This window comes from Hyla sarda, chromosome 4, assembly GCF_029499605.1.
Source record: "Hyla sarda isolate aHylSar1 chromosome 4, aHylSar1.hap1, whole genome shotgun sequence".
NCBI classification, from domain to species: domain Eukaryota; kingdom Metazoa; phylum Chordata; class Amphibia; order Anura; family Hylidae; genus Hyla; species Hyla sarda.
Window position 1 is genome coordinate 87,789,592 of NC_079192.1, and position 72,089 is coordinate 87,861,680.

At 45.4% G+C, this 72,089-nt stretch overlaps 1 long non-coding RNA gene across 1 annotated transcript; it reads left to right on the forward strand.

Annotated features, from left to right (window-relative positions):
* The first annotated feature begins 30,585 nt into the window (after positions 1-30,585).
* On the forward strand, positions 30,586-53,282 carry LOC130368164 (uncharacterized). The gene is made up of 3 exons (XR_008892305.1): positions 30,586-30,633; positions 52,403-52,486; positions 52,801-53,282. It is a non-coding gene; the product is annotated as an uncharacterized LOC130368164 (long non-coding RNA).
* The last annotated feature ends 18,807 nt before the right edge of the window (positions 53,283-72,089 follow it).

A 72,089-nucleotide genomic window follows, 5' to 3' on the forward strand; every position in this document is an offset into this window, starting at 1 on the left:
AGACGTCATCTGTGAGTCCTGCATATAGCAGCATTGTAATCTACATAGCTAACAGATATATAGGTGTTGTGTATTGCTTCCTTTTTGCCATTTTTTGTTGTGCATCGAAAGTTATTTGGTAGGGGTGCCCTGCGTGAAAAAAATTGTAGGGGTGCCCCGAGTTGGAAAAGGTTGGGAACCACTGCCCTATATACTAGCTCTAAATATTGTCACACTACACCTAATATTGACACAAACTGCACCCCTAATATTGTACTGCCACATACTGTACCCTGAATGCAACACTGCCACATGCTGTCCCCTCTACATATAATATTGCCATACACTGTACTTTCAACCAAATAAATATGTCACTTTGCCCATTGATACAATGAATGATGCCACTGTGTCCCCTCAAACAATCAATTATGCTACTGTGTCCCCTAATGAACTGTGCCACTATCCCCATAAAAAACTGTGCAACTGCCCTCAAAATGGACTTTGCAACCAATCCCCTGCTGATACGTGCCACTGCCCCCTGATGATTTGTGCTATTCTCGTGACAATGCACTGTGCCACTGCCCCCAATAATCCATGCCACTGCCCCCTAAAGATTTGTGTCACTATCCCGATAATGTACTGTGACACTGTTCCCACAATGATCTATGATTGAAAAGGTAACTGGGTATGCTGAGCTGTGAGCTTCATCTATTGTCTTCTCTATCTACTGGTGTCTCCTATCACTGGAATGCTGTACTGATCACTTTCCAGCAACCTCCTCCTTATCATCACATACTTAGTCTGTAGACTTAGTGGAGAGAATGAAAATTGTAAGATTTCAGGATATTTTTTATAATATAGGTAGTAAAAAAGATTTACAAAATAGTTTACCATAAAAACCTGAATTAAACAATAGGCCATTGTTTGTATATATCATTCCTTTTATCTGTATACCTTTTAAAGGGGTTATCTCACCTTCATTCTCACAGAGATCCAGCATAGATGCTTCAGTTGACACCCTGGTCTCTGTTTACTAGAGGTCGAAATGTGAACACTGGATTTAGTCAATGGTCTTGGTGGTCATGTGCAGTACTACTGGCGACGATGGGATGTCTCCGATGCATCTGACTAATACATGTCAATGGTGTAAAGATTGTTGCCAATTGGTGTTCAGCACACAAGCTAAGGAATGTTGGTTCCTTAGTAAGGCTTTAAAAGCCCTGTTAACCCAATAAATACTTGAGACAGAAAAAAATGCCCCAGGGTACTCGTTTCCTATTTGTGCAGCCCCTCCCTTTACTTTTTTATTTTGTTTTATTGTGGTGACCCCAGCATGGTGATGTGACCAAAGCCTTTCTACTGCTTGTGGAACGGCAAGTACCAGATGGCCTCAACACATTTGTGCTGCCCCCAGTTGCTCACCACACATATGTACCCAAAAATGGTAATCTTGAAAATCTGCAAGATAACCACAAAAACTATAAAACATAATAAATATTATATAAATGTTGTGTCGCTGTAAGGTTTGGTTCACACAAGTGGAATTTCCAGATGAAATTGTGGCCAGAGATTCCGAGGGCAGGCATTTTTTGGTGGATCCGCTCAGAAATGCATTGCTGTCTATGGAGACGGCAATGCAATCCGCAAAGTCCTAGCATTTTTGAATGTTAATGTTAGGGGCTTAAACCAATTTTTATGCAAAGTTCATTAAAATTATGATCCTTACCAAATTATTGGAATTAAAATTAAAAAATATTCAGGCATTTGCTCTGTCACTCACTAACACAGCCTCTGTGATTTTCATTGCACACATGCCCTCCTGTACATCTCCTGATATTTTGTCTGTGCCAATGTTCACGTCATTGTGACACTTCTTGGATTTCTAGGGCACTTATTTTTATTATATGCTTCTTCAAAATCTCAGAACAAGACTGAAGCTAAATATTTCCCAGAAGCTTATTTAGGCTTTTTAAACTGCAATACTGCAAGGATGCCTTATGTCTGGACTTTAGATGCCCTTTCCATTTCTTCTGATTTAGCTTGTTTATAATTACATATTCCTACACTACAGGAGACAGAATTTTATCTGAAGCACATACTTAAATATTAAGCCCAGTTAAAGAAGAGTCAGTATCATATTTGAACGTTGCCACTAGGTGGTGCTATTGAACTCCATCTAAGACTCTTGGATGTTTTTGAATGTGAATTTTGTTGTTTATAAATATTTTTTTCAGGATTAAAGTTTTGTTTAGTGAGGGCTGTTATTATTAGAACTAATAGAAATAGGGCAAGGTCACACATTGCAAGTGACCTCTGGTCGAGATGCAGCAAAAAATACTTAGATTTATTGCAAAACAGTTGGGTGCCATGCCATATTACAGATCCAGAAGAAATTTCAATTGGAGGCATCTGTATGAAGATAGTGGCCCTGATTTACTTTTGTAAACCCGACATGTTTTTTTCGGGTGCCAGAAATTCTGTCTGCGCCAGAATTTGCGCCAGAATTGAAAGAAACTCGACTAACTCTCCATTTTACTAAGAAAACCCAAAAAAGGGGTATGGCCACCAAAAAGGGGCGTGTCCACGACATTTTCACAAAAAAACAACATATTTACTAAGGTTTCCACTTCTATACAAACCCCCCATTTGTATTTCCCCGCAATAATAGTTCCCACATATATAGTTGTAGGCCCCTGGGATAAGTAATGTAACATATGTTCACAGAACCCCACCAGCAGAATAGGGAGTACAGCTCTGCAGTATAATACAGGATATAACTAAGGATCAGTACAGGATATGTATTTACATAGTGACCTCACCAGCAGAATAGTGAGTACAGCTCTGGGGTATAATAAAGGATATAACTCAGGATCAGTACAGGATAAGTAATGTAATGTATCTACACAGTGACCCCACCAGCAGAATAGTGAGTACAGCTCTGGAGTATAATACAGAATATAACTCAGGAACAGTACAGGATAAGTAATGTAATGTATGTACACAGTGACTCTACCAGCAGAATAGTGAGTACAGCTCTGGAGTATAATACAGTATATAACTAAGGATCAATACAGGATAAGTAATATAATGTATGTGCACAGTGACTCTACCAGCAGAATGGTGAGTACAGCTCTGGAGTATAATACAGAATATAACTCAGGAACAGTACAGGATAAGTAATGTAATGTATGTACACAGTGACTCTACCAGCAGAATAGTGAGTACAGCTCTGGAGAGAGGTTGTGTTCTGCTGAGCTCCTGAGTCTTCCAGTGAAGCAGCGTTTTCATCCACCCCTCCCCAGGTGTGTGGCAGGCACCTGGGAAGGTTTCCTGCTATGGAGCCTCAGGAATCTGGGGCTTCATCTTGCACTCCCCGTATCTTGCACTCCCTTTGCACTCTGTAAAATGCGATGGCCAGTAGCCAGGATGGGGTGAGACGATCCACCAGGGCCCATAGCCATGTGGGGCCCCCTCCCCCATCCCCAGCTGGGAGCTGCAAAGCTTCCAGCAAAAGTTCCTCTGGGAAAAGAAGCTCACCCAGGCAGAGGAGTGGAGTGAAGGCTTCTACCTCGAGCTCCTCAGAACCCCAGCAATGGGGGGTAAAGGGGCCAAGGGAATCCCTGGCAACTTTTGGTTCGAGAATTCAGGCAAAGATGGCCCAATATGAACAGCTTGGGAATCAGCTACGTGGCCTAAGAGAAGATATCAAGTTTACAAGTTACCAGGCAGATACAGCAGCCAAGGGCAAGAGAGCAGCATTCACTGCAAAGATGAGAGCATTAAAGAAAGAGGAGATTGTTTAGCTGAGATCAGACATTGTGGCTGGAGCCGGCTTCTTCAGCGAGAAGAAGAGAGGTTCCCCAAAAAGCGGGTCTCCAGAGGTGTAGAAAAAGAAAGTCACCAAGATGACTGCCAGAGCGAGGAGGAGGAGATGGAGGAAGGTGAGGAGGGGGATGTGAGTGAGGGGGATATGGACACGGGTTCTGTTTGTACCACCACCACCACTGTTACCCCAGACCCCCCACTTACCCTGAGTGCGGACTACATAAACCCGGCTCAGGTGGCCTTACCTCCCTCCAGTGAGGATGATGAGGATGGCAGTGACTGCAGTGATGGCAGCAGCTTGGCAGATGGGGGTCCCCTGCGGGTGATTGTTATGCAGGAGTCCCCCACCCGTCTGGAAAACTTCACTTTCAGTGATGATTTGGGCCCAGAGGAGAAGGGAAAGAGGAAGAAAGTGAAGGGCAAGAAGAGGAAGAAAACACAAGGAGTGAAATTTGTATTTTCTTCTTTCCAGCAACCTGAGTCGGCTGAGAAGTCCGCTCAGGGTGCTGGGTCCCCCAATCTGCCAGACCCCGTTTCCGTAGTGGAGCGGGGCCAGCATGGGGGATACAGTAATGCACCCAAAATGGCCGCGGGTGCTATAGAAAAAAAAAAAAGGTCACCCTCCTGTGAGGGTGTCCAGGCACCAGAAAATAGCGGCAGATTCACCCGTCCGGGGGGCGGTCCCTATGTTGAAGTGGGCGGTACAGGTCCTGGCGCTGCATGGCACTCCCCTGTGAGGGGGGGGGGAGTGTCCGGGCGCTGGACCTTGTAGGTTCAGGGGGCGGTTCCCTAGGTGACGGGGCGGGAGTGCGTCTGGAGGGACAGCTCCCGCCAAGGTGTATGGCATTTTGCGGGGGCGTGGCCACCCATGTCAGAGGCGGAGCCTGTCTCTGCGTCCCAGGAGACTGGAAGGAAGAACTATACAGCGCCAATCCTAAAACCGGCAACCCTTGTACATGAAGCAAAAGACCCAGCCAGCCCAGCCTGTAATACAAGGGAGAGTGTAGGCAAAACTGAAAGTGAAAGCAAAAATGGTAATGTGCAGAATGTGAGTTATGGTAGTGTGCATGGGAGGAGTTGTGGTAGTAGTGTGGTTGAGGGGGGTGCAAGTGGTGTGCAAGAGAGGGGTGCATGTGGTGTGCAAGGGAGGGGTGCAAGTGGTGTGCAAGGGAGGGGTGCAAGTGGAGTGCAAGGGAGGGGTGCAAGTGGAGTGCAAGAGAAAGGTGCAAGCGGAGCGCAAGAGAGGGGTGCAAGCGGAGTGCAAGAGAGGGGTGCAAGTGGAGTGCAAGAGAGGGGTGCAAGTGGGGTGCAAGAGAGGGGTGCAAGAGAGGAGTGCAAATGGGGTGCAAGAGAGGGGTGCTAGTGAAATTCAGGTGATGAGTGGTAGTGGAATGGCAGAGAGAGGTTTGACTGACACCTCTGTTAAGAATAAAGGTCCTGGTTTGGCGTCTGGGTAATTTTCTGGTTCCACTGCCCCCCCCGGTAGTGGCTGCTTCTCCCAGAAGCTATGCCAGCGTCACTGCCGGGGGATCAGGGGGATCCCCATCTCCGTCTGGCTCTGGGGGTCACTTGCAACAGCGCCTCCTGGAGGCTCTACGTAGGGGAGACAGATCAATTCATGTAGAGGGGAGGGGTGAGGTTGACCTGTCTTTTTGGAGAGAAAGACATGGCTTAGGCGCCTTCCAAGAACAAAATGGGGAGGTGGTCTGGTCCCCTCCGACATCCGGGCAGGAAAGTGGCCGTAGGAATGTGGTCCGTTTAGTGTGGAGGGGCGAAGATGCGTGTCCGCCTCGGGGTAAGGTGGTTGAGCTCCTCCTCCAGATGGAATTCAGGGCAAGTGACATCTTTGCCCTGATCCACCCCTACGGTACTTCCGAGTTTGACATCAGCTTCGTTCGGCCAGAGGTTTGGAACTCTTCTGGTCGAACTATGAGGTGGTGAAAAGCGAGCCCGGCTGGCGGGATTTTGCCGTAAAGGCGATATCCCGTCAGAATTTGGTCAAGAAAGTTACCATTTTGACACGTAACAAATCACTTTCTTGCTATGATACCATGACCTGGCTCAGCAGATATGGTGATGTGACGGACATGCCAAAAAAGAACTATGACGGACATGGGATCTGGTCTGGGGCCTGGACATTTTCTGTCAAACTGAAGCGTTCGGGGAGCACTGTTGCCCACATCCCATCAGCTCCTTTTCTTGGGAGAGACAGAATCCAGATTTTCTACCAGGGCCAGCCCAAGGTCTGTCACAGGTGCGGCAGCCCCACTCACTTTAGTGCAGCCTGTACCTTGCAGGTCTGTGCTCTGTGTGGTGGGGTAGGTCATCTTGCCGCATCCTGTAGGCAGATGAGGTGTCATCTGTGTGGTGTCTTAGGACACCCTTTCAGCCGTTGTCCTAGAGCCTTTGCCCGTGCGATGGTCACCTTGGCTGGGGAGAGCAGTAATGTTGCCTCAGCTGGGGAGGGCACCAGTGCAGGTGAAGGTGCAACAGGGTCAGTAAGGAGGAAAAGTCCCGCCAAGCTGAGGTGGGAGGCTAATCGGAGAAGGAGCAGGGAACTGGAGAGTTCCCATGTGGCAGGGGTAGTTTCTGGCCCTGTTCCAGAGGTTAGTCCTGAAACTGCTGAGGCCCTGGAGGAGAATGTGCTGGATGAGAAAATGGGGAGAATCTGTAGAGAAGAAGGCAGCAAGGCCGTTCTTTCCGATTCCTCCCACTGTGAAAGTGTGGATGAGGAGGGTGAAGAGAGGCCAAAAAAGAAGGGCAGTAAAGGGAGAAAGAAGAGGTTGGAGCCCTCTAGTCCCCGTACTATGGACTAGGTCCCAAGCGGAAGCTTACCTGCCCCCCCTATGATTGATCTGTCTAACCGGTACTCTGCCATCTCCTCCCCCTCCTTGGAGGGGGGGGGGGTCGAGGATGGGGTGCCTGAAGTGGGGGGAGCCTCCAGGGGGAACTGAGCCCTGTCCTGATGGGGCTGTTTCCTCATGGGATGGGGCCAAACCAGAGCCAGGCGGAGATGGGGATTAAAAAATGGACCAGTCAGAGTCTAAAAAAAGGTCCAAAGGGAAAGAAGCCTCCTCATCTGAGGATGAGGGGGTGAAAAAAAAACAGAAATGAGGGATTAGGGCCGTCTAACTCAATCACCCATGATGGCGACACTCACCCCATTGACACTGGCATCTATTAACTGTGCCAGCATAAAGTCGCATACGGCTAGATTCGCAGCCTTTGATTTTCTCGGCCGTGTTGAAGCAGACATTTTCTTTTTACAAGAGACCAGGTTGTCAGATCTTGCCTCCCTGGTAAAAGCCAGGAGAGAGTGGAGGCGCAGTCCCTCCCACTGGTCTCTTGCGGCTGAGCCGTATAGTGGGGTGGCGGTCCTTTTTACCACTCCTGTTGAATGCAGACGGGTTATTCAGTTAGAAATGGGGAGGTGCCTGATTTTAGATGTCCTCATGAAGGGGCAAGAGCTTCGGCTTATTAACATCTACACCCCACAAACAAGCCGACAGGTGATACAAGCCGACAGGTGATCTTTGGAGGGGATTTCAATACTGTCACGAGATCCCAAGATAGGAGAGGCTCCAATGATCGGTTGGCTTATGATAGCATAGCTCTCAATACTATAGTTAGGGAAGCTCGCCTAGAGGATGGCCACATCCGGAGCCCCTCAGGTCACGCGGGTTTCCCCTATCATCGAGGTAGCTGCAGGTCTAGAATAGACAGCTTTTATTTAAAGGAGGAAGCCGTCTCTTCCGCAGTGTCCGTGGTTGAGGTGGAGTTCTCCGATCACTGTATGATTTTGTTTTCCCTGAATGTTTCAGAGACCCCCCGGATGGGTAAAGGTTATTGGAAGCTGAATTCGTCCCTCCTGGAGGAAGCGGAGGTAAGACAGTCCTTTGAGGATTTTCTTCAGAGTCAGGTACCTTTACTGGACCTATGTAGTAGTAAGTCAGAGTGGTGGGAGATATTCAAGAAGCGGGTTGTGGGGTTCTTCCGCCAGCTCTCGAGCCTCAGGTCCCTGAACAGGTATCGCTTGTATCCGGGTCTGAGGAGGAAACTCAAGCTTCTCTTCTCGACTGGAGGTAGTCGTGATGATATCTCCAGAGTGAAATCCTTGCTGATGAGGTGTCAGTACGATAGGCACGCATCTTTGGTTTTTGAGAGGGATTTCGGGAAGTACCGCTCGCCCGACCCTTACAGAAACTGTAAGATGTCAGTGAGTAGTAAAGTCATTTCAGGACTGATTGATAGTACAGGATCTCTGAATCGGTCCAGATCAGGGATCCTGGAGGTTGTCAGATCCTTCTACTCGCACCTCTTGAGGAGGAAGGATCTAGATCGAGACAAGATGTCGGTTTTCCTGGCTGAAACCATTCCTGAGCCTGGGGTAGACCGCTCTCTTGATGTTTTGGCAGAAGAAATCAGGGAAGAGGAAGTGATACTGGCGATCGAGGGGCTTGCCCCTAAGAAGTCGCCAGGTCCGGATGGCTTAACATCCGAGTGGTACAGGACCTTTAAGGAGTCTTTAGCTCCCCTCTTGACTGAGGTATTCAATGAGTGTCTCTCCTCGGGCACTCTGCCGAAGTCAATGAGGAGGTCAGCCATGATTCTCCTGTCAAAGGGTAAAGATCCGAGCTGTATTGAGAATTGGAGGCCCATAGCTCTTCTCAATGCGGACAGGAAGCTTCTGGCCAAGATACTGTTTATTCGGCTGGTGAAGTTTGAACCCTGGCTCCTTTAGGGGGCTCAGCATTGCTCGGTTAAAGGCCGCACCACCTTAAGTGCTGTCCTTAGTGTCAGGGAGGCAGTGGAGCAGAGTAGTGAGGGTCTCTGGAAGGGGTACTTGCTGTCCCTGGATCAGGCAAAAGCATTTGATCGGGTGAACCACGAGTACCTCTGGTCCGTCCTCCTGAGATATGGCCTACCGAGTACTTTTGTTAATTGGCTTAAGATCTTGTATGCAGGGGCAGAGAGTTTCCCTCTGGTGAACGGGTGGTCTGGCCGCTCTTTTGAGGTGGGGCCGAAGTCCATCAGGGTTGTCCTTTGAGCCCGCTTTTATACGTGTTCGCAATCGATCCCTTCGTCCGGAGGGTAGATTGTGGGCCGTTGGCGGGAGTCGGGATGAGTCTTGCGGAGCTGGATGTTGCCCAGAGAGTGGTGGCGTACGCTGATGATGTCACCATTTTCGTGAGAGAGAGGAGGTCGATGTGGTGATGTCGGAGGTGGAACGCTACTCGGAGACATCTGGGTCTAAGATCAACCGGGATAAGTGTGAAAGTCTCTGGCTGGGAGGGGGAGATCCCACGTTCGATCTCCCGGACACCCTCCCAGGGCCCCAAGACTCAGCAAAAATTCTGGGCATCACATTCGGCCAGGATGATTATCCCACCAAAAACTGGGATGGTAAGCTACAGGATGCCACTCAGAAGGTGGATCAGTGGAAGGGTTGGTCTATGACCCTCAGGGAAAGGGTACACCTGATCAAATCATACCTGCTCCCCTTGTTTATCTATCTAGGCAGCATCTGTATCTTGCCAGAGGCTTACTACACTAGGATCTAGGTTACGTACCGCACAAGGAGACTAGGGGGTTTATCTATGGTAAACCCTGTGGTGTTCTTAACGAACCCCTTTTTTAAAGCTAACATCTCAAACCTCTGTTCAGAGAGGGCTTCTCCGTGGGTACTCTCCTTCAGGGAGTGGCTTCGGCCTTTCTTCCAGGAATGGGAGACAGGAGGGCAAGTGAAGGTCCTCCGTACGCCCCATGGATATCTTCCGGCTTACGCTACCCCGACTCTGAAGGCGATACGTCGGTGGGGTCTGGGATTGTGGGAGATCAGGACCCAGTCAAGGCAGTTCCTTGACAAATGGGTTCTGTTGACCCACTTCCAGAAGCCTCTGGCGCTCAGGTCAGGATCTGAGGGTGGGGTTGTATCTTTTAAACATGAAAAGGATCCCCCAGAAGTTTTGGGACTTGGCATGGCGCTGCTTTCAGGGGAAGCTATATGTGAGGGACAATTTTAAGTGTAGGAGATCTGATGACCAGGGATGTCCTCGAGAAGAGTGCGGGGACATGCTGGAAAGCATGGACCGTTTCCTGCTTCATTGTCCCTTTAATATAGGGGTTTACAACAGGGTGGGCGCTTCCATCGGCTTGAGTCAACTTGCCGGTCTTACCTATCCGGAGTCAGGAACCTGGGTGGCCGAGACCTGGACACTTTGTTTTTAGTCAGCTTAGTGGTTAGGTACTACACGTGGAATGCACGGTGTTTAGTGTCTACACAGCGGAAAGTCCTCTCCGAGGTGGAGGTCTGTAGGAACATCACCGGTGACCTCGGGAAGATCAGGTCTTTGGAGTATGGCAGTCTTGGTACCAGTAGGGCTTCCCTCCTATGGAGAGGGTTTTCTTTTGATGTGCCCTAGGTACTAGACCTTTTGGGTAGAGTACTCTTGTTTTCGTTAGGGACAGTGATGTAGGGACAGGGTTAGGGTGATAGTAGGGTCAGTTTATTTTTAGGGATAATGGTAGGGTGAGAGGTAGGGTGCAGTTAGGGAAAGAATGTAAATTTTGTATGTATCAGGATTGCCATCCTTCTTCCTGGTGGTGGGCTAATGCATGTGCACCATAGCTTTTTGTTTTGTTTTCAGATGTTAAGGTTATGAAGGGCTTACAGGCACCGAACTTGGGCCTAAAGTGTGTTTTATTGTTTGTTTATATATGTTAAAGCTGGTTATGGTTAAGTTGGTTGGGAGGAGTTCTAGGTTGGGAGGGTATATTTGTGGGTGGTGGTGGTCGTTTCTTTTGGTGGACCTGGCATGGGTCAGTTGTGGACTGGACATTGAGGACTTGAACTGTATGGACTCTAACCCATGTACAGGAGGGCGAGTGGTGTGGGTGAAGGGACAGTTTAGTGTAGAATGTTCTATTATATTTGTAGGTGTGATTTCTGTATATTTATAGGTGTGTATATGATTTGTAATTCATACATACACAGCAACTAAGTAAAGAAACCACGGCTGGTCCGCTATAACATAACACTACCAACAAAATAGAACCAGATCATGTAAAATGACTTTTATTAACACATATGCAAAAAATACATACAATACAAAATAATAAAAAGTGGATAAAATAAGGCACTACAATAGCAGTCAAAGAAGATGGGAGCAGGCAAGTGGTGTAGCCCTACATGGAGTACAGGGAATAACTGGTGTACCATAGAAAATACAAATGTAAACATGGAAGAGGGCACTGGATATTATTGAAAAATGTCTATAAACATATGGGGTAACAAATAATGTAACAGTGACACATCAAAGAATGTCCTAAATGGGAAAGAGTACAATAAATAGAGTAGCCAAGGGAGAAATTAATGAGACACCATAAAGTCCTCCTGCCATGCAGCCACACACCTACCTCCTCCTACCCCAACATACGTTTCACCTGTGCTTCATCAGGGGGCGTGTCTAAACCTCCTGCCAGGTGGGTATATATATCATCACTCCACCAATGGTGTCTCTCCTCTAGATGATTGATAGCTGTCTAATTCAATAAGAGGCCTTCATTGCCCCTCATACCACTGGACCTACCTCTCTATCTGATCGCCAGTAATAAGTCACACCTGTTTGTCTCACCTCCTAGTATGGTGCTGTATAATGAGATGCGACTAGCGCATCATCACTGCGCGCCGCAATTGAGGAAGTACTGCGCTGGATGAGCTCAAAGACTTCCTGGTCACATGACCAGAGACCGGTCATGTGATCCCCCATCATCACTGGGCGGTCACATGATCGGAGGAGTCCGCACGTCACAGCTAGAATGACAAGGGGCGGTACCTGCGCCGTATCGCAGTGGGGAAGTACACTGACATAGACATACATAAGAAGACACAACATAAAACATACAGGTGAATACAGATATAACACCGCAAGCCAAAAAGTGCAACAAACTGTGAAAGGGTGACAAAGTGAATGGGAGACCCACCAGAAACGTGATGAATGTGAAAAATGATGATCAGTGAATAGACAAAAATCCCCTAAAAAAAGAGTAAGGAAAAATTAATTAAACAAACGTATATTATGAAATTAGTTAGTTAATTATTGAAAAATTGATCAAAAATAGCAAACCAAAACATAAATGTGAAAAAATGATGAAAAAGGAGTGGTAAGTGACACAGAAGGTAATTAAACTGATTGAATAGACAAAATGGTGATGTGAAACTTTATTAAAATAAAATATGGTCCAAACCTATTATTGGGAGGACCCGTGATAGAGAAATACTATTTGATCCGTGAAAATAAACACACTAGGTGAAAGTATCAATACTAAAGTGCCCGTGGACGAAAAAAAGTCCATATAGGTGCATAATAAAAACAACAATTGATAGGGGATATAAATATATATATATGTATATCGATTTAAAAATACAAGGATAAAATCAGTGATAGAATATGGTCTCTTCAAAATAAAAAGGTGGCCAATGTAAGAATAATATTGAAAAAATGAGTGAAAATGAAAATGCAAGTGAATCACTAGGATAGAAGCGCGCGGTGCTATGTATGATAAAGTGCATTAATATAATAAACTGCTATGCAGATAGTAGTTACATAGATAAATTTATATAGAATATGCTGGAAAAAACCACTCGGCAGTATAAATTATTGATGTAAAAAAAGAACACAAGTAAAAATGTTCAATAAATGGACCGGTATTAGATGTATAAAGCTATCTATATGCTACAATAAGAAATAATGATTAATTCATGTATGGGTTACAAATACAACACAGCAGGAGGTAGGAATATGGATACATGGCAGGTAGGACAAAATAACACTAGAGGGAACTGTAGACACCATGGGATATCTAAAAACAAAAAGAGAAAAAGAAAAGAGGATTAAAACCAAAATAACCAAGACAAACACATTAAAAACAACCCAAGTGTGGTAAGTGGTAATAAACACACGCGGATCGGGAGGATCACTACCTAAAGTTACAGCGCTTAAATAAATGGTGCAAAACTCGCATTATCGTTTAATCCTTTTGGTTGAAGGGTATTTAACCTATATATCCATCTAGTTTCAATCTGAGCCAATCTCACTTTCCAATTTCCTCCTCGTACCCCTGGGAGAATCCTGTCTATTCCTCTCACCTTGATTTGAGTAGGGTCACAATCGTGATGAATTTTAAAGTGGCGTGGAATTGTAGTCAGATGTGTGATGTCATCTTCATGTCTTGCTGCTGTGTCTCCCAAGACGTGTTCCCTAATGCGTTTTTTCAATTCACGGGTCTTCATCCCTATATAGACAAGGTTACACGGGCAGGTCAAGTGGTAGATGACCCCGACAGTGTTGCACAGAATGGTATGACGAATCTGAAACACCCTACTGCCGTCATAATTGACAAAACTAGTGTCCGTGTACATATTGGGGCAAGCTACACAATGACCACATGGGCGACATCCCCATTTGGGTTACGCTGCGCCGAACAGCGGTTCCGATTTCTTACCCCTGAGATGGCTATGAACCAACATGTCTCTCAGGTTGGGACTCCTTCTGAAGGTAAGGGAAGGTGTTTTGGGTATGTACAGACCGGATCAGCCAGCAGTATGTTCCAGTTTTAAAGTAAGATATCTTTAACTTGGGGTACTTGAGCATGGTAGGACGTAATCAGTCTTACCTGATTGTCACTCTTGTCCTTATGTCTAGTCTGAAGAAGACTGTTCCTGCTCGTATGTTTTGCTCGTAGATACCCCAGCCTAATCCAACTTTTTTGTAGCCCCTCTCAGAAAACCTGGTCCAAAGTTCAACGGCCCGATGTTTAAACGCAGATTCTGAAGAACAGATACGTTTAAGGCGTAAAAACTGGCCCATCGGTATACCTCTAATGAGGTTCTGGGGATGTGCAGAGTGGGCATGAAGAAGAGAATTAGTGGCAGTTGGTTTACGGAATAGATCGGTCTGTACATACCCCCTATTATCCACTTCAAAGGAGATGTCCAAGAAATCCATGTGGTGTCTGCCCACCTTATACGTCAGCTTGATGTTGAGGGTATTCCTGTTCAAAGATTCCATGAATCGCTGGAGATCCGAGAGAGAACCTTTCCAAACAAAGTTGATATCGTCAATGAACCTAGCCCACATTTGTCACAAGAGTGACAACCAGATATCCCATGGTGTCTACAGTTCCCTCTAGTGTTATTTTGTCCTACCTGCCATGTATCCATATTCCTACCTCCTGCTGTGCTGTATTTGTAACCTATACATGAATTAATCATTATTTCTTATTGTAGCATATAGATAGCTTTATACATCTAATACCGGTCCATTTATTGAAAATTTTTACTTGTGTTCTTTTTTTACATCAATAATTTATACTGCCGAGTGTTTTTTTCCAGCATATTCTATATAAATGTATCTATGTAACTACTATCTGCATAGCAGTTTATTATATTAATGCACTTTATCATACATAGCACCGCGCGCTTCTATCCTAGTGATTCACTTGCATTTTCATTTTCACTCATTTTTTCAATATTATTCTTACATTGGCCACCTTTTTATTTTGAAGAGACCATATTCTATCACTGATTTTATCCTTGTATTTTTAAATCGATATACATATATATATTTATATCCCCTATCAATTGTTGTTTTTATTATGCACCTATATGGACTTTTTTTCGTCCACGGGCACTTTAGTATTGATACTTTCACCTAGTGTGTTTATTTTCACGGATCAAATAGTATTTCTCTATCACGGGTCCTCCCAATAATAGGTTTGGACCATATTTTATTTTAATAAAGTTTCACATCACAATTTTGTCTATTCAATCAGTTTAATGACCTTCTGTGTCACTCCTTTTCATCATTATTTCACATTTATGTTTTGGTTTGCAATTTTTGATAAATTTTTCAATAATTAACTAATTAATTTCATAATATACGTTTGTTTAATTCATTTTTCCTTACTCTTTTTTTAGGGGATTTTCGTCTATTCACTGATCATCATTTTTCACATTCATCACATTTCTGGTGGGTCTCCCATTCACTTTGTCACGCTTTCACAGTTTGTTGCACAATTTGGCTTGCAGTGTTATATCTGTAGTCACCTGTATGTTTTATGTTGTGTCTTGTTATGTATGTCTATGTCGGCGTACTTCCCCACTGCGATACGGCGCGGGTACCGCCCCTTGTCATTCTAGCTGTGACGTGCGGACTCCTCCGATCATGTGACCGCCCAGTGATGATGCGGGATCACATGACCGGTCTCTGGTCATGTGACCAGGAAGTCTTTGAGCTCATCCAGCGCAGTACTTCCTCAATTGCGGCACACAGTGATGTTGCGCTAGTCGCATCTCATTATACAGCACCATACTAGGAGGTGAGACAAACAGGTGTGACTTATTACTGGCGATCAGATAGAGAGGTAGGTCCAGTGGTATGAGGGGCAATGAAGGCTTCTTATTGGATTAGACAGCTATCAATCATCTAGAGGAGGGACACCATTGGTGGAGTGATGATATATATACCCACCTGGCAGGAGGTTTAGACATGCCCCCTGATGAAGCACAGGTGAAATGTACGTTGGGGTAGGAGGAGGAGGTAGGTGTGTGTGGCTGCATGGCAGGAGGACTTTATGGTGTCTCATTCATTTCTCCCTTGGCTACTCTCTGTTTATTGTACTCTTTCCCATTTAGGACATTCTTTGATGTGTCACTGTTACATTATTTGTTACCCATATGTTTATAGACATTTTTCAATAATATCCAGTGACCTCTTCCATGTTTACATTTGTATTTTCTATGGTACACCAGTTATTCCCTGTACTCCATGTAGGGCTACACCACTTGCCTGCTCCCATCTTCTTTGACTGCTATTGTAGTGCCTTATTTTATCCTCTTTTTATTATTTTTTATTGTATGTATTTTTTGCATGTGTGTTAATAAAAGTAATTTTACATGATCTGGTTCTATTTTGTTGGTAGTGTATATGATTTGTGTATTGTATATAGTATGTATAATATATATTTTCTTTTTATAGTAGAGATAGACATGGCAGTCGAAACAGTTTTTGTTTTTGTAGTAATGTTTCTTTAGTATCCCGTTGTGGATTTATTTTCTTTGGTTTATATATGTAGTAAAGATGTGTGTATTGTGTTTTCTGTGATATTTTCCCGAGTTTGGGTATTTTGAGTTGTAGTTTTAATTTTCTTTGTTGGTTTCTTGGTAAAATGTAGTTAATATATTGATATATATGTGTGTGGAATAGTGTTAGTTTATTATTATTATTATTATTATTTAAAAAAAAAATCATGGTGTGCAGTGTGAGTGTTTGTTGTGTGTTCTATTTGTAATGTATGATTTTTCCTGAGTTTGGGTGTTTTTGAGTTAAAGCAAAATAGTGCTATTTTTATGTTTCTTATGAGTGTGGTGTTTGGCTATGAAAGGTGTAGTTGTAATATCTCTAGTTCTAGTAGGAAAGCTGGGCTGGCTGGCTAGGCAGGATTTTAGTTCTTTTATTTAAATGTAAAGTTTGGGTTTATGTTGTTTCATGTTGTTGTTTTTCCGTTATGGCAGAGTTGTGCTGGTTTGTGTTTTGTTATGATTTATATTTTTCTAAAAAAAGATTTACAGAATATAACTAAGGATCAATACAGGATAAGTAATATAATGTATGTGCACAGTGACTTTACCAGCAGAATAGTGAGTACAGCTCTAGGGCATAATACAGGATATAACTAAGGATCAGTACAGGATAAGCAATGTAATGCATATACACAGTGACTCCACCAGCAGAATAGTGAGTCCAGCTCTGGAGTGAGATTGTGTTCTGCTGAGACTTCCAGAGGAGCAGATTTTCCATCAGCCCCTCCCCAGGTGTGTGGCAGACACCTGGGTAGGGTTTCCTGCTATGGAGCCCCGGGAAGCCAGGGCTTCATCTTCCACTTCCGGCTGACAGGGGGTTAGAGGGACCATGCAAAGGCCAGTAGCCAGGATGGGGTGAGATCCACCAGAACCCACAGCAATGTGGGCCCCCCTCCCCCGACCTCAGCTGGGAGCTGCAAAGCTTCCAGCAGAAGCTCGTTCAGGCAGAGGAGTGAAGGAAAGACATCTACATCTGTTTCTTCAGAACCCCAGCAATGGGGTGTAAAGGGGCCAAGATAATCCCTGGCCACTTTTGGATCCAGAATCCAGGCCAAGATGACACAATATGAACAGCTTGGAAAGCAGCTACGATGTCTTAGAGAGGAGCTAAAGTTTGCTAGCTACCAAGCGAATCATGCAGCTAAGACCAAGAGGGCAGCATTTTCCACCAAGGGGAGATCTCTGAAGAAAGAGGTGGATGAGATTGTGTGGTTGAGATCGGACATTGTGGATGGTGCTGGTATATTCAGCGAGAAACTTCTTACTAATGATCATTTCTCCTTCATGCAGGTCTCTAGAGAAGTGAGTAACCAAGATGACTGCCGGAGTGAGGAGGAAGAGATGGAGGAAGGTGAAGGAGGTGAGGAGGGCGATGTGAGTGAGGGGGATATGGATACTGGTTCTTTGTGTGCCACCATTGTTACCCCTGATGAGGATGATGATGGCAGTGACTGTAGCGACAGCAGCTTGGCAGACAGGGGTCCCTTGTGGGCAATTGTTATGCAGGAGTCCCCGACCCTTCTCTTTTGGTGAAGATTTGGGCCCAGAGGAGAAGGGAAAGAAGAAAAAAGCAAAGGGCAAGAAGAGGAAGAAGACACAAGGAGTGAAATTTGTCTTTTCTTCTTTTCAGCAACCTGGGCCAGCTGAACAGCCAGTTCAGGGTGCTGGGTCCCACAATCTGGCATGGGGGATACAGTAGTGCACCCAAAATGGCGGCAGATTCATCCATTTGGTGGGCTGTCCCCCCGTTGAAGTGGGCAGTACAGGTCCTGGCACTGCAGGGCACTCCCCTGTGATGGGGGAGGTTCCCTGCGCGTCAGCTGTAGTAGGCGGGCCGGGAGAGCTCCCGCCAAGATCTATGGCATTGTGCGAGGGGACGGGGCCAACCATGCCAGAGGCGGAACCTGTGTATGTGCCCTAGGAGACTGGACAGAGGAGCCGTGCAGCGGCAAACCTTATACATGGAGCAATAGACCTAACCAGCCCAGCCTGTAGCACACCAAGGCAGAGTGCAGCCAAGAGTAAAAGTGAGAGCAAAAATGTGAATAACAATGGCAATGTGCAGAATGTGAGTTATGGTAGTGCGCATGGGAGGAGTTGTAGTAGCAGTGTGGATGAAGGGGGTGCAAGCAGAGCGCAAGAGAGGGGTGCAAGTGGCGTACGAGAGGGGTGCACGTGCGGGGTGCATGAGAGGGGAGCAAGCGGGGTGCAAGAGAGGGGTGCAAGAGAGGGGTGCTAGTGAAATACAGGTGAGGAGTTGTAGTGGAATGCCAGAGAAAGGTGTTATGGCTGAAGCTTCTGGTAAGTATAAGGGTCTTGGTTTGGGGGTCTAGGTCAGGTTCTGGTTCGACTGCTCCCCCGGTAGTGGCTGCTTCTCCCAGAAGTTATACCAGCGTCACTGCCGGGGGATCAGAGGGATCCCCATCTCCGTCTGGCTCTGAGGGCCACTTGCAACAGCACCTCCTGGAGGCTCTACGTAGGGGAGACAGGTCAATCCAGGTAGAGGGGAGGGGTGAGGTTGACCTGTCTTTTTGGATAAAGAGACAAGGCTTGGTCGCCTTTCGAGAACAAAACAGGGAGATGGTCTGGTCCCTCTTGACATTCAGGCAGGAAAGTGGCCGTAGAAATGTGGTCCATTTAGTTTGGAGGGGCAAAGATGCGTGTCCTCCTCGGGTAAGGTGGTTGAGCTCCTCCTGCAGATGGAATTAAGCGCAAGTGACATCTTTGCCCTGTTCCACCCTTATGGTACTTCTGAGTTTGACATCAGCTTCGTTCAGTCGCAGGGTTTGGAACTCTTCTGGTCGAACTATGAGGTGGTGAAAAGCGAGGCCGGCTGGCAGGATTTCGCTGTCAAGGCGATATCTCATTAGAATTTGGCCAAGAAAGTGACCGTTTTGACACGTAACGAGTCACTATCTTGCTATGACATCATGACCTAGCTCAGCCAATATGGGGATGTGATGGACATGCCAAAAAAGAACTATGATCTGGTCTGGTCTGGGGGCTGGACATTTTTGGTCAAACTGAAGAGTTCGGGGAGCACTGTTGCCCACATCCCATGAGCTGCTTTTCTTGGGAGAGGCAATCCAAATTTTCTACCAGGGGCAGCCCTAGGTCTGTCACAGGTGAGGCAGCTCCACTCACTTTAGTGCGGCCTGTACCGTGCAGGTCTGTGCTCTATGTGGTGGGGTAGGTCATCTTGCCACATCCTGTAGGCAGATGAGGTGTCATCTGTGTGGGTGTCTTAGGACACCCTTTCAGCCGTTGTCCTAGCACCTTTGCCCGTGCAACGGTCACCTTGGCTGGGGAGAGCAGTAATGTTGCCTCAGCTGGGGAGGGCACGAGTACGGGTGAAGGTGCAACAGGGTCAGTGAGGAGGAAAGGTCCTGCCATGCTGAGGCGGGAGGCTAATCGGAGAAGGAGCAGGGAACTGGAGAGTTCTCATGTGGCAGGGGTAACTTCTGCTCCAGAGGTTAGTCCTGAAATTGCTGTGGCCCTGGAGGAGAAAGTGCTGGATTAGGAAATGAGGAGAATCTGTAGAGAAGAAGGCAGCAAAGCCGATCTTTCCAATTCCTCCCACTATGACTGTGTGGATGAGGAGGGTGAAGAGAGGCCAAAAAAGAAGGGCAGTAAAGGGGGAAAGAAGAGGTCTAAGCCCTCTAATCCCTGTGCTATGGACCAGGTCCCAAGAAGAAGCTTACCTGCCCCCCCTCTGATTGATCTGTCTAACCGGTACTCTGTCCTTGAAGACATCTCCTCCCCCTTCTTGGAGGGGGGGGGGGAGTCGAGGATGGGGTGCCTGAAGTGGGGGAGCCTCCAGGGGAACTGGGTCCTGTCCTGATGGGGCAGTTTCCTCAGGGAATGGGGCCAAACCAGAGCCAGGCGGGGATGTGGATTCAAAAATGGACCAGTCAGAGTACAAAAGAGGTTAAAAGAGAAAGAAGCCTCCTCATCTGGGGATTAGGGGGTAAAGAAGAGACAGAAAATAGGGGTTTAGGGCCATCTAACTTAATCACCCTGTATGGCAGCACTCACCCCATTGATGCTGGCATCTACTGTATTAACTGTGCCAGCATAAAGTCTGATACGGCTAGATTTGCAGCCTTCGATTTTCCCGGCCGTGTTGAAGGCGATATTTTCTTTTTACAGGAGACAGGTTGTCAGATCTTGCCTCCCTGGTAAAAGCCAGGAGAGAGTGGAGGTGCGGTTCCTCCCACTGGTCTCTTGCGGCTGAGCCGTATAGGGGAGTGGTGGTCCTTTTTACCGCTGCAGCTGAATGCAGAAGGGTAATTGAGTTAGAAATGGGGAGGTGCCTGATCTTATATGTCCTCATGAAGGGACAGGAGCTTTTGCTCATTAACATCTACGCCCCACAGTGGGGCCGTAAAGATCTCTTCATGAGGATTAAGCCCTTTTTTTTTACAAGCCAATAGGTGATCTTTGGAGGGGATTTCAATAATGTCATGAGATCCCAAGATAGGAAAGGCTCCAATGATCGGTTGTTTTATCATAGCATAGCTCTCAATAGTATAGTTAGGGAAGCTCGCCTAGAGGATGCCCACATCCGGAGCCCCTCAGGCAATGCAGGTTTCACCTTTCATCGAGGTAGCTGTAGGTCTAGGTTAGATAGGTTTTATTTGATGGAGGAAGCTGTCTCTTCCGCAGTGTCCGTGTTTGAGGTGGAGTTCTCCGATCACTGTATGATTTTATTTTCTCTGAATGCTTCAAAAACTCCTCGGATGGGTAAAGGTTATTGGAAGCTGAATTTTTCCCTCCTTTAGAAAGCGGAGCTAAGACAGTACTTTGAGGATTTTCTTCAGAGTCAGGTACCTTTATTGGGCCTATGTAGTAGTAGTAAGTCAGAGTGGTGGGAGATGTTCAAGAAGCGGGTTGCAGGGTTCTTCCGCCAGCTCTTGAGCCTCAAGTCCCTGAACATGGTATGAGGAGGAAACTCGAGCTCCTTTTCTCGACTGGAGGTAGCTGAGAGGATATCTCCAGAGTAAAGTCCTTGCTGATGAGGTGTCAGTACGATAGGCACACATCTTTGGTTTTTGAGAGGGATTTTGGGAAGTACTGCTCGCCCGACCCTTACACAAACTGTAAGATGTCAGTGAGTAGTAAGATCATCTCGGGACTGATTGATAGTACAGGATCTCTGAATCGGTCCAGATCAGGGATCCTGGAGGTCGTCAGATCCTTCTACTCGCACCTCTTGGGAGGGAAGGATCTGGATTGAGACAGGATGTCGGTTTTCCTGGCTGAAACCATTCCTGAGCCAGGGGTAGACTGCTCTCTTAGTGTTTTGGCAGAAGAAATCAGGGAAGAGGAAGTGAGACTGGCAATTGAGGGGGCCCTAAGAAGTTGCCAGGTCCGGATGGCTTAATATCCAAGTGGTACAAAACCTTTAAGGAGTCTTTAGCTCCCCTCTTGACTGAGGTATTCAATGAGTGTCTCTCCTCGGGCACTCTGCCGAAGTGAATGAGAGAAGAATCAGGGCTGACCTCCTCAAAGGGTAAAGATCCGAGCCCTTATTGAGAATTGGAGGCCCATAGCTCTTCTCAATATGGACAGGAAGCTTCTGGCCAAGATACTGTTTATTCGGCTGGTGAAGTTTGAACCCCGGCTCCTTTCGGGGGCTCGGCACTGCTTAGTTCAAGGCCGCAGCACCTTAAGTGCTGTTCTCTGTGTCTGGGAGGCAGTGGAGCGGAGTAGTGCAGGTCTCTTGAAGGGGTACTTGCTGTCCTTGGATCAGGCCAAAGTATTTGATCGGGTGAACCACGAGTACCTCTGGTCTGTATTTCTTAGATATGGCTTACCGAGTACTTTTGTTAATTGGCTTAAGATCTTGTATGCAGGGGCAGAGTTTCCCGCTTGTGAACGGTAGGTCTGGCCTCTTTTGAGGTGGGGTCTGGAGTCCACCAGGATTGGCGTTTGAGCCCTCTTTTATACATGTTCGCGATCGATCCCTTCGTCCGGAGGGTAGATTGTGGGCCATTGGCGAGAGCCACAATGAGTCTGGCGGAGCTGGATGTTGCCCAGAGTGTAGTGGCATACGCTGATGTCACCATTTTTGTGTCCTCCAGAGAGGAGGTTGATGTGGTAATGTTGGAGGTGGAACGCTACTCGGAGGCATCTGGGTCTAAGATCAACTGGGAAAAAGTGTGAAAGTCTCTGGCTGGGAGGGGGAGATCCCACGTTTGATCTTCAGGACACCCTTCCAGGGCCCCAAGAATAATCAAAAGTGTTTGGCATCATTCGACCGGGATTATCCCACCAAAAACTGGGATGGTAAGCTCCAGGATGCCATTCAGAAGGTGGACCAGTGGAAGGGTTGGTCTTTGAGCCTCAGGGAAAGGGTACACCTGATCAAATCATTCCTGCTCCTCTTGTTTATCTTTCTGGGCAGTGTATGTATCTTGCCAGAGGTTTACTATACTAGGATCTACAGCCTGTTTTCCCAACTGTTATGGGGGAACAGGTTGAACCTAGTCAAGAGGGAGGTTACGTACCGCATGAGGAGACTAGGGGGTTTATCTATGGTAAACCCTGTGGTGTTCTTAACGAACACCTTTTTTAAAGCTAACATCTCAAACCTCTGTTCAGAGAGGGCTTCTCCGTGGGTACTCTCCTTCAAGGAGTGGTTTCGGCCTTTCTTCCAGGAATGGGAGACAGGAGGGCAAGTGAAGGACCTCCGTACGCCCCATGGATATCTTCTGGCTTACACTTTCCCAACTCTGAAGGCGATACGTTGGTGGGGTCTGGGAGTGTGGGAGATCAGGACCCAGTCAAGGCAGTTTTTTGACAAATTGGTTCTGTTGACCCACTTCCAGAAGCCTCTGGTGCCCAGGTTGGGATCTGAGGGTGGGGTTGTATCTTTTAAACATGAAAAGGATCCCCCAGAAGTTTTTGAACTTGGCCTGGCGCTGCTTTCAGGGGAAGCTATATGTGAGGGACAATTTAAAGTGTAGGCGATCTGATGACCAGGGATGTCCTCAAGAAGAGTGTGTGGACATGCTGGAAAGCATGGACCACTTCCTGCTTCATTGTTTCTTTAATATAGTGGTTTACAACCATGTGGGCACTTCCTGGCTGGAGTCAACTTGCTGGCCTTACCTATCCAGAGTGAGCTTATGGGGCATTCAGGAACCTGGTGGCCGTGATCGAGACACTTTATTCTTAGTTAGCTTAGTGGTTAGGTACTATACATGGAACGCACAGTGTTTAATGTCTACACAGCGGAAAGTCATCTCCGAGGTGGAGGTCTGTAGGAATATCACTGGTGACCTCGGGAAGATCAAGTCTTTAGAGTATTGCAGTCTTGGTACCAGTAGGACTTCTCTACTATGAAGAGGGTTTTGTTTTGATGTGCCCTAGATACTAGACCTTTTGGGTAGAGTACCCTTGTTTTGGTTAGGGACAGTGATGTAGGGACAGGGTTAGGGTGATAGTAGGGTCAGTTTATTTTTAGGGATAATGGTAGGGTGGAGTTAGGGAAAGAATGTAAATTTTGTATGTATCAGGATTGCCATCCTTCTTCCTAGTGGTGGGCTAATGCATGTGCACCATAGCTTTTTGTTTTGTTTCCAGATGTTAAGGTTATGAAGGGCTTACAGGCACCAAACTGGGGCTTAAAGTGGTTTGTATTGTTTGTTTATGTATGTTACAAAGCTGGTAATGGAGGAAGAAATGGAGGTCCAGCGCAGAGACTCGAGAAATAATGAGATTTATTCACATGCCTTATGGAAGGAGGTCTAGGTTGGGAGGGTGTATTTGTGGGTGGTGGTTGTTTCTTTTGGTGGACCTGGCATGGGTCAGTTCTGGACTGGACATTGAAGACTATGAACTGTATGGACTCATTCATGTACAGGAGGGCAGGTGGTGTGGGAGAAGGGACAGTTTAAAGTAGGTTGTTGTGTTGTATTTGTAGGTGTTTTCTGTATATTTATAGGTGTAATAGTGTATATAGTTTATATTTATATAGTATGTATAATATGTTATATTTTTGTTTATTTTATATTATATAGTGTTTATAGTAGAGATAGATATGGCAGTCGAACCACTTGTTATTTTTGTAGTCATTTTTCTTTGGTATTTTTGTATCCCGTCTTCCTTAGTTTTCTTTGGTCTAGGTCTCGTAGGTAAGATGTAGTTAAGATATGTATGTGTATGTGTGTGCGTGTGTGTGGTATAGTATTATTAATGTTATGTATAAAAATAAAAATAAATGGTGTGTAGTGGGAGTGCTTGTTGTGTTTTCTGTTTGCATGCATGATTTTCCCAAGTTTGGGTGTTTTGAGTTGTAGATTTCATTTTCTTTCTGTCTAGGTATAGATATGGATATGTGTGTGGCATATTATTATTATTATAAATTTTATTGTTATAAAAAAAAAATATATATATATATATATATATATATATATATATATGTGTGTGTATATAATATTATTGGTGTGTAGTGGGAGTGCTTTTTGTGTTTGCAATGTGTGATTGTCTCAAGTCTGGGTGTTTTTGAGTTACAAAATATAGTGCTATTTTTAGGTTTCTTTTTTGGTAATGCAAGTTGAGTATGCATGTGAGTGTGTTGTTAGATATTTGGTTATGTAAGGTGTGTTTCTAGTATTTTTAGGAAAACTGTGCTGGCCGGTTAGGCATGATTCATGTCCTTTTATTTTAAATGTAAAGTTTGGGTTTATGTTATTTCATATTGTTGTTTTCAGTTATGGCAACATTGTCTCACGGAAAAAAACACAAGGCTAAAGATATTGTGCAAGACTGGGTACAAACCTAAAAGATGTTTGGTGATACTTAGGGCTCCCATTTATATGCTATGCATTATATAAGTACAACTCTAACACAAAAGAAAGAATACAATGCTGTCAATAAAAAGTGTCAGAATCACATGCACAACGAAACAGGATTTACACACTTTTTATTCATAAACTGTGGAAAAATTCCACTTTATAGTAAATGACCTGTATGTTGTGAAAATGTGCTGCAGATCTGGCCTCAAATTATACTGCAATATAAAAATCAAAATCTGTTGTCAAAGTTGGGGGGGAAATGTGTGGCAAAACCCACAGGTACCACATTTAAGTGTTGCCACTGAGACTTGCCCATTGCATATGATCCTGTCTTTGGCTGTTCCAGTGACCCTCCTTAGCAAGTGACTGGCTTAGCGAACAGTTACTGAGATGATCATGTGTCACAGAAACCAGGAAGAAATGGTGAGTGGTAGGGGTCTGGAGCAATCAAAATGGCAGCTGCGGGGGGTTAAGGCTGCAATACCTTTTTATGAAGTAAATTGGAATATCCCTTATGGTCTACACAAGTAAAGTCAATAACAAAGACACACAGCTCCCACCTCCACCTGCCTCACCTGTGCTCGGGTGTGATCAGTAGCGTTTCCATTCTCCACGAGTACACATGCAAAGAGTGTCCTGCACCAGGATCGCAGTAAGAACTTGGAGATCTTTATTGAAAAAAACCTCACATGGAGCAAGTAACGCTGTCGCGTTTCGGACTTCTCAGGATCCTTAGTCATGAATGTGGTATGAAACGCATTGGTGTTACTTGCCCCATGTGAAGTTTTCTTTAATAAAAACTCCAAGTTTTTACTGTCATCCTGGTGCTGGACATTCTTTCCATGTACACAAGTAAATTGGTTAGTAGGCACATTTCTTAGTCCAGTAGGGATAGGGTAACAAGTGCCATATTTTGTTTCAGATTTTGCTGCCGATTTGCTACTGCGTATTTTCCTACTTATTGAAGTCAATGGGTAGTAAAATCAGATGCAGAAAATATGCAGCAAAATACGGCATGTGTGACCTTACCCTAGTAGGCATCCATTGATTTACTTTAGTCAAGTGCTGCCTAACTCTCAAATCATTGACCCACAACTAGGCTGGCATTTGGGATTCTGCCATCGGAATGACCAAGGACATGCATGTGATCATCAATTCATACGGACTATCAGGGACAATGCTGCAGTCTCTAACAATCATATAGACAACTTTATACACAAACATACAGATGTGGTAGCCTGGGGTTGTAGGGTATATGGGGTGTAGCTGTGCAGTAACTAAAGGGTGTCTGGTTAACCCTTTCTATTCGTGACGCCAGGGTGAGGGCTCCTCTGTAATGCTTGTCCTACCGCCACCTGTCCCAAGAGTGGTAGGGAGATATTAAATAAGTGAATGTCCACAACCAGAGAGTTTGCTGAAAACTGTTGAAACTTTTACTGAAGATTTTATGCAGGCTTTATAACAGGAACAGTCTCTTTACAAGCAAAGTCTCTTAGCTATTGACAGTGGTTGGGACCTTGAGCGTCTTAAAGTCCGGAGACTGATATGCGCTGTTCCACTGGATATAGGGGATTTAGTTTCGGTCCAGTAGTCACGCTAGCTTTAGCGGGGATTTAGTTTAGGACTCACGGTTTGATTCAGGCTGAGGCCGGCAGGCTTAGGTTGTCTTTGTAAGTTGCACAGATACGTCCTGATAGTTTGGCATCCACGAGAGCAGCAACCCAAGAGAGCGATCATTGACTGCAGCTCCCTTATATGGGCAGGGGCTGGCCTTAAGCTGATTGGTCCAAATGTTGCTTAAAGGGGTAGTCCAGTGGTGAAAAACTTATCCCATAGAGTTGTATTGAGGGGGCGTGTCGGCCGCCGCTTTGCGCAGAGGTCGACACGCCCCCTTCCCGCGGGCTGTCGGGGCTCCGTAAAGGAGATCGCAGGGGGCCCCAGCGGTCGGACCCCCGCGATCTCAAACTTATCCCCTATCCTTAGGATAGGGGATAAGTTGTTCACCACTGGGTTGACCACTGGACTACTCCTTTAATCCTTGTAGGTGTCTTGAAACCGGTGGACACTTACATTATCATACAGGGATGTCAGTTTATGTTATCATATGAGATAGTCCCTCTTTGGTATCTTGTGTCCGGTGGAGACCTTTTTTGTGGAGATACCGGTTCAGAAAATGGTGGACAGAACTTGTAGAGAATTGCAGACATGCCGTTGTCAGGCATAAGTACGTGAAAGGAAGGGGGGGGGGAGGGATATGGGGAAAGGGGGGAGGGAGTAGGGATGTGCAGAGTGGGCATGAAGAAGAGAATTAGTGGCAGTTGGTTTACGGAATAGATCGGTCTGTACATACCCCCTATTATCCACTTCAAAGGAGATGTCCAAGAAATCCATGTGGTGTCTGCCCACCTTATACGTCAGCTTGATGTTGAGGGTATTCCTGTTCAAAGATTCCATGAATCGCTGGAGATCCGAGAGAGAACCTTTCCAAACAAAGTTGATATCGTCAATGAACCTAGCCCACATTTGTCACAAGAGTGACAACCAGATATCCCATGGTGTCTACAGTTCCCTCTAGTGTTATTTTGTCCTACCTGCCATGTATCCATATTCCTACCTCCTGCTGTGCTGTATTTGTAACCTATACATGAATTAATCATTATTTCTTATTGTAGCATATAGATAGCTTTATACATCTAATACCGGTCCATTTATTGAAAATTTTTACTTGTGTTCTTTTTTTACATCAATAATTTATACTGCCGAGTGTTTTTTTCCAGCATATTCTATATAAATGTATCTATGTAACTACTATCTGCATAGCAGTTTATTATATTAATGCACTTTATCATACATAGCACCGCGCGCTTCTATCCTAGTGATTCACTTGCATTTTCATTTTCACTCATTTTTTCAATATTATTCTTACATTGGCCACCTTTTTATTTTGAAGAGACCATATTCTATCACTGATTTTATCCTTGTATTTTTAAATCGATATACATATATATATTTATATCCCCTATCAATTGTTGTTTTTATTATGCACCTATATGGACTTTTTTTCGTCCACGGGCACTTTAGTATTGATACTTTCACCTAGTGTGTTTATTTTCACGGATCAAATAGTATTTCTCTATCACGGGTCCTCCCAATAATAGGTTTGGACCATATTTTATTTTAATAAAGTTTCACATCACAATTTTGTCTATTCAATCAGTTTAATGACCTTCTGTGTCACTCCTTTTCATCATTATTTCACATTTATGTTTTGGTTTGCAATTTTTGATAAATTTTTCAATAATTAACTAATTAATTTCATAATATACGTTTGTTTAATTCATTTTTCCTTACTCTTTTTTTAGGGGATTTTCGTCTATTCACTGATCATCATTTTTCACATTCATCACATTTCTGGTGGGTCTCCCATTCACTTTGTCACGCTTTCACAGTTTGTTGCACAATTTGGCTTGCAGTGTTATATCTGTAGTCACCTGTATGTTTTATGTTGTGTCTTGTTATGTATGTCTATGTCGGCGTACTTCCCCACTGCGATACGGCGCGGGTACCGCCCCTTGTCATTCTAGCTGTGACGTGCGGACTCCTCCGATCATGTGACCGCCCAGTGATGATGCGGGATCACATGACCGGTCTCTGGTCATGTGACCAGGAAGTCTTTGAGCTCATCCAGCGCAGTACTTCCTCAATTGCGGCACACAGTGATGTTGCGCTAGTCGCATCTCATTATACAGCACCATACTAGGAGGTGAGACAAACAGGTGTGACTTATTACTGGCGATCAGATAGAGAGGTAGGTCCAGTGGTATGAGGGGCAATGAAGGCTTCTTATTGGATTAGACAGCTATCAATCATCTAGAGGAGGGACACCATTGGTGGAGTGATGATATATATACCCACCTGGCAGGAGGTTTAGACATGCCCCCTGATGAAGCACAGGTGAAATGTACGTTGGGGTAGGAGGAGGAGGTAGGTGTGTGTGGCTGCATGGCAGGAGGACTTTATGGTGTCTCATTCATTTCTCCCTTGGCTACTCTCTGTTTATTGTACTCTTTCCCATTTAGGACATTCTTTGATGTGTCACTGTTACATTATTTGTTACCCATATGTTTATAGACATTTTTCAATAATATCCAGTGACCTCTTCCATGTTTACATTTGTATTTTCTATGGTACACCAGTTATTCCCTGTACTCCATGTAGGGCTACACCACTTGCCTGCTCCCATCTTCTTTGACTGCTATTGTAGTGCCTTATTTTATCCTCTTTTTATTATTTTTTATTGTATGTATTTTTTGCATGTGTGTTAATAAAAGTAATTTTACATAATCTGGTTCTATTTTGTTGGTAGTGTATATGATTTGTGTATTGTATATAGTATGTATAATATATATTTTCTTTTTATAGTAGAGATAGACATGGCAGTCGAAACAGTTTTTGTTTTTGTAGTAATGTTTCTTTAGTATCCCGTTGTGGATTTATTTTCTTTGGTTTATATATGTAGTAAAGATGTGTGTATTGTGTTTTCTGTGATATTTTCCCGAGTTTGGGTATTTTGAGTTGTAGTTTTAATTTTCTTTGTTGGTTTCTTGGTAAAATGTAGTTAATATATTGATATATATGTGTGTGGAATAGTGTTAGTTTATTATTATTATTATTATTATTTAAAAAAAAAATCATGGTGTGCAGTGTGAGTGTTTGTTGTGTGTTCTATTTGTAATGTATGATTTTTCCTGAGTTTGGGTGTTTTTGAGTTAAAGCAAAATAGTGCTATTTTTATGTTTCTTATGAGTGTGGTGTTTGGCTATGAAAGGTGTAGTTGTAATATCTCTAGTTCTAGTAGGAAAGCTGGGCTGGCTGGCTAGGCAGGATTTTAGTTCTTTTATTTAAATGTAAAGTTTGGGTTTATGTTGTTTCATGTTGTTGTTTTTCCGTTATGGCAGAGTTGTGCTGGTTTGTGTTTTGTTATGATTTATATTTTTCTAAAAAAAGATTTACAGAATATAACTAAGGATCAATACAGGATAAGTAATATAATGTATGTGCACAGTGACTTTACCAGCAGAATAGTGAGTACAGCTCTAGGGCATAATACAGGATATAACTAAGGATCAGTACAGGATAAGCAATGTAATGCATATACACAGTGACTCCACCAGCAGAATAGTGAGTCCAGCTCTGGAGTGAGATTGTGTTCTGCTGAGACTTCCAGAGGAGCAGATTTTCCATCAGCCCCTCCCCAGGTGTGTGGCAGACACCTGGGTAGGGTTTCCTGCTATGGAGCCCCGGGAAGCCAGGGCTTCATCTTCCACTTCCGGCTGACAGGGGGTTAGAGGGACCATGCAAAGGCCAGTAGCCAGGATGGGGTGAGATCCACCAGAACCCACAGCAATGTGGGCCCCCCTCCCCCGACCTCAGCTGGGAGCTGCAAAGCTTCCAGCAGAAGCTCGTTCAGGCAGAGGAGTGAAGGAAAGACATCTACATCTGTTTCTTCAGAACCCCAGCAATGGGGTGTAAAGGGGCCAAGATAATCCCTGGCCACTTTTGGATCCAGAATCCAGGCCAAGATGACACAATATGAACAGCTTGGAAACCAGCTACGATGTCTTAGAGAGGAGCTAAAGTTTGCTAGCTACCAAGCGAATCATGCAGCTAAGACCAAGAGGGCAGCATTTTCCACCAAGGGGAGATCTCTGAAGAAAGAGGTGGATGAGATTGTGTGGTTGAGATCGGACATTGTGGATGGTGCTGGTATATTCAGCGAGAAACTTCTTACTAATGATCATTTCTCCTTCATGCAGGTCTCTAGAGAAGTGAGTAACCAAGATGACTGCCGGAGTGAGGAGGAAGAGATGGAGGAAGGTGAAGGAGGTGAGGAGGGCGATGTGAGTGAGGGGGATATGGATACTGGTTCTTTGTGTGCCACCATTGTTACCCCTGATGAGGATGATGATGGCAGTGACTGTAGCGACAGCAGCTTGGCAGACAGGGGTCCCTTGTGGGCAATTGTTATGCAGGAGTCCCCGACCCTTCTCTTTTGGTGAAGATTTGGGCCCAGAGGAGAAGGGAAAGAAGAAAAAAGCAAAGGGCAAGAAGAGGAAGAAGACACAAGGAGTGAAATTTGTCTTTTCTTCTTTTCAGCAACCTGGGCCAGCTGAACAGCCAGTTCAGGGTGCTGGGTCCCACAATCTGGCATGGGGGATACAGTAGTGCACCCAAAATGGCGGCAGATTCATCCATTTGGTGGGCTGTCCCCCCGTTGAAGTGGGCAGTACAGGTCCTGGCACTGCAGGGCACTCCCCTGTGATGGGGGAGGTTCCCTGCGCGTCAGCTGTAGTAGGCGGGCCGGGAGAGCTCCCGCCAAGATCTATGGCATTGTGCGAGGGGACGGGGCCAACCATGCCAGAGGCGGAACCTGTGTATGTGCCCTAGGAGACTGGACAGAGGAGCCGTGCAGCGGCAAACCTTATACATGGAGCAATAGACCTAACCAGCCCAGCCTGTAGCACACCAAGGCAGAGTGCAGCCAAGAGTAAAAGTGAGAGCAAAAATGTGAATAACAATGGCAATGTGCAGAATGTGAGTTATGGTAGTGCGCATGGGAGGAGTTGTAGTAGCAGTGTGGATGAAGGGGGTGCAAGCAGAGCGCAAGAGAGGGGTGCAAGTGGCGTACGAGAGGGGTGCACGTGCGGGGTGCATGAGAGGGGAGCAAGCGGGGTGCAAGAGAGGGGTGCAAGAGAGGGGTGCTAGTGAAATACAGGTGAGGAGTTGTAGTGGAATGCCAGAGAAAGGTGTTATGGCTGAAGCTTCTGGTAAGTATAAGGGTCTTGGTTTGGGGGTCTAGGTCAGGTTCTGGTTCGACTGCTCCCCCGGTAGTGGCTGCTTCTCCCAGAAGTTATACCAGCGTCACTGCCGGGGGATCAGAGGGATCCCCATCTCCGTCTGGCTCTGAGGGCCACTTGCAACAGCACCTCCTGGAGGCTCTACGTAGGGGAGACAGGTCAATCCAGGTAGAGGGGAGGGGTGAGGTTGACCTGTCTTTTTGGATAAAGAGACAAGGCTTGGTCGCCTTTCGAGAACAAAACAGGGAGATGGTCTGGTCCCTCTTGACATTCAGGCAGGAAAGTGGCCGTAGAAATGTGGTCCATTTAGTTTGGAGGGGCAAAGATGCGTGTCCTCCTCGGGTAAGGTGGTTGAGCTCCTCCTGCAGATGGAATTAAGCGCAAGTGACATCTTTGCCCTGTTCCACCCTTATGGTACTTCTGAGTTTGACATCAGCTTCGTTCAGTCGCAGGGTTTGGAACTCTTCTGGTCGAACTATGAGGTGGTGAAAAGCGAGGCCGGCTGGCAGGATTTCGCTGTCAAGGCGATATCTCATTAGAATTTGGCCAAGAAAGTGACCGTTTTGACACGTAACGAGTCACTATCTTGCTATGACATCATGACCTAGCTCAGCCAATATGGGGATGTGATGGACATGCCAAAAAAGAACTATGATCTGGTCTGGTCTGGGGGCTGGACATTTTTGGTCAAACTGAAGAGTTCGGGGAGCACTGTTGCCCACATCCCATGAGCTGCTTTTCTTGGGAGAGGCAATCCAAATTTTCTACCAGGGGCAGCCCTAGGTCTGTCACAGGTGAGGCAGCTCCACTCACTTTAGTGCGGCCTGTACCGTGCAGGTCTGTGCTCTATGTGGTGGGGTAGGTCATCTTGCCACATCCTGTAGGCAGATGAGGTGTCATCTGTGTGGGTGTCTTAGGACACCCTTTCAGCCGTTGTCCTAGCACCTTTGCCCGTGCAACGGTCACCTTGGCTGGGGAGAGCAGTAATGTTGCCTCAGCTGGGGAGGGCACGAGTACGGGTGAAGGTGCAACAGGGTCAGTGAGGAGGAAAGGTCCTGCCATGCTGAGGCGGGAGGCTAATCGGAGAAGGAGCAGGGAACTGGAGAGTTCTCATGTGGCAGGGGTAACTTCTGCTCCAGAGGTTAGTCCTGAAATTGCTGTGGCCCTGGAGGAGAAAGTGCTGGATTAGGAAATGAGGAGAATCTGTAGAGAAGAAGGCAGCAAAGCCGATCTTTCCAATTCCTCCCACTATGACTGTGTGGATGAGGAGGGTGAAGAGAGGCCAAAAAAGAAGGGCAGTAAAGGGGGAAAGAAGAGGTCTAAGCCCTCTAATCCCTGTGCTATGGACCAGGTCCCAAGAAGAAGCTTACCTGCCCCCCCTCTGATTGATCTGTCTAACCGGTACTCTGTCCTTGAAGACATCTCCTCCCCCTTCTTGGAGGGGGGGGGGGGAGTCGAGGATGGGGTGCCTGAAGTGGGGGAGCCTCCAGGGGAACTGGGTCCTGTCCTGATGGGGCAGTTTCCTCAGGGAATGGGGCCAAACCAGAGCCAGGCGGGGATGTGGATTCAAAAATGGACCAGTCAGAGTACAAAAGAGGTTAAAAGAGAAAGAAGCCTCCTCATCTGGGGATTAGGGGGTAAAGAAGAGACAGAAAATAGGGGTTTAGGGCCATCTAACTTAATCACCCTGTATGGCAGCACTCACCCCATTGATGCTGGCATCTACTGTATTAACTGTGCCAGCATAAAGTCTGATACGGCTAGATTTGCAGCCTTCGATTTTCCCGGCCGTGTTGAAGGCGATATTTTCTTTTTACAGGAGACAGGTTGTCAGATCTTGCCTCCCTGGTAAAAGCCAGGAGAGAGTGGAGGTGCGGTTCCTCCCACTGGTCTCTTGCGGCTGAGCCGTATAGGGGAGTGGTGGTCCTTTTTACCGCTGCAGCTGAATGCAGAAGGGTAATTGAGTTAGAAATGGGGAGGTGCCTGATCTTATATGTCCTCATGAAGGGACAGGAGCTTTTGCTCATTAACATCTACGCCCCACAGTGGGGCCGTAAAGATCTCTTCATGAGGATTAAGCCCTTTTTTTTTACAAGCCAATAGGTGATCTTTGGAGGGGATTTCAATAATGTCATGAGATCCCAAGATAGGAAAGGCTCCAATGATCGGTTGTTTTATCATAGCATAGCTCTCAATAGTATAGTTAGGGAAGCTCGCCTAGAGGATGCCCACATCCGGAGCCCCTCAGGCAATGCAGGTTTCACCTTTCATCGAGGTAGCTGTAGGTCTAGGTTAGATAGGTTTTATTTGATGGAGGAAGCTGTCTCTTCCGCAGTGTCCGTGTTTGAGGTGGAGTTCTCCGATCACTGTATGATTTTATTTTCTCTGAATGCTTCAAAAACTCCTCGGATGGGTAAAGGTTATTGGAAGCTGAATTTTTCCCTCCTTTAGAAAGCGGAGCTAAGACAGTACTTTGAGGATTTTCTTCAGAGTCAGGTACCTTTATTGGGCCTATGTAGTAGTAGTAAGTCAGAGTGGTGGGAGATGTTCAAGAAGCGGGTTGCAGGGTTCTTCCGCCAGCTCTTGAGCCTCAAGTCCCTGAACATGGTATGAGGAGGAAACTCGAGCTCCTTTTCTCGACTGGAGGTAGCTGAGAGGATATCTCCAGAGTAAAGTCCTTGCTGATGAGGTGTCAGTACGATAGGCACACATCTTTGGTTTTTGAGAGGGATTTTGGGAAGTACTGCTCGCCCGACCCTTACACAAACTGTAAGATGTCAGTGAGTAGTAAGATCATCTCGGGACTGATTGATAGTACAGGATCTCTGAATCGGTCCAGATCAGGGATCCTGGAGGTCGTCAGATCCTTCTACTCGCACCTCTTGGGAGGGAAGGATCTGGATTGAGACAGGATGTCGGTTTTCCTGGCTGAAACCATTCCTGAGCCAGGGGTAGACTGCTCTCTTAGTGTTTTGGCAGAAGAAATCAGGGAAGAGGAAGTGAGACTGGCAATTGAGGGGGCCCTAAGAAGTTGCCAGGTCCGGATGGCTTAATATCCAAGTGGTACAAAACCTTTAAGGAGTCTTTAGCTCCCCTCTTGACTGAGGTATTCAATGAGTGTCTCTCCTCGGGCACTCTGCCGAAGTGAATGAGAGAAGAATCAGGGCTGACCTCCTCAAAGGGTAAAGATCCGAGCCCTTATTGAGAATTGGAGGCCCATAGCTCTTCTCAATATGGACAGGAAGCTTCTGGCCAAGATACTGTTTATTCGGCTGGTGAAGTTTGAACCCCGGCTCCTTTCGGGGGCTCGGCACTGCTTAGTTCAAGGCCGCAGCACCTTAAGTGCTGTTCTCTGTGTCTGGGAGGCAGTGGAGCGGAGTAGTGCAGGTCTCTTGAAGGGGTACTTGCTGTCCTTGGATCAGGCCAAAGTATTTGATCGGGTGAACCACGAGTACCTCTGGTCTGTATTTCTTAGATATGGCTTACCGAGTACTTTTGTTAATTGGCTTAAGATCTTGTATGCAGGGGCAGAGTTTCCCGCTTGTGAACGGTAGGTCTGGCCTCTTTTGAGGTGGGGTCTGGAGTCCACCAGGATTGGCGTTTGAGCCCTCTTTTATACATGTTCGCGATCGATCCCTTCGTCCGGAGGGTAGATTGTGGGCCATTGGCGAGAGCCACAATGAGTCTGGCGGAGCTGGATGTTGCCCAGAGTGTAGTGGCATACGCTGATGTCACCATTTTTGTGTCCTCCAGAGAGGAGGTTGATGTGGTAATGTTGGAGGTGGAACGCTACTCGGAGGCATCTGGGTCTAAGATCAACTGGGAAAAAGTGTGAAAGTCTCTGGCTGGGAGGGGGAGATCCCACGTTTGATCTTCAGGACACCCTTCCAGGGCCCCAAGAATAATCAAAAGTGTTTGGCATCATTCGACCGGGATTATCCCACCAAAAACTGGGATGGTAAGCTCCAGGATGCCATTCAGAAGGTGGACCAGTGGAAGGGTTGGTCTTTGAGCCTCAGGGAAAGGGTACACCTGATCAAATCATTCCTGCTCCTCTTGTTTATCTTTCTGGGCAGTGTATGTATCTTGCCAGAGGTTTACTATACTAGGATCTACAGCCTGTTTTCCCAACTGTTATGGGGGAACAGGTTGAACCTAGTCAAGAGGGAGGTTACGTACCGCATGAGGAGACTAGGGGGTTTATCTATGGTAAACCCTGTGGTGTTCTTAACGAACACCTTTTTTAAAGCTAACATCTCAAACCTCTGTTCAGAGAGGGCTTCTCCGTGGGTACTCTCCTTCAAGGAGTGGTTTCGGCCTTTCTTCCAGGAATGGGAGACAGGAGGGCAAGTGAAGGACCTCCGTACGCCCCATGGATATCTTCTGGCTTACACTTTCCCAACTCTGAAGGCGATACGTTGGTGGGGTCTGGGAGTGTGGGAGATCAGGACCCAGTCAAGGCAGTTTTTTGACAAATTGGTTCTGTTGACCCACTTCCAGAAGCCTCTGGTGCCCAGGTTGGGATCTGAGGGTGGGGTTGTATCTTTTAAACATGAAAAGGATCCCCCAGAAGTTTTTGAACTTGGCCTGGCGCTGCTTTCAGGGGAAGCTATATGTGAGGGACAATTTAAAGTGTAGGCGATCTGATGACCAGGGATGTCCTCAAGAAGAGTGTGTGGACATGCTGGAAAGCATGGACCACTTCCTGCTTCATTGTTTCTTTAATATAGTGGTTTACAACCATGTGGGCACTTCCTGGCTGGAGTCAACTTGCTGGCCTTACCTATCCAGAGTGAGCTTATGGGGCATTCAGGAACCTGGTGGCCGTGATCGAGACACTTTATTCTTAGTTAGCTTAGTGGTTAGGTACTATACATGGAACGCACAGTGTTTAATGTCTACACAGCGGAAAGTCATCTCCGAGGTGGAGGTCTGTAGGAATATCACTGGTGACCTCGGGAAGATCAAGTCTTTAGAGTATTGCAGTCTTGGTACCAGTAGGACTTCTCTACTATGAAGAGGGTTTTGTTTTGATGTGCCCTAGATACTAGACCTTTTGGGTAGAGTACCCTTGTTTTGGTTAGGGACAGTGATGTAGGGACAGGGTTAGGGTGATAGTAGGGTCAGTTTATTTTTAGGGATAATGGTAGGGTGGAGTTAGGGAAAGAATGTAAATTTTGTATGTATCAGGATTGCCATCCTTCTTCCTAGTGGTGGGCTAATGCATGTGCACCATAGCTTTTTGTTTTGTTTCCAGATGTTAAGGTTATGAAGGGCTTACAGGCACCAAACTGGGGCTTAAAGTGGTTTGTATTGTTTGTTTATGTATGTTACAAAGCTGGTAATGGAGGAAGAAATGGAGGTCCAGCGCAGAGACTCGAGAAATAATGAGATTTATTCACATGCCTTATGGAAGGAGGTCTAGGTTGGGAGGGTGTATTTGTGGGTGGTGGTTGTTTCTTTTGGTGGACCTGGCATGGGTCAGTTCTGGACTGGACATTGAAGACTATGAACTGTATGGACTCATTCATGTACAGGAGGGCAGGTGGTGTGGGAGAAGGGACAGTTTAAAGTAGGTTGTTGTGTTGTATTTGTAGGTGTTTTCTGTATATTTATAGGTGTAATAGTGTATATAGTTTATATTTATATAGTATGTATAATATGTTATATTTTTGTTTATTTTATATTATATAGTGTTTATAGTAGAGATAGATATGGCAGTCGAACCACTTGTTATTTTTGTAGTCATTTTTCTTTGGTATTTTTGTATCCCGTCTTCCTTAGTTTTCTTTGGTCTAGGTCTCGTAGGTAAGATGTAGTTAAGATATGTATGTGTATGTGTGTGCGTGTGTGTGGTATAGTATTATTAATGTTATGTATAAAAATAAAAATAAATGGTGTGTAGTGGGAGTGCTTGTTGTGTTTTCTGTTTGCATGCATGATTTTCCCAAGTTTGGGTGTTTTGAGTTGTAGATTTCATTTTCTTTCTGTCTAGGTATAGATATGGATATGTGTGTGGCATATTATTATTATTATAAATTTTATTGTTATAAAAAAAAAATATATATATATATATATATATATATATATATATATGTGTGTGTATATAATATTATTGGTGTGTAGTGGGAGTGCTTTTTGTGTTTGCAATGTGTGATTGTCTCAAGTCTGGGTGTTTTTGAGTTACAAAATATAGTGCTATTTTTAGGTTTCTTTTTTGGTAATGCAAGTTGAGTATGCATGTGAGTGTGTTGTTAGATATTTGGTTATGTAAGGTGTGTTTCTAGTATTTTTAGGAAAACTGTGCTGGCCGGTTAGGCATGATTCATGTCCTTTTATTTTAAATGTAAAGTTTGGGTTTATGTTATTTCATATTGTTGTTTTCAGTTATGGCAACATTGTCTCACGGAAAAAAACACAAGGCTAAAGATATTGTGCAAGACTGGGTACAAACCTAAAAGATGTTTGGTGATACTTAGGGCTCCCATTTATATGCTATGCATTATATAAGTACAACTCTAACACAAAAGAAAGAATACAATGCTGTCAATAAAAAGTGTCAGAATCACATGCACAACGAAACAGGATTTACACACTTTTTATTCATAAACTGTGGAAAAATTCCACTTTATAGTAAATGACCTGTATGTTGTGAAAATGTGCTGCAGATCTGGCCTCAAATTATACTGCAATATAAAAATCAAAATCTGTTGTCAAAGTTGGGGGGGAAATGTGTGGCAAAACCCACAGGTACCACATTTAAGTGTTGCCACTGAGACTTGCCCATTGCATATGATCCTGTCTTTGGCTGTTCCAGTGACCCTCCTTAGCAAGTGACTGGCTTAGCGAACAGTTACTGAGATGATCATGTGTCACAGAAACCAGGAAGAAATGGTGAGTGGTAGGGGTCTGGAGCAATCAAAATGGCAGCTGCGGGGGGTTAAGGCTGCAATACCTTTTTATGAAGTAAATTGGAATATCCCTTATGGTCTACACAAGTAAAGTCAATAACAAAGACACACAGCTCCCACCTCCACCTGCCTCACCTGTGCTCGGGTGTGATCAGTAGCGTTTCCATTCTCCACGAGTACACATGCAAAGAGTGTCCTGCACCAGGATCGCAGTAAGAACTTGGAGATCTTTATTGAAAAAAACCTCACATGGAGCAAGTAACGCTGTCGCGTTTCGGACTTCTCAGGATCCTTAGTCATGAATGTGGTATGAAACGCATTGGTGTTACTTGCCCCATGTGAAGTTTTCTTTAATAAAAACTCCAAGTTTTTACTGTCATCCTGGTGCTGGACATTCTTTCCATGTACACAAGTAAATTGGTTAGTAGGCACATTTCTTAGTCCAGTAGGGATAGGGTAACAAGTGCCATATTTTGTTTCAGATTTTGCTGCCGATTTGCTACTGCGTATTTTCCTACTTATTGAAGTCAATGGGTAGTAAAATCAGATGCAGAAAATATGCAGCAAAATACGGCATGTGTGACCTTACCCTAGTAGGCATCCATTGATTTACTTTAGTCAAGTGCTGCCTAACTCTCAAATCATTGACCCACAACTAGGCTGGCATTTGGGATTCTGCCATCGGAATGACCAAGGACATGCATGTGATCATCAATTCATACGGACTATCAGGGACAATGCTGCAGTCTCTAACAATCATATAGACAACTTTATACACAAACATACAGATGTGGTAGCCTGGGGTTGTAGGGTATATGGGGTGTAGCTGTGCAGTAACTAAAGGGTGTCTGGTTAACCCTTTCTATTCGTGACGCCAGGGTGAGGGCTCCTCTGTAATGCTTGTCCTACCGCCACCTGTCCCAAGAGTGGTAGGGAGATATTAAATAAGTGAATGTCCACAACCAGAGAGTTTGCTGAAAACTGTTGAAACTTTTACTGAAGATTTTATGCAGGCTTTATAACAGGAACAGTCTCTTTACAAGCAAAGTCTCTTAGCTATTGACAGTGGTTGGGACCTTGAGCGTCTTAAAGTCCGGAGACTGATATGCGCTGTTCCACTGGATATAGGGGATTTAGTTTCGGTCCAGTAGTCACGCTAGCTTTAGCGGGGATTTAGTTTAGGACTCACGGTTTGATTCAGGCTGAGGCCGGCAGGCTTAGGTTGTCTTTGTAAGTTGCACAGATACGTCCTGATAGTTTGGCATCCACGAGAGCAGCAACCCAAGAGAGCGATCATTGACTGCAGCTCCCTTATATGGGCAGGGGCTGGCCTTAAGCTGATTGGTCCAAATGTTGCTTAAAGGGGTAGTCCAGTGGTGAAAAACTTATCCCATAGAGTTGTATTGAGGGGGCGTGTCGGCCGCCGCTTTGCGCAGAGGTCGACACGCCCCCTTCCCGCGGGCTGTCGGGGCTCCGTAAAGGAGATCGCAGGGGGCCCCAGCGGTCGGACCCCCGCGATCTCAAACTTATCCCCTATCCTTAGGATAGGGGATAAGTTGTTCACCACTGGGTTGACCACTGGACTACTCCTTTAATCCTTGTAGGTGTCTTGAAACCGGTGGACACTTACATTATCATACAGGGATGTCAGTTTATGTTATCATATGAGATAGTCCCTCTTTGGTATCTTGTGTCCGGTGGAGACCTTTTTTGTGGAGATACCGGTTCAGAAAATGGTGGACAGAACTTGTAGAGAATTGCAGACATGCCGTTGTCAGGCATAAGTACGTGAAAGGAAGGGGGGGGGGGAGGGATATGGGGAAAGGGGGGAGGGAGTAGATAAGATGAGTGGTACAACAGTAATTAAATAATGGTTTCTACTATCTCATTAAGACCACGTGGGGAGATTCAACCATAAGAAAAAGCCTAATATATACAATCAGAAGTGCGCATAACTGTATAACCATGTGATCCATATCTCCCAATGTGCAATCATGCGAGTCCCGCAAGCTACATATGTACTAGGTAACAAAACTGCATCCCTCAATTAAACCAATTAACCTACAAGGTTAGTTCCAAATATACACACCTGGAACTGCTTGCGAAGTCCACCTGACTCAACAGCATCAAACAGAGAACCTGAGATTAACACTGCACTCAAAACGTAATATTTCGAGCTGTTTTAATGTTTAGATCTCTTTTACACTATGATCATTGTAATTTTATGCCTATTTTATTGTTGTATGCTAATTTTAAGTTGTAACCTCCAGCTGACCGTGACCCGGTAGCAGTCGGCTGGACTGGATATTTTAATTTGCCACCACCTGTTTGTAATCCACTTGCCTGACGAAGAACCCAGTCCGGGTTCAAAACTTTTAAGTTACATCCTGAATAAAAATTGCCTTTTTGGTATACCCCTGGGCTAGTTTTTATCTTTTATTTCCACCCATCTACTACAAGAAGGCACCGTGTCTCGTCCAAATTTTCTACAAAGTTCAGTTACGTTTTACCGGACTTGCCAGTCACGGTTAAGGACACAGAGACAGCCACTTACTCACCAGCACCGGTGATACCGCTCGGAGTTCGGCTTCGTGCAAACCTGCATGCACATCGAGGTGTTGTGCCCTCAGCGCAACAGGACACGGTAAGGTGCATTAACTTGCACTTGCTCATCATAACTACCAACAGTATTACCCTAGGAGCGTGCCTTTCTTTCCTTTCTTTCCAGTAATTTAAACTCACCAGCGGCAAGTAACAGGTGCGGGCAATTAAAAATCACAACTGAAAGCAGATAAAAAGGACAGAAGTTCACTTAGTCTTTGCATTGTGCGTTTGTGTGTGCCACAGTAAGCATCGACAACAGAAAGAGAAGAGAACTGTTTGGGGACTTGATATTTTTCCACAATTTTGGTTCTCAACAATCTCAAGGTTACAAGTCCATCTCCAAAGATCTAGATTTGCCTTTGTCCACAGCACGCAACATTATCAAGAAGTTTGCAACCCATGACACTGTAGCTAATCTCCCTGGGCGTGGACGGAAGAGAAAAATTGATGAAAGGTGACGCAGGATGGTAGATAGGCAGCCCCAAACAAGTTCCAAAGATATTCAAGCTGTCCTGCAGGCTCAGGGAACATCAGTGTCAGCGTGAACTATCCCTCGACATTTAAATGAAATGAAACACTATGGCAGGAGACCCAGAAGGACCCCACTGCTGACACAGACATAAACAAAGCAAGACTACATTTTGCCAAAATGAACTTGAGTAAGCCAAAATCCTTCTGGGAAAACGTCTCGTGGACAGATGAGACCAAGATAGAGCTTTTTGGTAAAGCACATCATTCTACTGTTTACCAAAAATGGAATGAGGCCTACAAAGAAAAGAACACAGTACCTACAATGTTCTTTAACTATATAAATAGCAAAAAAGGTAAAAAATTAAAGTGTAGGCCCTTTAAAAAACGATAAAAAAGAAATTATAAACGAGGATCAGGAAAAAGCAAATATATTAAACAAAATTTTCTCCACTGTATTCACCAAGAAAATGCCAGGTGAAATACAGCGTGATGAGGTAAACTCCCCAGTACAGGTCACCTGTCTAACCCAGGAAGAAGTACAGTGCTGCCTACAAAAAATCAAAATAGACAAATCACCAGGTCCAGATGGCATTCACAGCCATGTTCTGAAGGAATTAAGTAATGTAATAGACAGACCCCTATTTTTAATATTCAGGGACTCTATAGTAACAGGGACTGTTTCCCAGGACTGGCGCATGGCAAATGTGGTGCCAATATTTAAAAAGGGGACAAAAGGTGACCCCCGGGAATTATAGGCCTGTTAAACCTCAGTTGTATGTAAATTGTTTGAGGGTTTTCTAAGAGATGCTATTTTGGAATATCTTGCTAAAAATAAATGTGTGACTCCATATCCGCATGGCTTTATGAGGGATCGGTCCTGTCAAACTAACCTGATCAGGTTTTATGAGGAGGTGAGCTCAAGACTGGACCAGGGGGAACCGCTGGATGTCATATATCTGGATTTTTCCAAAGCATTTGATATGGTGCCACATAAAAGGTTGGTACATAAAATGAGAAGGAATGGGCTGGGGGAGAATGTGTGTAAGTAACTGGCTCAGTGATAGGAAACAGAGGGTGGTTATTAATGGTACTTATTCTGATTGGGTGACTGTTACTAGTGGGATACCACAGGGGTCAGTCTTGGGTCCTGTTCTATTTAATATATTCATTAATTACCTTGTAGAGGGGTTGAATAGTGAAGTAGCAATCTTTGCAGATGATACTTAACTCTGTAAAGCGCCAAACACTATAGAGGACAGTGCACTGTTACAAATGGATCTGGATAAGTTGGAGGTTTGGGCAGGGAAGTGGAAGATGAGGTTCAACACTGATAAATGTAAGGTATTGCACATGGGGAAGAAAAATCCAGGCTGGGATTATGTATTAAATGGGAGTACACTTGGGACGACTGTTAACAGTAAATTTAGCTGTAGTGACCAGTGTCGGGCAGCTGCTGCCAAGGCAAATAAAATCATGGGGTGCATCAATAGGGGCATAGATGCCCACGACAGATAAATAATTCTACCGTTGTACAAATCACTAGTCAGACCACACATAGAATACTGGGCACCAGTGTACAAGAAAGATATAGTGGAGCTGGAGAGGGCTCAAAGACGGGCAACCAGAGTTATATGGGGAATGGGAGGACTACAGTACCCAGAAAGATTATCAGAATTAGGGTTATTTAGTTTAGAAAAAAGACGGCTTAGGGGAGACCTAATAACTATGTATAAATATATCAGGGGACAGTACAGAGATCTCTCCCATGATCTATTTATACCCAGGACTGTATCTATAACAAGGGGGCATCCTCTACGTCTAGAGGAAAGAAGGTTTCTACACAGCAAAGACGGGGGTTCTTTACTGTAAGAGCAGTGAGACTGTGGAATTCTCTCCCGGAGGAGGTGGTCATGTGAACTCTGTGAAAGAATTTAAAAGGGGTCTGGATGCATTTTCGGAGAATAATAACATTGCTGGTTATGTATATTAGATTTATAGGGACAGAACGTTGATCCAGGGATATGATTTCGAGTTGGGAATTTTTACCTCTAGTATGAAGGTTTTTTGCCTTGCTCTGGATCAATTGAGTAGGGACTCATTAGGGTTATAGGTTGAACTTGATGGACTCTGGTCTTTTTTCAACCTTATGAACTATGTGACTATGTTACAGTGAAAAATGGTGGAGGTTCAATGGTGTTTTGGGGTTGTTTTGCTGCCTCTGGCACTGGGTGCCTTGAATGTGTGTAAGGCTTCATGAAATCTGAGAATTACCAACAGATTTTGGGTTGCACTGTACAGCCAGTGTCAGAAAGCTGGGTTTGCGTCCGAGATCTTGGGTCTTTCAGCAGGACAATGACCCCAAACATACGTCAAAAAGCACCCAGAAATGGATGGCAAAAAAGCGCTGGAGAGTTCTGAAGTGGCCAGCAATGAGTCCATATCTAAATCCCATTGGACACCTGTGGAGAGATCTTAAAATTTGCTGTCGGGAAAAGGCGCCCTTCCAATAAGAGACCTGGAGCAGTTTGCAAAGGAAGAGTGGTCCAACATTCTGGCTGAGAGGTGTAAGAAGCTTATTGATGTTATAGGAAGCAACTGACTTCAGTTATTTTTTCCAAAGGGTGTGCAACCAAATATTAAGTAAAGGTGCCAATAATTTTGTCCAGCCCATTTTTGGAGTTTAGTTTGTCCAATTAGCTTTTTCTCCTCCCTTTTTTTGTTTAGTTCCAATACACACAAAGGGAATAAACATGTGTATAGCAAAACATGTTACTGCAATCCTTTTCTGTGAGAAATACTTAAAGGGGTACTACACCCCTAGACATCTTATCCCCTATCCAAAGGATAGGGGATAAGATGTCTGATCGAGGGGGTCCCGTCGCTGGGGACCTCCGCAATATAGCATGCAGCACCCACCTGTATCTGCTTCCGGCAGCGCTGGAGGCTCTGGCTCCCAACCATGGGAACGGAAGATCGCGACGCCACGACTCCGCCCCGTGTGACGTAATGCCCCACCCCCTCAATGCAAGTCTATGGGAGGGGGCGTGACAGCTGTCACATGGGGGCAGAGCTGTGACGTCACAATGCTCCGGCCCCGTGATCGACAGCAATCAGACCCGGAGCGAACACGCTCCGGGGACTGATTTTAACGGGGTGCGGAATGCAAGATCACGGGGGTCCCGCCTTTGGATTGGGGATAAGATGTTTAAGCTCCGGAGTACCCCTTTAATTTTCTTGAAAAATTTCAGGGGTGCCAACATTTACAGCCATGACTGTATAAAATAAAAATCAGACCCCAGACCAATTCCCAGAATAAATACAAACTCGAAATAAATCCAGATCTTTGACCAAACATATGCGTACGTTTTAAACCTACAAAAAAGTTTGTGTTTAGTTTTTATCTGCAGTCTATGAATGTTTGAAGGTTCGATGTTTAGTACAGTGGTCCCTCAACTTACAATGGCCTCAGGATACAATGTTTTTTCTGGACCATTTTAAGGCTACGTTTACACTATGGAATTTCCGTTCGAAATTCTGCATTGAAATTCCACACGGAGATTCCACAGCAGCAGCGTCCAATTGATTTCAATGGGATTCTGCTGCGCTGTTCACACAGCAGAATTTCCACATCAGGAAATGCAAATCCTGGTGTCCGCAGAAAGAATAATGAATGTATATTCTTTCTGCGAACTCTGCACAGAATGGTCCTAGTACTGGCAAGTTCTGCCGGGGCTCCACTGTCAGGGAAATATTCTGTGCGGACATTCGACTGTCTGAACATAGCCTAAAAAGAAAATAAGCATAGACATTTCACTGGTAAAACACCTGTATTACTGAACTGTATGCACTGACTGGTGTCAGGTAACGCCACCCTACAATACAGGGAGGTATTACATGTTCTGTACTATTCTTTACCTGTGCCAGAGTTAGGCTGGGTTCACACTACGATTTGTAACTACGGTTCCCGTATACGGATTTTGATAAATCTCCCCCTAATTGCTAGGTGACTGAGGGAGAGATTAATTGTGTGTACTACTGTCAAACAGCTCAGCCCTGTCCCCTGAAATGGAACGAATAAGAAATAGCTGTGCACCATGAAAAGGGCTGACAGGGTTTCAAGAGCAACAGAAAGAGCCCAAATATCACTGTCCCCACCCTGAAGGGTTGAGATATTGTCCTCCGCAATCTCCCTACTCTTAAAGGGTTACTCCGCTCCCCAGTGTCCGGAACTCTATGTTCCGAACGCTGGGGAGCGGAGTAATCCATTAACCCGTATAGGACCCAGGGCATATGGATATGCCTTCTGTACCTGGGTCTTAAGGACCGGACCAGGGTGACTGCTGATATCGATCAGAAGGCACCCCGCGCAAATGCCCTGGGGGGACATCAGACCCCCCCCCATGTCGGTGATCGGCACAAATGTGAATTCACTTGCGATTTGCGCCTATTCTGGGCCATACGGTCTATGGTGACCCGGAATGTAAGGGGGATGGAGGTTGTCCATGACACCTACGATCCCCCTGAAGGGATAGGAGTGAGGTGGCAGGGGTGCCACCCCTCCTATCCCTGCTATTGGTCGTCAAAAGCGATGACCAATAGCAGATCGGGGGCGGGGGGGTTAACTTTCGTTTTCCCCGTCCTGCCCACCCACAAAAGGCAGGGGAAGGACGGGGAAACCAAAGGGGACCGGGCGCCGAAGCCCACTTACCCATCGGTGGAGGCTGCGGGACGCGATAGGCTGCGGTGATCAGCGCGGGCGGCATGTCGTGCGGCTGGCTCCCTGGATTCTACGGAAGCTGGTGAGTGGCCTAGCAACATCTGGAGGACTATAGTTTGAGACCACTAAACAGTGGTCTCAAACTGTAGCCCTCCAGATGTTGCAAAACTACAACTCCCAGCATGCCCAGACAGCTTTTTGAGCATGCTGGGATGTGTACATTTGCAACAGCTGGAGGGCTACAGTTTGAGACCACTATACAGTGGTCTCTAAACTGTAGCCCTCCAGATCTTGCAAAACTACAACTCCTAGCATGCCCACACAGCTGTTGCCTGTCTGGGCATGCTGGGATTTGTAGTTTTGCAACATCTGGAGGTCCACAGTTTGGAGATCACTGTGCAGTGGTCTCTAACTGTAGCACTCCAGATGTTGCAAAACTGCAAATCCCAGCATGCCCAAAGAGCAAACAGTTGTCTCGGCATGCTGGGAGTTGTAGTTGCGTACCTTGAGCTGTTGCATAACTACATCTCCCAGCATCAGTACATGATGGGAGTTGTAGTTTTGAAACAGTTGGTACAGGGTACATTCACACGGGCAGGTTTACAGTAAGTTTCCTGCTTCAAGTATGAGCTGCGGCAAATTTTTCACCGCAGCGCAAATTTCTAGCAGGAAGCTCACTGTAAACCTGCCAGTGCAAATGTACCCTAAAAACACTACACTACCACATAATAAAGGGTAAAACACTACATATACACCCCTTATACTGTCCCCCCAATAAAAATGAAAAACGTATTGTACGGCAGTGTTTCCAAAAAGGAGCCTCCAGCTGTTGCAAAACAACAACTCCCAGCATTTCCGGACAGCCACTGACTGTCCAGGCATGCTGGGAGTTTAGCAACAACTGGAGGAACCCTGTTAGGGGTATTCTATGCCAGTGATTCCCAATGTCCATCCCTATGCAATCCCTAATTTAGTCCTCAAATGCGCATGGTGGTCTCTCACTTCGGAGCCCTGTCGTATTTCGAGGAAACAGTTTAGGGCCACATATGTGGTATTTCCGTACTCAGGAGAAATTTCACTACAAATTTTGGGGGCTTTTTCTCCTTTTACCCCTTATGAAAAGGAAAAGTATGGGGCTACACCAGCCTGTTAGTGTAAATTTTTTTTTTTTTTTTTTACACTAACAGGCTGGTGTAGCCCCATACTTTTTATTTTCACAAGTTTTAAAAGGAAAAATAGACCCCCAAAATTTGTAACGCAATTTCTCCTGAGTACGAAAATACCCCATATGTGGACGTAAAATGCTCTGCAGGCGCACAACAAGGCTCAGGAGTGAGAGCGCACCATGTACATTTGAGGCCTAAATTGGTGATTTGCACATGGGTGGCTGATTTTACAGCTGTTCTGACATAAATGCAAAAAATAAGTACACACATGTGACCCCATTTTGGAAACTACACCCCTCACGGAACGGAACAAGGGGTATAGTGAGCCTTAACACCCCACAGGTATTTAATGAAAATTCTTCAAAGTTGGATGGAAAAAAAAGAAAAAAATTTACTAAAATGCTGGGGTTAGCCTAAATTTTTCATTTTCACAAGGAAAAATAGGAAAAAGCCCCCCAAAATTTGTAACCCCATTTCTTCTGAGTAAGAACATACCCCATATGTGGATGTAAAGTGCTCTGCTGGCACACTACAATGCTCAGAAGAGAAGGAGCACCATTGGGATTTTTTGAAGAGAAAACTTGCCCGGAATTGAAGGCCACGTGTGTTTCCAAAGCCCCCATAGTGCCAGAACAATGGACCCCCCCCCCGCATGTGACCCCATTTTGGAAACTACACCCCTCATGTAATGTAATAAGGGGTACAGTGAGCATTTACGCCCCACAGGTGTCTGACAAATTTTTGAAACAGTGGTCCGTGAAAAGGAAAAATGTAATTTTTCATTTGCACAGCCCACTGTTCCAAAGATCTGTCAAACACCAGTGGGGTGTAAATACTCACTGCACCCCTTATTAAATTCTGTGAGGCGTGTAGTTTCCAAAATGGGGTCACATGTGGGGGGGGTCCACTGTTCTGGCACCATGGGGGGCTTTGTAAACAAACATGGCCCCCGACTTCTATTCCAACCAAATTCTGTCTCCAACAGCTCAATGGCGCTCCTCCTCTTCTGAGCATTGTAGTGTGCCAGCAGAGCACTTGACCCCCACACATGGGGTATTTCCATGCTCAGAAAAGATGGGGTTACACATTTTGGGGGCCATTTTGTCCTTTTATACCTTGTAAAAATGTATAATTTGAGGGAAAACCAGCATTTTAGTAAGAAAAAAAAAAAAATAATCATTTACACATCCAACTTTAACAAAAAGTCGTCAAACACCTGTGGGGTGTTAAGGCTCACTAGACCCCTTGTTACGTGCCTTGAGGGGCGCAGTTTCCAAAATAGTATGCCATGTGTTTTTTTTTTTCTGTTCTGGCACCATAGGGGCTTCCTAAATGTGACATGCCCCACGAAAACCATTTCAGAAAAACTCACTCTCCAAAATCCCATTGTCGCTCCTTCCCTTCTGAGCCCTCTACTGCGCCCGCCGAACACTTGACATACACATATGAGGTATTTCCTTACTCGAGAGAAATAGTGTTACACATTTTAGGAAGATTTCTCTCCTTTTACCCCTTGTAAAAATTCAATAACTGGGTCTACAAGAACATGCCAGTGTAAAAAATGCATATTTTGAATTTTCTTCTTCAATTTGCTGCTATTCCTGTGAAACACCTAAAGGGTTAACAAACCTTTTGAATGTCATTTTGAATACTTTTAGGAGTGCAGTTTTTATAATTGAGTCATTTGTGGGGTATTTCTAATATGAAGGCCCTTCAAATCCACTTCAAAACTGAACTGGTCCCTGAAAAATTTTGAGTTTGAAAATTTTGTGAAAAATTGGAAAATTGCTGCTATACTTTGAAGCCCTCTGGTATCTTCCAAAAGTAAAAACATGTCAACTTTATGATGCAAACATAAAGTAGACATATTTTATATGTGAATCAATATATAATTTATTTGGAATATTCATTTTCCTTATAAGCCGAGAGCTTCAAAGTAAAAAAAAAGTGCTAAATTCAATTTTTTCATCAAATCTTTTAATTTTTCACCAAGAAATGATGCAAGTATCGACAAAAATTTACCACTAACATAAAGTAGAATATGTCACGAAAAATAATCTCAGAACCAGAATGAAAGGTAAAAGCATTCCAGATTTATTAATGTTTAAAGTGACAGTGGTCAGATGTGCAAAAAATGGCCGGGTCCTACAGTGAAAATTGGCTGGGTCCTTAAGGGGTTAAACAAAATCCAGACCCCGCAAAAATTTTACAAAATGGAGTCCAAGTTGTTCCTAAAAAAGCTCATACTTTAGGTAACATCCTTTCACCCAGTCTATACACTTCAAAACAGCTTAAAATCCCTGTGTGACTACAAGTTATGGGAATATATATGTGGTCATAGAATTTATAGCACTTGTTGTCATATACATAACAGGCCCCAAGTCCAGTGTAACAAGTTAGCAATCTCTTACCAACACATATATTACTTGTAATACTCAATAAATAGTGTATTTAGCCCCTTGCACCCTCTGTGATATTCAATATGTTGGTCACACAAAAAAGGCCCTGAAAGTCAGGTTCCGTCGCCACCTAGCGGATGCTAGGAATAGTGCAGTAAATGTGTCTAATCTCAGTAGACACTATAGGGAACAACACAGAGAAGATGTCATGGGCCTTGAGGTATTGAACAGGTTAATTTGTCTGTAAGAGGGGGGAATGTAAAACAAAAACTTATAAACTTCGAAACTGGATTTATATGTTGGGTACATAATACCTATGGGCCTAAACTCCAGATTGGACCTTATTCTCACATATTAAGCTATCAGGGTCTTTTCTGTTTTTGTTTTTTAGCTTACCTTGTTTTTATTACGATTTGCAGTCTCTATGTATTTCCCCTAGTTTTTTGCTTATATGCATTCTAATTACTAAGATGTGCAGTGGTCCCTCAACATACGATGGTAATCCGTTCCAAACTGACCATCGTTTGTTGAAACCATCGAATGTTGAGGGATCTGTGCAATGTAAAGTATAGGACAGTGGTCTACAACCGGCGGACCTCCAGATGTTGCAAAACTACAGCACCCAGCATGCCCGGACAGCCGTTGGCTGTCCAGGCATGCTGGGTGTTGTAGTTTTGCAACATCTGGAGGTCCGCAGGTTGAAGACCACTGTTAGAGGAAGTTGTACTCACCTGTCCCCACCGCTCCGGACCGTCACCGCTGCCCGGGATGTCGCCGTCCATCGCTGTCGCCGCGTCCCCGAGGTGATCCCGACGCTCCGGCAAGGCCTCTGCTTCCCCGGCATCCGCGCTCTCCGTTGCCGCCATCACGTTGCTATGCACGCCGCTCCTATTGGATGACGGGACGGCGTGCGCAGCGACATGATGACATCGATGGAGAGCGCCGACGATGCAGGGGATCCCGAAGAGGACGCGCCGGAGCCCCGAGGACAGGTAAGTGATCATCACCGGAGCTCACGGGGCACCGTAAATGGCTAATTGGTGGCAGCTGAAGCAGTCAGCACTGCCGGATAGCCGTTTATGCGATGGCCCCGACATAAAAAAGCTTCGTATGTTGATGCTGCCTTCAACATGCGATGGCGTCTGAGAGGCCATCGCATGTTGAAATTATCGTATGTCGGGGCCATCGTAGGTCGGGGGGTCACTGTATAGGATAATATATGTGGATGGCTATATTGCACATGTACATGCTTTTGTTTTTCATAGCCCAGTTGGATCACAATACATTAATGGCCGAACTATGTTTATTCATATAACCTTATGTATTACAGTTTTATTTGTAAAATTTTTTAAAGTTGCCATTATTTTTGGTGTTTGTCTCAATTCACATTTGATCGACAAGTAATGGGTTTTCCTGACAATTTGTAACAGGAAGTGATGTGATCTTTTTGTATGTTTTTGATGCTTACATCAGCTAGTTACATCTATGATTAAAGTGGTACTCCGGTGGATTTTTAAAATCAACCGGTGTCTGAAAGCTAAACAGATTTGTAAATTACTTCTATTTAAAAATCTTAATCCTTCCAGTACTTATCAGCAGCTGTATGCTCCAGAGGAAGTTGTTTAGTTCTTTCCAGTCTGACCACAGTGCTCTCGGCTGACACCTCTGTCCATGTCAGGAATTGTCCAGAGTAGGAGAAAATCCCCATAGCAAATCTATCCTGCTCTGGACAGTTCCTGACATGGACAGAGGTGTCAGCAGAGAGCACTGTGGTCAGACTGAAAAGAAATTCAAAAAGGAAAGAACTTCCTCTGGAGCACACAGGAGCTGATAAGTACTGGAAGGGATAATATTATTTAATAGAAGTTATTAACAAATCTGCATAACTTTCTGGCACTAGTTAATTTAAAAATAATTTTTTTTCCACCACAGTACCCCTTTAAGATCATTATGATCGAAATGTGTCAGATTTTTTTCACATATCTCTCTCTGTATGGATCAAGCTTTTAAGGATTTGAAATAAAGCTAATTGTTTTAAAGGGGTACTCCGGTGGCAATTTTTTTTTTTAACTCAACTGGTGCCAGAAAGTTAAACAGATTTGTAAATTACATATATATTAAAAAAATCTTAACCCTTTCAGTACTTCAACTCTATGCTCCACAGGAAATTCTTTTCTTTTTAAATGTATTTTTTGTCTTACCACAGTGCTCTCTGCTGACACCTCTGTCGATCTCAGAAACTGTCAAGAGCAAGAGAGGTTTGCTATGGGGATTCGCTCCAACTCTTACAGTTCCTGAGACAGACAGAGGTGTCAATAGAGAGCACTGTGGGGCATACAGCATCTGATAAGTACTGGAAGAGTTAAGATTTTTTAATAGAAGTAATTTACAAATCAGTTTAACTTTCTGGCACCAGTTAATAAAAAATAAAAAATAAAAATAAATAGTTTTCCACCGGAGTACTCCATTGATTGAAATGTGTCAGATTTTTTAACATATCTCTCTCTGTATGTATCTCTCTCTGTAATAGTTCCACCGGAGTACCCCTTTAAGGAATCTTGCCAGCTGGAAAGTTTTGTTTTTCCACCCTGAAGGGTTAATCTAACAAACCCAGGTAGGTATTTAAAAATCTTTTGATACAACAGGTACACTTTAAGTCTATAATAATGCATAATTATTGATACTAAATAATTGCCTCTTTCTTTTTCTCCAACCACATCCAAGTCTGGATAAAGGATACTGCTAGTTTCATGATCATTTTAAGGCTATACAGTATCAATTTTCTTACAACCTGTTACTAGATCTATGTGCTATTGTGGTAGAAGGAATGCATAGATCGGGCACTCATTGTTAGTTGAAAGCTTACCTGTCATATCACAGAAAAATATATGCTTTTATATATTACTCATGTTTTTTTTATTCTTCTAGCTTCTGCATTTGGCTCAAAAATTCCTCTGGTATTCTGCTCACTCATTCTAACATCCACTGCTCAGGAAGGGGTGTGTCTGAGAAAAACACTGAGCCCGCCCTCACTCACCATGCATTCCCCCCTGAATCTGCTGTGCTACCTCTCTTCATCCAATCACTGAAGGCTGTCCTGTAACCCAGTAATGCTGCAGTCTGGAGTGCTAGTCCCACCCTCACTTCCTGGACTTTGTTCCAGTCTGTGCTTCAGCTGGGACAAAAATGAAGCTGCAGCTGGACACGATTATGTTCTGGATGGTATTTATGTTTTATAAGCCATAATCTCTATAAAGAGAAGATACATTGTTTTCATTTAGTATATTAAAAAGATAAAATTTTTGCCATATGTACAACATATACTGTGAAAAATGTACAAAAATGTACTATAATACAACCGAGAAGAAAGCAATGTTTTAGTAAAATCCTTGTCTACTATTAAAGGTGTCTGTCAGCATAATGGTGATAAATCTGACTGTTGATGTAGTCCTAGAAATGTGCAAAGAAAGTAATTTAAGATACTTGCAAGATTTTAAAACATTATATGAAAAATACAGTTTCAGAGCTTTTCAGGTATAATGATTTCTTTCTTGTTGGAAAAGAATTTATAGAACGTTTCTGGTGAAATAAGTCAGTGACAGATACACACTGAGGTAACATGTAATGAAACAGACATTTGATGGGTTATGTCAAGATAATAGTAATGAATCTTCCACATCCTAACATGAGCATTCATTTAATGCAGGCTGTAGGAGAAGGTAGCGGAACTATTACCGGAATGGAAAGATATTTAGATGTAGCACAGACAAATTGGTCATTCAACTGATCCTACTGAACACCAACTGCAGTGTCAAACTAACGGTCCTGTATCACTGGAATATTGTTCTTCAGATATCTGCCTTGTTAACGCATTACTTTGTGCTATTTATTTGTTGTAATACTGTGTAAGATGTTATACTACCACCTACTGTTAATTATGTAAACTGTTTGTGAGTGAGGTTACCCATATGCCAACACTACTGCAATACATTGCACTTAAAGGGGTACTCCGCTGGGAAACTTATTTTTTTAAATCAGTTGGTGCTAGAAAGTTAAACAGATTTGTAGATTACTTCTATTAAAAAAATGTATCCTTCCAGTACTTATTAGCTTCTGAATACTACAGAGGAAATTATTTTCTTTTTGGAACACAGTGCTCTCTGCTGACATCATGAGCACAGTGCTCTCTGCTGACATCAGTGTCCATTTTAGGAACTGTCCAGAGCAGCATATGTTTGCTATGGGAATTTTCTCTTAAAATGGACAGAGATGTCAGCAGAGAGCACTGTGCTTGTGATTCAGCAGAAAGCTCTGTGTTCCAAAAAGAAAAGGATTTCTTCAGTAGTATTCACCATGTAATTAGTACTGGAAGGATTAAGATTTTTTAATAGAAGTAATTTACAAATCTGTTTAACTTTCTGGCACCAGTTGATAAAAAAAGAAAAAAAAAAAAGAAAAAAAAGATTTCCACCGGAGTACCCCTTTAACCCTATAAGGACCAGGCCCATTTTGACCTTAAGGACAAGAGCGTTTTTTGCACATCTGACCGCTGTCACTTTAAGCATTAATAACTCTGGGATGCTTTTACCTTTCATTCTGATTCCGAGATTGTTTTTTCGTGACATACTCTACTTTGTGTTAGTGGAAAATTATTGTCGAAGCTTGCATCATTTCTTGGTGAAAAATTCCAAAATTTTATGAAAAAATTTAAAATTTAGCATTTTTCTAACTTTCAAGCTCTCTGCTTGTAAGGAAAATAGACATTCCAAATTAATTATATTTTGATTCACAAATACAATATGTCGACGTTATGCTCGCATCATAAAGTTCAGATGTTTGTACTTTCAGAAGACATCAGAGGGCTTCAAAGTTCAGCAGCAATTTTCAAAATTTTCACAAAATTTTCAAAATCGGAATTTTTCATGGACCAGTTCAGGTTTGAAGTGGATTTGAAGGGACTTCATATTAGAAATACCCCACAAATGACCCCATTATAAAAATGACATTCAGTAAGTGTGTTGACCCTTTCACAGAAATAGCAGCAAAGTGAAGGAGAGAATTCAAAATCTTAATTTTTCACATTCACTTGTTCTTGTAGTCCCAGTTTTTGAATTTTTACAAGGGGTAAAAGGAGAAAATCCTCTCAAAATGTGTAATCCAAGGAGTAAGGAAATACCTCATGTGTATGTCAAGTGTTTGGTGGGTGCAGTAAAGGGCTCAGAAGGGAAGGAGTGACAATGGGATTTTGGAGAGTGAGTTTTTCTGAAATGGTTTTTGGGGGGCATGTTGCATTTAGGAAGCCCCTATGGTGCCAGAAAAGCAGAAAACCTCCCCACATGGCTTACCATATTGGAAACTACACCCTTCAAGGCATGTAAAAAGGGGTCCAGTGAGCCTTAACACCCCACAGGTATTTGACGACTTTTCGTTAAAGTCGGATGTGTAAATGAGAAAAAAAAAATGTTTTCACTAAAGTGCAGTTTTTTCCCCAAATTTATCATTTTTACAAAGGGTAATGGGAGAAAATGCCCCACCAAATTTGTAACCCTATGTCTTCTGAGTATGGAAATACCCCATGTTAGGACGTAAAATGCTCTTCGGGCGAACTACAATGCTCAGAAGAGAAGGAGTCACATTTGGCTTTTGGAAAGCAAATTTTCTCAAATGGTTTTTGGGGACATGTCACATTTAGGAAGCCCCTATGGTGCCAGAACAGCAAAAAGAAAACATGGAAATAACCCATGTGTGGATATAAAGTGCTCTGCTGGCGCACTACAATGCTCAGAAGAGAAGGTGCACCATTGAGCATTTGGAAAGAGAATTTGTTTGGGATGGAAGTCAGGGGCCATGTGCCATTTACAAAGCCCCCCGTGGTGCCGCATGTGACCCTATTTTGGAAACTACACCCCTAACAGAATTTAATAAGGGGTGGAGTGAGTATTTACACCCTGCTAGCGTTTGACAGATCTTTGGAACCGTGGGCTGTGCAAATGAAAATGTCAGGATCCGGCTGGTAGCTGGTAGCGGAGGCTGGTGGTGGATCCGCTGTGCCAGAGAGGTGATGACGAGGGCCATACCAGGGGAAAGGAGTCTAAGGAGTTACTGGTTTTCACCAGAGCCCGCCGCAAAGCGGGATGGACTTGCTGCGGCAAGTAACCACCAGGTCGTTCCACCCAATATCGACTCAACCTCTCTGGCTGCTGAGATAAGGCAAGGTACAAGAGGACAAGGCAAAGGCATAGTCAGACGTAGCAAATGGTCAGGGCAGGCGGCTCAGGTTCACAGGCTGAAGTCAGTAGCAACGGGAACGGCAACAGGCAGGGTAACACAGGAACAAGGAATGCTTTCTCTCAGGCACAAAGGCAACAAAGATCCGGCAGGAGGCTGTGGGAGGAGACGGTACTTATAGGCAGTGCACAGGTGAGGCCTAATTAAGTCCAAACATCACTCCCTCTCACAAAGTTTAACCCTTAATGAGCCACTTTGGTCCAGGCACCAATCACCTGTGCACCGGTCCTTTAGATCTAAGAGTCCCGATGCACGCACGCCCTAGAGAGCGGGGATGCACACGCTGTGACGCCGGAGCGCTGCTTGGGGACACACTCTGTGAGCGCTCCAAGGCCAGCAGGGGGCCCGGAGCGCTCAGCGTAACAGTACCCCCCCCCCCTTTGGTCTCCCTCCTCTTTTTGGTACCCAAGAACTTGAGGATGAGGCCGCGGTCTAGGATGTTCTCCTCCGGCTCCCAAGATCTCTCTTCAGGACCGCAGCCCTCCCAGTCGACCAGAAATAATTTTCTCCCTCTAACCACTTTGGATGCCAAAATCTCCTTGACGGAGAACACATCTGAAGTTCCAGACACGGGAGTGGGAGAAATGTCCTTGGGGGGAAAACGGTTAAAGATTGCTGGTTTCAGAAAGGGAGACATGAAAATAATTAGGTATTCTGAGGGAGGAAGGGAGATGGAGCTGAAAGACCACTGGATTAATTTTCTTCTTGATTCTGTAGGGGCCCAAGTAACGGGGACCGAATTTGTAAATTGGGACCCTAGATCGGATGTACTTGGAAGACAGCCACATTTTGTCCCCTGGGGCAAAAACTGGGGGAACCCAACGTTTCTTATCGGCCTGTGTCTTCATGCGAGAGGTCGCTGCAACAAGAGATTGGCGCGTCTCGCACCAGATGGATACAAAATCCTGGACAAGATTATCGACAGCGGGTACTTCCGAGGAGGTGAGCAACGGAAGAGGCGGCAAAGGGTGACATCCATACACCACGAAAAAAGGAGACTTGTTAGAAGCGGAGGACTCTTTGTGGTTGTAGGAGAACTCAGCCCACGGGAGCAAGTCTACCCAATCATCCTGACGAGAGGAGACAAAGTGCAGGAGATAGTCACCCAAAATTTGATTAATGCGCTCTACTTGACCGTTGGACTGGGGGTGGTAGGAAGAAGAGAAGTCCAATTTAATCTTAAATTGACCACAGATGGCTCTCCAAAACTTAGACACAGACTGTACCCCTCTGTCGGATACACTGTGTGTGGGTAGACCATGGAGACGAAAAATGTGAGAAAGAAATTGTTTCGCCAGCAATGGCGCAGAAGGAAGAGCAGACATAGGTACAAAGTGCGCCATCTTGGAAAACCGGTCCACAACCACCCAAATAACAGTTTTGTCATGAGAAGGTGGGAGATCGGTGACAAAGTCCATGGCGATGTGGGACCATGGAGTCTCTGGAACTGGCAGCGGCTGAAGCAGGCCTGCCGGTCTCTGGCTGGGTTTCTTGTTCCGGGTGCACACAGCACAGGCCTGGATGAAATCCTTAACGTCCCTCTCCAAAGATGGCCACCAGTAAACATAGAAGCATAGAATGTGTCGGCAGATAAGAACCATTTGGCCCATCTAGTCTGCCCAATAATCTGAATACTATGAATAGTCCCTGGCCCTATCTTATATGAAGGATAGCATTATGCTTATCCCATGCATGTTTAAACTCCTTCACTGTATTTGCAGCGACCACTTCTGCAGGAAGGCTATTCCATGCATCCACTACTCTCTCAGTAAAGTAATACTTCCTGGCCTCGTCTCGTATGAAGAAGCATGCCGATAAAAAGAGAAGAACTCCTCCTGTCTTCGCTCCTGGGGACAAAGTGTGGCTCTCTGCCAAGTATATCCGCTTCCGTGTCCCCAGCTATAAGCTAGGACCACGTTATCTTGGGCCTTTTAAAATCAAGAGTCAAATTAATCCTGTCTCCTACAAACTTCTTCTTCCCCCTTCTCTCCATATTCCTAACTCTTTTCATGTTTCCCTTCTCAAACCTCTTGTCCTTAACTGCTTCTCTCCCAAGGTTGTCGCTCCAGCGCCTGTCTCTGGCTCCTCCGATGTCTTCGCTGTTAAAGAAATTCTCGCATCCAAAACAGTTAGAGGTAAAAAAAAAATTCTCGTAGATTGGGAGAATTGTGGACCTGAAGAGAGGTCTTGGGAACCCGAGGATAACATCCTCGACAAGGAGCTCATTCGCAAGTTTTCAGGTTCCAAAAAGAGGGGGAGACCCAAGGGGCGGGGGTACTGTTACGCCGAGCGCTCCGGGTCCCCGCTCCTCCCCAGAGCGCTCATGGCGTTCACCTTCTCGCAGCGCCCTGGTCAGACCCGCTGACCGGGAGCACTGCATTAATGTCACCGGCAGGGACGCGACCCGCGTAGCGGGACGCGCCCGCTCGCGGCTCGCGGCCCAGTCACCTCACCTGTCCTGTTTCCTGTCGGCTCAGTCCCGGCGCGCGCGGCCCCGCTCCCTAGGGCGCGTGCGTGCCGGCTCTCTGCGATTTAAAGGGCCAATGCGCCACTGATCAGTGCTCACACCTGTGCCCTCATTATAAAACCTCACTTCCCCTTCCCAGCATTGACGGATCTTGTTGCCCTTGTGCCAGTGAAAGCGTTTCCTGTGTATGTCCCAAGCCAGTGTTCCAGACCCTCTGCCGTTGCCCCTGACTATGATCCTTGCTGCCTGCCCTGACCTTGAGTCGCTATAGGGTGGAATGACCTGGGGGTTACCTGCCGATGCAAGTCCATCCCGCTTTGCGGCGGGCTCTGGTGAAAAACAGTAACCCCTTAGACTCCGTTCCCCTGGTACGGCCCACGTCATCACCCCACTGACACAGAGGATCCACCACCAGTATCCTCACAGTATCCGGATCCTGACACCTAGGCCTAATACTGCTGTAATTTGGTTCCTGGTTTTGCCTATCATGCACAGGTAGGTTAGTTGTTAGGACCCGTACCATCTGAGAAACCTTGGCGTTGGTGTGCGGGCTCAGGTATGTCCTTAATATAAGGATATACTGGCTAATGTCTCAATTTTAACATGAGTTTTGAGGGTTAGTTAATGTCATTGTTACATCTACCACAGTAGTGAACCTATATTGTGGTCCATAAATGCAGGACCTCTACCCCAGCTTACAGTGCACAACTGCAGTTGGGGTTGAGGATCATCTGCCATTTTAGACCACATCGGTGAATTTGTCTTAGGGTGACACAGGAACAAGGAATGCATTCTCTCAGGCACAAAGGCAACAAAGATCCGGCAGGAGGCTGTGGGAGGAGACGGTACTTATAAGCAGTGCACAGGTGAGGCCTAATTAAGTCCAAACAGCACTCCCTCTCACAAAGCTTAACCCTTAATGAACCACTTTGGACCAGGCACCAATCACCTGTGCACTGGTCCTTTAGATCTAAGAGTTCTGGTGCACGCGCTGTCAGGATCCGGACTGGCAGAGGTAGCAGTAGCTGGTGGTGGTTCCGCTGTGCCAGAGAGGTGATGACGTGGGCCGTACCAGGGCAACGGAGTCTAAGGGGTTACTGGTTTTTACCAGAGCCCGCCACAAAGCGGGATGGTCTTGCTGCGGCAGGTAACCCCCAGGTCGTTCCACCCAGTAGCGACTCAACCTCTCTGGCTGCTGAGATAAGGTGAAGTACAAGAGGATCAGGCACAGGCGAAGTCAGATGTAGCAAATGGTCAGGCCAGGCAGCAACGGTTCACAGGCGGTAGTCAGTAGCAACGGGTTCGGCAACAGGCAGGGTAACACAGGAACAAGGAATGCTTTCACTCAGGCACAAGGCAACAAAGATCCGGCAGGAGGCTGTGGGAGGAGATGGTACTTATAGGCAGTGCACAGGTGCAGGGCTAATTAAGTCAAAGCAGAAACCTTTAACCCTAAATAAACCACTTTGGACCAGGCACCAATCACTGGTGCACTGGCCCTTTAAATTTAAGAGTCCCGGCACACGCGTGCCCTATAGAGCGGGGACGTGCCCGCCGAGACAGTGTGACCGGAGCGCTGCCTGGGGACATACACTGTGAGCGCACCAAGGCAAGCAGTACTTGAGGATGAGACTGCGGTCCAGGATGTTCTCCCCTGGTTCCCAAGATCTCTCTTCAGGACCGCAGCCCTCCCAGTCGACCAGAAATAATTTTTTTCCCCTGACCGACTTAGAGGCCAGGATCTCCCACACAGAAAAGATATCAGAAGTGCCAGACACAGGGGTAGGAGCGACATCTCTTTGGGAGAAGCGGTTGAAAACCGCTGGCTTCAGGAGGGAGATGTGAAAGCAGTTGGGAATTCTTAAAGTGGAAGGTAGGTGGAGCTGGTAGCAAACTGAATTGATCCTCTTTTTGACTCTTTTTGAAGATAGCCAGACCTTGTCTCCGGGGGTAAAGACTGGAGGAGCCCGATGTTTTTTATCCGCCTGGACCTTCATGCGGGATGAGGCCTGTTGGAGAGAGAGACGTGTCTCGCGCCAGATGGAAGCAAAGTCCCGTACTAGGTTGTCTACTGCAGGTACATCCGAGGTGGAAGACAAGGGCAGAGTCGGCAGAGGATGACGGCCGTAAACCACAAAGAAGGGAGACTTGTTGGAAGCAGAAGAGTCCTTGTAGTTATAAGAGAACTCTGCCAAAGGAAGAAGATCGACCCAGTCGTCATGGCGAGAGGAGACTAAGTGACGAAGATAGTCACCCAGAATTTGGTTCACACGCTCCACCTGACCGTTGGTTTGGGGGTGATATGAGGAGGAAAAGTCCAACTTGATCTTTAACTGTCCACAGAGGGCTCTCCAGAATTTAGACACGAATTGAACACCTCTGTCAGACACAATATGGGAAGGAAGACCATGTAAACGGAATGTGCTGTAAGAACTGTTTTGCCAACTGTGGAGCAGATGGTAAAGCTGGTAGAGGAATAAAGTGTGCCATCTTGGAGAAGCGGTCCACAACAACCCAGATTACCGTCATGCCATGAGATTGTGGAAGATCAGTGACGAAGTCCATGGCGATGTGAGACCATGGACATTCCGGAACTGGAAGAGGCTGGAGCAGACCAGCAGGTTTCTGGCGCGGGGTCTTGTCTCTGGCGCACACAGAACAGGCTTGCACAAATTGGGTGACGTCCTTCTCCAAGGATGGCCACCAGTATTTTCTGGAAATTAGCTGAAGGGTTTTCCGAACACCTGGATGGCCAGCCACTAACGAAGAGTGTCCCCACTTGAGAATCCTCAAACGTAGACGAGGTGGCACGAAGGTCTTGCCTGGAGGAAGAGGACGAAGATCCACAGGGGCAGCGGAAATGAGGCGCTCTGGAGGAATGATATGTTGAGGAGAAGTCTCGTCACCTACAACGTCAGAAGAGCGGGATAGTGCATCTGCTCTGATGTTCTTGCTTGCTGGACGAAAATGAATCAAGAAATTAAAGCGTGCAAAGAAAAGAGACCAACGGGCCTGGCGGGGATTAAGTCTCTGTGCAGACTGGAGGTAAGATAGATTTTTGTGATCTGTGTAGATGCTCACTGGGTGGGTAGAGCCCTCGAGAAGATGCCTACATTCCTCTAATGCCAATTTAATGGGCAACAGCTCTCTGTCCCCTATTGAGTAATTCCTCTCGGCAGGAGAAAATGTCTTGGAAAAGAAACCGCATGTTACAGTCTTTCCTTTTGGTGACTTCTGGGTGAGCACGGCTCCAGCTCCTACGGAGGAGGCGTCCACTTCCAAGGAAAAAGGCTTGGAGGGGTCTGGTCTGGTGAGAACTGGTGCGGAGGCGAATGCGGCTTTCAAGGACTGGAAGGCCTCCTCTGCTTGGGAAGACCACAACTTGGGATTGGCTCCTTTTTTGTCAAGGCCACGATGGGAGCCACAAGGGTGGAGTAGTGTGGAATGAACTGCCTATAGTAGTTGGCAAAGCCCAGGAACCTTTGCATGGCACGTAGACCAGAGGGGCGCGGCCAGTATAGTACTGCAGAGAGTTTAGCCGGGTCCATCTGTAGGCCTTGGGCAGAAATTATGTACCCAAGGAAAGGTGGACTGGTCTGCTCAAATAGGCACTTTTCAATCTTGGCATAGAGGCGGTTCCTCCTCAGACGGGACAGGACTTGTTTCACATGTAACTGGTGTTGTTCCAGACTGGATGAAAAGATGAGGATGTCATCTAGGTAGACCACCACACAGGTGTAGAGCAGGTCCCTGAAGATGTCATTCACAAATTCCTGAAAGACAGCTGGTGCATTACAGAGACCATAGGGCATCACCAGGTACTCAAAATGGCCATCCCGTGTGTTGAAGGCGGTCTTCCACTCATCACCCTCTCTTATGCGGATCAGGTTGTAAGCCCCACGGAGATCCAACTTGGTAAAGATTCTGGCCCCACACAGACGATCAAAGAGCTCAGAGATCAAGGGGAGAGGGTAGCGATTCTTGACTGTGATCTTATTACGTCCTCTGTAGTCAATGCACGGACGAAGGGAGCCGTCCTTCTTGGTGACAAAGAAGAACCCAGCTCCTGCTGGTGAGGAAGACTTCCTTATAAATGCCCTTTGCAAATTCTCTTTGATGTATTCTGACATGGCAAGAGTCTCTGGTGGTGAGAGGGGATAGATTCTACCCCGTGGTGGAGTAGTCCCTGGCAACAAGTCAATGGGACAGTCATAAGGTCTGTGAGGAGGAAGAACCTCGGCTTGCTTCTTACAGAAGACATCAGCAAAACTGTGATATGGCTCTGGCAAACCCGGTGGAGGAGAAGCAGCGGAGGTTTGCTTGACAGGAACAGGCTTGAGGCAGCGGCTGAAGCAAGAGGGACCCCAACTTAAGATCTCTCCAGAGGTCCAATCCAGGACAGGACAATGGCGTTGGAGCCAAGCAAGACACAGGAGGAGTTCTGAGGAGCAAAAGGGGAGGACATAGAACTCCAGTTTCTTTGTATGAAGAATCCCAATGTCCATCTGGAGTGGCAGAGTACGGAACTGCACAGTAGCAGCGAGTCTCTCTCCATTGACTGTGGAGATACTGAAGGGCTTGAGAAGACGAACCACAGGAATATGATACTTATCAATCAAGGAAGCATGGATGAAGTTTAAGGCAGAACCGGAGTCCAGAAAAGCCACTGCAGTGAAGGGTGACATCGCATTAACTGCTATCCAACAGCGCAAAATGCTTAAGCTGCTGTCGGATAGCAGTTTTAGCATCCCGGGCAGGTTTGCCTACCTTTTCCCGCTGCTCCGGGTCCACTTCGCGATCCTCCGGCGTCTTCTCCATCTTCTCCAGGGTCTGGACCTCGCTTTCTGGCGTCATTATTACGTCACTACGCACGCCGCGCCGGCGCAGCAGCGTAATAACGTCACCAGAAAGCGAGGCCCGGACCCTTCAGAAGATGCGAAAGAAGCCGGATGATCGCGAAGAAGACACCGGAGCAGCGGGACAGCATCGGGAGTCCCTTGGACAGCATCGGGAGCGGTGAGGACCTGGTCCGGAGTGGCGGTGACAGGTGAGTACAGCTTCCTATACTTTACATTGCACGGATCCCTCAACATACGATGGATTCGACAAACGATGGGTCGTTTGGAACGAATTACCATCGTATGTTGAGGGACCACTGTATAGACACAAATTCTCGCTTCTACGGCTCCGTTCTTGAGGGGTCAGGCGAGACCGGTCCACTTGCATGGCTTCCACAGCGGGAGGCCCAGAAGAGGGTTGCGGTGGACACTGGAAAACCGAAGCCAGACAAGGATAGCATCTAGGACGAGCTCTCTCCCTTTCCTGACAAAGTTCCTCTTGTCTCTCGGAGAAACGCTTGTCAATCCTAGTGGCCAAATGTATGAGGTCACTAAGAGAAGATGGTATATCTTGTGCGGCTAAGACATCCTTTATCTCACTGCTTAGTCCCTTTTTGAAGGTAGCACAAAGTGCTTCATTATTCCAATTCAACTCTGAGGCCAGGGTACGGAATTGGATGGCGTATTCATCCACTGTAGAGCTTCCTTGAGTCAAATTCAGAAGTGCTGTCTCGGCTGAGGAAGCCCGGGCTGGCTCCTCAAACACACTCCGAAATTCCTGGCAGAAGGACTGGACGGAGGAAGTGGCTGGATCCATGCGGTCCCACAATGGTGTAGCCCAGGCCAGGGCCTTCCCAGTTAGCAAACTAACTATAAAGGCCACCTTGGCACGTTCAGATGGGAACTGGTCGGCCATAAGCTCAGGTACCTCAGCGGGATCCATGGCCGGATCTTACTGTCAGGATCCGGACTGGCAGGAGGTAGCAGTAGCTGGTGGTGGATCCGCTGTGCCAGAGAGGTGATGACGTGGGCCGTACCAGGGGAATGGAGTCTAAGGGGTTACTGGTTTTGACCAGAGCCCGCCGCAAAGCGGGATGGTCTTGCTGCGGCAGGTAACCCCCAGGTCGTTCCACCCAGTAGCGACTCAACCTCTCTGGCTGCTGAGATAAGGTGAAGAACAAGAGGATCAGGCACAGGCGAAGTCAGACATAGCAAATGGTCAGGGCAGGCAGCAACGGTTCACAGGCGGTAGTCAGTAGCAACGGGTTCGGCAACAGGCAGGGTAACACAGGAACAAGGAACGCTTTCACTCAGGCACAAGGCAACAAAGATCCGGCAGGAGGCTGTGGGAGGAGATGGTACTTATAGGCAGTGCACAGGTGCAGGGCTAATTAAGTCAAAGCAGAAACCTTAAACCCTAAATAAACCACTTTGGACCAGGCACCAATCACTGGTGCACTGGCCCTTTAAATTTAAGAGTCCCGACACATGCGTGCCCTATAGAGCGGGGACCTGCCTGCCGAGACAGCGTGACCGAAGCGCTGCCTGGGGACATACGCTGTGAGCGCACCGAGGCAAGCAGGGTGCCCGGAGCGCTCAGCGTAACACGGGCGCCCTAGAGAGCGGGGATGCACACGCTGTGACGCTGGAGCGCTGCCTGAGGACACAGGCTGTGAGCGCACCGAGGCCCGGAGCGCTCAGCGTAACAGAAAAATTTAATTTTTCATTTTCACGGACCACTGTTCCAAAAATCTGTCAGACACCTGTGTGGCGTAAATGCTCACTGTACCCCTTATTACATTACGTGAGGGGTGTAGTTTCCAAAATGGGGTCACATGTGGGGGGTCCATTGTTCTGGCACTATGGGGGCTTTGTAAACACACGTTGCCTTCAATTCCGGACAAATTTTCTCTTCAAAAGCCCAATGGTGCTCCCTCTCTTCTGAGCATTGTAGTTCGCCTGCAGAGCACTTTACATCCACATATGAGGTATGTTCTTACTTAGAATAAATGGGGTTACAAATTTTGGGAGGCTTTTTTCCTATTTTCCCTTGTGAAAATGAAAATTTTTGGGTAAAACCAGCATTTTAGTGAAAAAGAATTTTTTTTTCCATTTTCCCATCCAACTTTAACGGAAATTCATCAAACACCTGTGGGGTGTTAAGGCTCACTATACCCCTTGTTACATTCTGTGAGGGGTGTAGTTTCCAAAATTGGGTCACATGTGGGTATTTATTTTTTTGCATTTATGTCAGAACCGCTGTAAAATCAGCCACCCCTGTGCAAATCCCCAATTTAGGCCTCAAATGTACATAGTGCGCTCTTACGTCCACATAGTGAGCATTTTACGTCCACATATGGGGTATTTCCGTACTCAGAATAAATTGCGAAATTGCAATTTTTGGGGGTCTTTTTTTCCTTTTACTGCTTGTCAAAATAAAAAGTATGGGGCAACACCAGCATGTTAGTGTAAACTTTTTTTTAAATTTTTTTACACTAGCAGGCTAGACCCCAACTTTTACTTTTCATAAGGGGTAAAAGGAGAAAAAGCCCCTCAAAATTTGTAGTGCAATTTCTCCCGAGTACGGAAATACCCCATATGTGGACCTAAACTGTTTCTTTGAAATACGACAGGGCTCCAAAGCGAGAGAGCGCCATGCGCATTTGAGGACTAAATTAGGGATTGCATAGGGGTGGACATAGGGGTATTCTACGCCAGTGATTCTCAAACAGGGTGCCTCCAGCTGTTGCTAAACTCCTAGCATGCCTGGACAGTCAGTGGCAGTACGGAAATGCTGGGAGTTGTTGTTTTGCAACAGCTGGAGGCTCTGTTTTGGAAACACTGCCGTACAATACGTTTTTCATTTTTATTGGGGAGACAGTGTAAGGGGGTGTGTATGTAGTGTTTTACCCTTTATTATGTGTTAGTGTAGTGTAGTGTTTTTCGCACTGGTGGGTCACGGTGAGTTTGCCGCTAGGAGTTTGCGCTGAGGCAAATTTGCCGCAGCTCAAACTAGAAGCAGGAAACTCACTGTAAACTCGCCCGTGTGAATGTACTCTGTACATTCACATGGGGGAGGAAACCTCCAGCTGTTTCAAAACTACAACTCCCAGAATGTACTGACAGACCGTGCATGCTGGGAGTTGTACTTTTACAACAGCTGGAGGCACACTGGTTGGAAAACCTTCAGTTAGGTTCTGTTACCTAACTCAGTGTTTCACCAACCAGTGTGCCTCCAGCTGTTGCAGAACTACAACCCCCAGCATGTACTGATTGCTGAAGGGTATGCTGGGAGATGTAGTTATGCAACAGCTGGAGATACGCAACTACAACTCCCAGCATGCCGAGACAGCTGTTTGCTGTTTGGGCATGCTGGGATTTGCAGTTTTGCAACATCTGGAGGGCCACAGTTTAGAGACCATTGCAAAGTGATCTCCAAACTGTGGCCCTCCAACTGTTGCAAAACTACAAATCCGAGCATGCCCACACAGCAATCAGCTGTCTGGGCATGCTGGGAGTTGTAGCTTTGCAACATCTGAAGGGCTACAGTTTAGAGACCACTGTATAGTGGTCTCAGACTGTAGCCCTCTAGATGTTGCTAGGCAACTCACCGGCTTCCCTAGGATCCAGGGAGCCGCATCACCGCCCTCTTCTGCTCGCCGCCCCCTGCCCCCTGCCGCATCCAATGGGTAAGTGGACCTTTGGCGTCTATCCTCCTCAGTTTCCTCGTTCTGCCCCGCCTATTGTGGGTGGGCAGGACGGGGAAACCGAAAGTTAACCCCCCCGCCCCCGATCTGCTATTGGTCGTCACTTCTAGACGACCAATAGCAGGGATAGGAGGGGTGGCACCACTGCCACCTCACTCCTATCCCTACAAAGGGATCGTGGGTGTCTTGGAAAACCCCGATCCCCCTTATTTTCCGGATCACTATAGACCCGTATGACCCGGGATCGCCGCAAATTGCCGACATGGGGGGGTCTGATGACCCCCCTGGACATTTGCGCATTGTGCCTGCTGATCGATATCAGCAGTCACCCTGGTCCTGTCCCCGCCCGGCACGCGGCTGGGACCGAAATTCCCACGGGCGTACAGGTACACCCTTGGTCCTTAAGTACCAGGGAGCAAAGGCCTACCTGTATGCCCGTGGTCCTTAAGTGGTTAAAGGAGTACTCAGCTGGGAAAAAAACATTTTTTTTAAATCAACTGGTGAAAGAAAGTTAAATCGATTTGTAAATTACTTATCTTAATCCTTCCAGTACTAATCAGCTGCTGTATGCTCCAGAAGAAATTATTTTCTTTTTGAATTTATTTTCTGTCTGACCACAGTGCTTTCTGCTGACACCACTGTCCATGTCAGGAACTGTCCATGTCAGGAAAAGTTTGCTATGGGGATTTGTTCCTGCTTTGGACAGTTCCTTGCATGGGCAGTGGTGTCCGCAGAGAGCACTGTGGTCAGAGAGAAAATAAATTAAAAAAGAAAAGAACTTCCTTGTTACGGCTGTGGTAAGGTGGATCCACTAACCTGTGAGGATGATGGCGTGGTTCGTACCAGGGAGCGGAGTCTAAGGTGCCGCTGGTTTTCACCAGAGCCCGCCACAAAACGGAATGGACTCGCTACGGCAGGCCGGCACCCAGGTCGCTACCCCTCGTACTCTGGTTGACTCACCGAACAGGTACCATCAAGAGCACCAAATTTTTCTGTTACCAGGCACTCCACAGGGTATGCACTGTAGGGAAATCATAACCATCACTATAGATGCAGCCCTCCTTCCACTCTGCCAACCTAGAGGAGTGTGAGAGGTCCATACACCCACTTACACCACCCTGACAACTGAACCGGTGACACTATAGGATTACTGTGAAGGGATCTATATTAAATTCCATGAAAAAAATGTTTTCTTCATATCAACTGGCTCCAGAAAGTTGAACAGATTTGTAAATTACTTCTATTAAAAAATCTTAATCCTATCAGTACTTATCAGCTGCTGAAGTTGAGTTGTTCTTTTCTGTCTGACAACAGTGCTCTCTGCTGACACCTCTGTCTGTCTCAGGAACTGTCCAGAGCAGGAGAGGTTTGCTATGGTGATTTCCTGCTACTCTGGACAGCCAACGGCTGTCCGGGCATGCTGGGAGTAGTTGTTTTGCAACAGCTGGAGATCTAGTTTAGAGACCACTGCCTTACAACCTATCTGAGCAGCATCGGTAGATATATTCTTAATATAAAGTGTAATGTTGTTACCTTGCTTGCAGCATACAGCTCATGTGTCAATTTCACACATTACAGCGAATGTACCAGTCAAATAAATTTCAGTCGGAGATGGATGACGTCTAGAAGTGAACTTCTTTATCGAAAAAGTTGGTAAGAAGACATGAGCGCCCTGCTATGGTTATTTAAAGCCCTCTCTCTCTCTCTCGAAGTGAAAAGAAAATGTAATACTGCTCCGTTCAAGTACCTGGCAGACGTCTCTGCTCATACCTCACTATTGATCCTGGGCTCTCTATGGAGTGGGTCAAGGTGACCTGAATGGCAGAAGCCAGTCAATAGCGCTGTACTGGTAAATGAAAATAGATGAGTTATGTGATAGAGAATGAGAGTTGGGTTCATGGCAGCTGTTGTTACTCAGTCCATAATAAGATGGCCTGCTCTTAATGAGAACAGATGGGGTTTGGATGTTGACTGAATGAAAAATGTTAAATATAATGAAATCTAGTTTTTATTTAGTAGCAATAGCAATTCCGAAAATCATATAACCATTAGATATCATTATGCGGTAAATCTAATGCTCAGTCTAATAGTAGATATTCGCTATAAATGGATTTAGCCTCATATGCCCACCATTTGGTCAATTATTGAACATAAGTTAATATAATTGGTACTTGTGGGAAAGTCACCATAAAGGCATATTGACATTAAAGGGGTACTCCGCTGTAAACATCTCCAGGCCAGCAACAGCAGCGTCTGAAACGTGGAAGCTTACAGCTTCCGCGTTCAATGACGTCACGCCACGCCCCCTACCGTTGACTTGCATTAAGGGGTTGGGGCGTGACATCACAAGGGGTGGAGCCCGTCATGAACGGCCCATCATCAGCCACATAACAGGGGTGCTGCAGGAGAGATCGCGGCGGGATCTCCGCAATCTAACATCTTATCCCCTATCCTTTTTATGTAGGGTGCCGGAGTACCCGTTTAACGACTCTGGGTTTTTCCGTTTTTGCTATTTTGTTTTTTCCTCCTCACCTTTTAAAAATCATAACCCTTTCAATTTTGCACCTTTTTTTTTGAGCGCTCATTTTTTGTGCCGTGATCTGAAGTTTTTATCGGTACCATTTTTGTTTTGATCAGACTTTTTGATCGCTTTCTATTCATTTTTTTATGGTATAAAAAGTGACCAAAAATACTTTATTTTGGACTTTGGAATTAATTAACTATATATTTGTATAGTTTGGACATTTACGCACGCGGCAATACCCCATATGTTTATATTCATTTTTATTTAAATTTTTTTTTTAAATGGGAAAAGGGGGTGATTCAAACTTTTATTAGGGAAGGGGTTAACCATTTTTTTACACTTTGATTTTTGCAATGTTATAGCCCCATAGGGGTCTATAACATGCATTAAATTGATTGCAGACACTGATTAATGCTATGCTATAGCATTGCATTGATCAGTGTTATCGGCGGTCGATTGCCCACCCTGGATCTCAGGCTCGGAGCAATCAATCAATAATCGGATGTGGAGGAGACAGGTAAAGGACCCTCCTCGTGCATCCTAGCTGATCGGGACACCGTTTCACCGCATTGGTCCCGATCAGCTTGACTGAGCTGCCGTGAAGGTTTTACTTTCACTTTAGATGCGGCAATCAACTTTGATCACCATGTCTGAAGGGTTAATACCGGGCATCACAGTGATCGGAGATGTCCATTATTCGCCACGGGTCCTGGCCAATGGAAGTTTCCGGGAACGACCCAATATGACATGGGGTCAAGACGTGACCCTGCGTTATATCGCGGGAGCTGGCTCAGGACGTCAATTTGCGTCATTAAGGAGTTAAGTCCAGGTTCACACTACAGAATTTCATTTTGAATTGCACTTTGCACAATGCAGACTGCAGAGTTTTTGAAGCGGACTTTCCGCCCAGAAAATACCCTAGAAAAAAGAGAACTTGTTCAATGTTATGGCAGATCTCCGCTTCGCCAATATTGCTGTCTATGGAGAGGACAATGTCTGTACGGTCCTAGCATCAATTAATTATGGTGTCTGCAGAGTCATTTATCAAAACCTGTCAAGAGGAAAAGTTGCTGAGTTGCCCAAAGCAACCAGATTGCTCCTTTAATTTTTTTAAAAGGCCTGCAGGGCTGGCCTTAAGACATCTTTTCAAGTAAGGGTATCTGTCAGCTGTATTTGTTGCTAAGAGCTGTAGGCACCATTGGATAGCTGTCATGGTATAACTGTATCTTATGGTATAACTATACCTTTCCTAGAGCTATCAGTGGTTGCTAAAAAAGTATAAAATCACCTTCTAATTTCTCAGTTAAGTGTCAGGGAGGTGAAGCCGACCTGCTAAAGTATCACCGACACATCATCGGCACATCTCCTTGATAACCATAACCATACTCTTTAAAAAGTACCTGTCACCAAATAAACTTTTCTAAACTACCTCAGGTTATGTTCCCTAACTACTCCTCAATAATAGTGTCGAGCGGCATAGGCCATATTCGAATTTGCGATATTTTGCGAATATATGGACGAATATTCGTCATATATTCGCTAAATTAGCATATTTGTAATATTCACGTTTTATTTTCGCATATGTGAAAATTGGCATATGCGAAAATTAGCATATGCAAAAATTAGCATAAGCGAACATTCGCATATGCGAAAATTAGCATATGCCAGTCTCACACAGTAGTATTTGAGCCTTCTTTACACCACACAAGCTGGAAGCAGAGAGGGATGATCACTGTGATGTGTACTGTGAAAAAAAAAAAAAGAAAAGAATATTCGTAATTATGAATATATAGTGCTATATTCGCGAATATTCGCGAATTCGCGAATATGCAATATTTGCGAATAAAATTCGCATTGCGAATATTCGCGAGCAACACTACTCAATAACACAAAACCAATTGAGTTCCACTGTACTCAGTTCATATTAGGATACCCGTACTTTCAGAGTTCCATAAAACTCCACTGAACCAACTGAATTGAACATGTGTGTAGGGCAATCAAAGTGCTGTCAGCACGCCAACATTTAAACAATATAATGCGTGAGTAAAATATGATACAACTCACATTTTTTAGGAAGATTCTTCCGGCTTTAATTTCTTATTCAATATTGCACTGTAACAGTCTCGCAGGACTTGAATAATTACATTTTAGCAGCAGAAAATAGCAGCAAGATCCATACTTTCATCAGTCATGGCACAAAGTTTCAAGGGCGGACCCCCTTATAAATGCGCTAAGATTGCTGGGAACAAGAGCTTCTAAGTAAGTCAATCACAGCTCTTCATAATTAGTATAACCTCATAGTATATAAATATGCATGTTTAACTAAAATTATTTTAAACCAAAGAACAGCATGGTACAACTTATAAAAAAGCATTAAAGCTACACTGTTCATT